This window comes from Ambystoma mexicanum, chromosome 12 (assembly GCF_040938575.1).
Source record: "Ambystoma mexicanum isolate Mex_15411 chromosome 12, UKY_AmexF1_1, whole genome shotgun sequence".
In the NCBI taxonomy this organism is placed as follows: domain Eukaryota; kingdom Metazoa; phylum Chordata; class Amphibia; order Caudata; family Ambystomatidae; genus Ambystoma; species Ambystoma mexicanum.
Genome location: NC_090936.1, coordinates 868,709,711 through 868,781,799, shown reverse-complemented (window position 1 = coordinate 868,781,799; position 72,089 = coordinate 868,709,711).

The following is a 72,089-nucleotide window of genomic DNA, read 5'->3' as shown; positions in this document are numbered from 1 at the left end:
TTATTGAATATACTGGAGCTTTCGTAGTTCCCTTGAGGCAAACAAGTATGTAATGCTTTCCATCCAGGGTAAATGCTGTAGGGTACTGCGAGTCGGGGTGCAGGGGCTCAGAGAAAAAGGCATTCTTCAAGTCTACAATGGTGAAATGGGTTGCTTCCTTAGGGATGCTGCACAAAATGGACGCTGGGTTAGGGACACGTGGAAACTCCTTCTGTACTATACCATTAAGGGGGCGGAGATGCTGGATCATCCTCCAACTGCCCCCGTTGCTTTGTTGAGTTTGAGGGTATATCGCCGTCTTTCATGGTGAGATAGAGGGCACTATTATCCCTTGCTGTAGCAAAGCCTGTATTGTTTCCCAGAGCCCTTCCTCTGCTTCTCTGGCAATGGGTATTACTTCACCCGGGGAGTAAGGTCTCACACTTAAGAGTGATTCTTACAGGGGTCACTTCTTTTAGCATCCCTACATCATGTGGGTTGGTTATCCATAAATATGTGGGAACGTGCTGCAGGTCTCCCTGGCTGAATGGGGATGGTGCGACCTGCGACCACAGCCATGAGGGGCCCTGAATTCTGCAGTATTGCACCATTATTTCACAGGGTATGCACATTTCGAGGATGATTTCCCCATCATTGTTGGCATCTTCAAAAAAGCTCTGCATCGGTTAAGTCTTTGAGCGGCACAATGGGATATATGCATAACACGGTGCACCATTGGCAGCCATGTGGGCCAGTCCCTAACACCACAATTCTTTTTGCTGACACAACTAGGCCCTCTAGGTCTAGGGAGAGTATCATTCCTGCAACTAGTTCTGGGGACACCATGGGTCGAAAGATAAATTCAGTAGGTACTCGCCAGTAAGTTTTGGTGATCTGGGGCTCCGCTCGTGATAGCACTTTAATGCTTAGATGAACATGTTAGTATTCACTGGAATTCCTCGTACTGCTACATCACATGCCATGGCATGTTTCACAAACATTGCTCTTAGTGAACACATGCCAGGTGTGGCACAGACGATACCTCTGTCTGTGATTGAGATTGCCATGTTCAACTTACTTAGCAGATCCCTACTAAGCAAGTTGACAGGAGAGCTCTCAGAATACATGAGGGGTGCCCTCACGACCTATCCTCCTACTTTTACATCTCAATCTTTTGTGTAAGGTAACAATAAAACAGCCCCAGATAATCCCTGCGTGTTGAGAGTTTGTCCTGATGGCGGGAAGTCACCTGCACTGATGCATGACTTTTCAACTCCTGTGTCTACCATAAAGATGAATTGTTTGTTCCCTATTTCTGCCCCTACAAACAGTTCCTCTTCTGGATTTAGGGTCATTGACAGGACTGGACACTCAAGTGTTCTCTGTGGCCTGTCCTAGTCAGGCTAGGTGTTAGTCCCCGGGAACGAGAAAGGATTTCTCCCTACTACCATAGTGCCTTGGAACAGGGCTACAGTGCCATTCGGCATGCTGCTGAAAGCATTCCAATTCTCCGCTTGCTGTGAGCTAGGGTGGGGCTGGAAATGCTGAGCTGCCTGCTGCAGGTGTTGTGGGGGGCATAGGCCAGGGATCTGTGGTGGTAACTGCCTGTACGCCTGGTGAATTTCAGATGGTATCAAAGTCATTCTGGGGGTTAGCCCTTGGGGGTTCACTTGGTGTGGACTATAGTACTGTTGTTTATTGTATTCTTAACCTCCACCCTGTCTACTCTGGCACTCTCTTGAAAAATGCTCCAACCTCCCACAGGTCCAGCACTGTCCAGGTCCCCCTCCTCTTGGTCCCGGACACCCAACCCATTTGCTCTGGACCCTCGAAATCCACCTCGCCCACGTTGCTCTCCTCCATGCAACTGTGGTCCCGAAAATTGGGGCGAGTTGATAGTGGATATATCCCTTTTTTCCTTCTACCTTCTTCTCATTTTCCCCTTTGTCTGTCTCCTTGCTACTGTCTCGTGTCGCCCCCTTCCGCTTAGGATCCTATGTGTCTTCAAACATTTTCCTGAGGTTTAATACTTCCCTTCTTTTCTGCAACAGTCTCCCCTTGTATTTTGCCATCAGGTATGTACTCTGAGACACCCGGCCGGCCCGTAGAGCCAAGGTTTGCTCAGAAGTACTTTAAGATGAGATAGCTGGACCCTTGAGATGGATGGGGGTGCAGATGTATTACTCCAACACCAATCAATAAGGACAACTCAATGGTTTGGCAAAGGGAGTCTGTTTAATGACAAGTACAAAAAACGGGGAGCTATGGATATCAGCAGTGATGCGATCGTCCTTCTCGCTTCAACTCCAACGAACTTCATACAAGTTGTAACATTTATACTCAAAACTCGTCATAATTGACATGTAACACTCAAAAGTTGACATGCAATTCTATTGGTTAGAAAAAGGTAACTTTACTATAGGTACTATATCTTTATATGGTAATGGAGTGAGGGGATTGGGTAAACACTGTCAGGTGGGCGTCTGAGCCCTTCCTTCAAAAACGACTACTGTAGACGTCACTAAGAGTACGACGTCTCATTGGTTCTACTAACTATTGGACCCTAGATTATTTGGTCCATTTTGATTGGGCTGGCACCAACCCCATGCATACTTTTCCATTTCGCTTAGCAGCACGCAGAATGGTTGACCAGGTGCGGGGTGCCCCTTAGTTACCCGGTCTTCCTTCAATTATGGTTACAATCAATCAACACTTTAGTAGCCATGTGTCAATTAGTTCACTGTGGTTGGCCTCGAAATTGCATCTTCTGTCTGGAAAAGTTCTGATATCTCTGCTTGGTCCAGTGCCAAGCGTAGGTGTGAACCTGTGCTTCTTCTTGCTCGGCTGGTCACGTGATTCCCACACCGTGAATTTGTCTTGTTTCTCTCAATGTGTGTATTTGATTTTCGTTTCACCCACCACCTGCCTTCGCCTTCTTATCTTGACCTTTCAGAGGCAGGATATTATGTTCTTAGTTTCAATTAAATGTAGCTACTGTTCGCCTCGTCTATTGGTATGACCTTGTCATTCCTGGCACGATTTGCTTCTGCCGAGTTTCGATTCAACCGTCTCTTCTCGTTTTGCTAACTATGAATCTCTGCTCATTTGTGCCTTTAGTGACCTGGGTTGATTCTGCTTCATTTGCAAAGTGGAAATATACTTATAATAAAGTACTTTGTTTGAGGTAGATTTATGTATAATGGCTCTTGCCGCACTACTCTTCTACTTAGCATAGCAAGCAGCACTGTTACCTTTGCTTTCTTGCGGTTCCAAGCATATATACAGGTGTAAACTGGTCGACTGTCTTCGTATCACTTATAGCTTAATTTTCTTACATTTGGACATCATTCTTTTGTTTTATGTCACAATATCCTTAGTAATGGCGTTTCGTCTCTTTGTGTCATTCTCGGTTCATCATTTCTTCTATCTGTGAGTCTGTATGGGTCCTTGTGATGTCACCATTTGTCTTCCATTAAGACCTTTTTGGTTTCTTCCGGGACAGTACTTAGGCAATCTTCATTTCCTTTCATTTGCTGGTAAGGTTTCCTTAATGGATACCTTACTGTCCATGGTTTTCTGGGTATCGGTAATTCAATAGTTGTTGCTCTTCAAATAGACACTGGGCAGAGCCCCACTGCGGCTCTCTGCAGGTTTATTTGCTCATCTTACATCACATATTTTCGTGTGAATGTTCCTGGTACTCCAAAATGGGCGACTGGAGTGCAGGTTTTATTTGGGACCTCCTCTACACTCCCCCCTCTGGGCGATTCATCGACCACTTTCACCTCCATCTTTGGATTCATCTTACTTTGTTCTTCTGTATTCATCTTCACTCCATTGTCTGTGTTCATTCCTTCTTTGTCTTCTGGATCTGTATATGATAGTTTGAAGAAGTGTCTCTTTGGAGTCCAGATTTGTACTACTCCTTTCAGGCTTCCTGCTGTCCTTACATGTTCGTCTTTATTCCATGTCATCAATTGACATTGTCCATTTGGGCTGCAGTAAACCCATCTTCCCACATAATTTATGTGCTTCCTGGGATAGAGAAACTTTGTTCCTTCTGGTGCATGAATGCTGGTCTTCACAAAGTCTCTTATTTCTTCTTCAGTTAGGTCTTTGGGCTTCCATCCTGGCTTGACATCAATCATGATCTTCATCCCTATGGCTTTTTTCGCAGTCTTCTGGCACTGAGAGATTATTATCTTGATAACACAAAATCCTAGCAATATCATCACTAGCAGGGCTCCCAAGTACTTGAATGTGTCTGCGATCCACTGTGGGAAACATGAAAACAGTGATCCAAACCAGCTGTCATCATGAACTTTGCCAGCTTCATCGATCATCTGGTTCTGCAGATTTGTCAGCATACTTATAGCTTCTGTTAAAGTTTCATTTTCCTCATCGTGAGAAGGTATGAATGTGAAACATGATTCTCCTATTTTTTCACAAACTCTTCCATCCATAGCTGTGATAATTTCAAAGACATATCTGTTATGGAGAGTCATCAGTCAGATGGCTCTAAGCTCTTCCTTGATAGCATTGAATTCTTTTATGGTTGTGTTGATGGTCTGCAGTAACTCCCATCTGGTTATCTGTAACCATTTAGTATTTGCTCCAACTTGGATTCTCGGCACGAAAATCGTTGTGAACACTGATGAGGTGAGGCTAAACAGCCTGTGTTCATATGGGATTGCAAGAAAGGCTTCTTCTGATTTAGCAGAGAAGTAATCCCCTCTCTTCATTTGAGTTAGCAGTTCCACAGATCTCTTCTTCCTCAGGTGAGCATCTGCTTTTGGGAAACTGTCAATATTCAGGTCACTTTTCGGGATCACTAATGCTGGAAAGTGGATATTCGCTATTGTGCATATACCTCCCCAGTCTCTTGGCAGTCTGATGTATGCTTATGTATGCTTTGGATCCACATGCCCAATAATTATCCATAATTACGGCAGTCCCATGAACCATTCCTGGAGTGTCAAAAGATCGTCCACAGTTCTGATTCTCTCCCATTTTTCTTGTGCCATTATTCCTGAAGCAGAATGTTGGGCTTTCCAGTGACACTATCTGCAAGGGTCCTCCTCTGTCTTCGACCCTTGTCAAAAGTTTTGCAAGCTTTGTCCATAATGGCTTGCATCCGTTCTGTACGATGTCGATGGCACATTGGGAATGACCAGTGACCATCCAGGCTCTACAGATTACTACTCCTTTCTCCCATCCGTCTGGTGAAAGCACTGTTCCCCAAATCTGCATTTGGCCTCTGTTCTTCCAACTTCGAGCCTCTCTGGAGTTTTTCCTTGGACATTTATTTAGTTTCAGGTTCACTTCCCCTCTTATTTCTGCTCCCTTAACTCCAGGCTTCTCGTACCGGATTACATGGTTTCTAGTATGAGCCCTGTTTCTTGTTTTAGGGGGTCATTACGAGGAGGGCGGTAAGGGATTACCGGCATTGGTAAGGGCACCGGTGCCGGTAATCCCTTACTGCCCTACTACGAGGTCCCTTAGTGGGTCCCTTCCTTAATGCCTGGTTTTACCAGGCGTTATGGAAGGGACCCGATAAAGGGACTTCAGAGATAATAACGAGCCCGCTAATAGCGGGTCCGGTATTAGCTCCATCCCCATTCCCATTGAGCCCTATGGGGGCTCAAATGGGAATTGGGAATGGTTCCCGGAATGGGGGTTTACCTGGTCCTCCAAGGTCGGAATGACCTGGTAAGTCCCTATTCCCAGTACCCGGACCTGGAATGCGGTAAGGGGGTAGACATGGTGCTAATAGCGCCACGGCTACCACCAACCTCGTAATGACCCCCTTAATGTCTTGAACATGATCAGCTTTGTCGTGATATGCTATTTCAGTTGCCCATCCCATGAACTGGCATCTAGTTTTGCACATGGCTACGTGTGAAAGACAGTGTGCTGTCTGGACATCGATTTCTACAGCTAGGAAGATCCTGGACTTCCCCATGCTGTATGGTAGGAGTGCACAAACAAAGCATTCCCCTTCTGAACTTCGTCTTCCAACTTCTTTCATGTGCTGGTACCAAATGTTGTTTCCCAGATGTGCTGTGCTATCCAGGTAGTCATTTAGTTCGTTATCATCTCCATGCATGCTTCTCTTGATTCTTAGTTTTTTTCTGTAATTGGCTATAACTACATCCCTGAATGCATCTGTATGTCTCCTTCTTGCTGGAGGATTCTCAGGTATCCCGGTCCATGGTGCAGCTTCCTCATCTGCGCCATTTGAGTAGACCAAATTCTGGCAGTTCTTTCCTGGTCCTCATACAACTTTTTCTTTCTGGCTAGGAATGTTCGTATCCATACTGACATTGGTCCCGTGTATGGTCGTACTGTGGAATTTGTACTTGTCCCTTTCGTTGGAACATATATGTTTGTTACTGCTGTCTCTGGGTGTTTATTCTTCAGCTCCTCTAGTCTTTTTCTTTCTCTGGCTAATGACAGCCATACTGCGTCTACTATTAGTTGTGCTTGTGAGATCTTCTTTGACTTTGTCTTTGTCTCCATCAGTGTTGTCTCAGGGGTGTTATCATTTCTGTTGGTGTCTTCTCCAATTCCTATTGTCTTTCCACAATGTCTGTTGTGGATTTTCTTATAGTATGCAGTCTTTTCTTCTCTAATGCTTTGGATTGTGGTTCTGCAGTCATTAACACTATGCCTGTTGCTTGTGCATTCAGTGTTTGCATGCGTGTGGTTGTCAGTAACCTTTCATCATTCATTCCTTGCCGACCCTGTCTCCGGCTTTTCTTTTTGTTTTTTACCACAAGTGTGTGTGTGTCATTGCTAATCACATCCATTTCAAGCTCATTCATTCCACCATCAGATCTTCTAGGGACTGGAATGACTATCTAAGGTCTGGGTGCCTTTGTGGGTTTCATGCGTGCATCATTAGGTGGGTGCACTGGAATTGAAATGATTTGTGCACCAATAAAAAATGCAGTTCTGATCGTTAATGACAGTAAAACAATGATGAATATGATGCAGAAATACATTATGCCCCAGTAGGTCAGGTGGCAGCATTTACTTCTAGAGAAACGTGGACTTTTTTCCTCCTGTGGGAGGACAAGAGTGCTACTCTGCATCCCCATCTCGATCATCCACCAAATGTCCACTTTTTACTATACTTTTTTAAACAATATTGTCTTTCGATTCTTTATTTAAGAAGTTCAGGTGTCCAACAAGTGTCCCCCCTCTTGTGGGCGGTGAATTGTCTCTTATCTCAGGAGACAGTTCCTTTGCTAAACTATGGGAAAAATCAAATCAAATAACACTTCGGCAAGTCCTTTTACTCTGCATGTTCAAAGTAGGTCAGTTCCCAATCCACACCTCGGATTTGCTTCAGTCTCAAAGACATGTTGTATCCTGGTCAGTATGAAGAATAGAGACAAAATAACAACAAATGGAATAATGTGAAACCCTTGACACTGTTTCCTCGATCTGTCCCTCGGCGGAAAGCTTTTAGAATCTCCTCAGATAGTTCTGTTGATGGTTAGAGAGTTCTACCTGCAGTGTGATTCCATGCAAGAGCATGCCCACCTGTGCAACATTAGCTGGATCTCTGATGAATGTGAGAACGTCAACATCGATCGGTCTCCCCACTAGCTCTGAAAAGTCAGTGACTATACGAAAGAGGACGTTGTGGGCCAACCTGCTGTCTTCTGGTCCCAGGGACATCCCTCCTGTCTTGCTGAGTTTCAGGATTGTATGCTTTCTCTTTAATGTAAACAATGTCTGCACTGTCCGTTCACGTGGAGTGCAACTAAGATCACAATTTTATTTAGGCATTGGCTTAGACGTTCTGTATTTGCTGGGTCTCGAAGAAACGTGAGTGTGTCTGTCGTTCTTCCGACAAGATTTGGACAGTCTTCAATTATTCGAAAGAACAATGTATTGACAAGCTCATTTACTACCTTCTCTGCTTGGGACATTTGGATTTTTCCTCACTGTACTCAGGAAGCAAGAGTAATTGTTCGGCAATTACAGTAAGCAATCAGGATCTTGAAGAAAGTCAGTGGTACTGGTGAGCCACCCACCAATGATGGGTCTGATCTTAGCTCTAGATTAAAGTATGTTATCACATCTTTGGTGATGTCACTACTGTGGGACACCATAAGTGATTCCGAATAGTGTCTCGGTGTGGAATGAGTCTGGATACTGTATTTTCTTCCAAGTTATGAGTCCTCGATCAAAATTTGGCATGTTATTTTCTCATCACAGTTTTAATGTGTTTTGATCCAAAGTTCAAAGCCAACAGACTATGTTGTGGCTTATAGGTGCAATTCACTTCTTCACCCTGCAACTAGGATGCACAGAGTGTCCTTTGTTTATGTCCTTATCCCCTCTTTTGCTCAGAGGAAGTGTCTGATTTAGCCACAATTTGCAAAAAGTTCTTTGTCTTTGTCTGGCTGGTCATGAGTCCTTCTTCCTCGTCATGGATCTCGTCTGCACGTGCTGTGGTTCTTCCCCGTCGCTCATAGACTCCTCTCGTTGGGGTGCAGGCAGGGGGCCTTTTCCGATGTAGCATTTGATATCGGCCAGAAAAAATCCAAGCTCTCCTGCCTTGTAGTTTTACTGCGGACGGAGTGCAGTCCTCCACTGTGAAGGGACTGTTCAATCTTTGCTAATCCCACTTTTTCCTTGTATGGTTCCTTACAGGGACTTTGTCTCCAGGGAGAACAGATGGTACACAAAGTCCTTGAGCTGTGTTGGTAGTAGTATCTCCTTCTGTGTTCCGTGCTGCCCTGCACCCCTTTCGTCGTCGCTGCAGCTGGTCTGAAATTACAGTAAGGCAAGATGTCAAGACCCTAAGATTTCTCCTGTTGACTGGGCATCACATCTAGCTCTATCTTGGGGTGTCAGAGGAGTATGCATTCTTCTTCCTGTGGCTATCTCATGGTTGGTTCCTAAGTGCATACAGTGCCAAAGGAAGGCAGTGCAACCATCCCTTTCTTAGAGTACTTGGCTATCCTTTCCTTTAATAAGCCACTGAGCTTCTCACAGATTCCGTTACCTTGCGGATGATACGCCAACGAGAACTTGCACTTTATACCAAGCAGAAAGCTAATCTGTTTGAATGTCTCATTTACAAAGTGAGCTCCGTTATCTGATCTCATGAACTCGCACACCCCCCACCTGGGGAACATTTCTCTCACTAAAAATGTGGCCACGCAGGTAGAGTCAGGGACCTGTCTCAATCCATCTAGAGAATGGACACACCACAACAATTTAGTATCTGTACCCGTTACATACTTGAATCATGTCGACGTAATCGACATGCAATTGCTGAAAAGGCCCATTTGGCCTGGGGATGACTCCTCTCATTACTTTTAATGTGTGCCCATCTGTGAATTGTTGGCAGATTATACAGTTTACTATAAAATAATGCAACGTGCTCGGTTTAATTCGGTATGAACCAGTCTTCTGCGAGTCTTGCTGCTAAATTCTCTTTTGTCATGTGTGCCGGATAATGTAACTGCTCCTTTTTAATAGGGCTACGGCATCACTGGTTTACTAGTGCTATCTTATCACCACAAGCTGTCAGAGGGGTTTAAAGAACACCCTTGTTGTTTCCAAAGATTCTTCTCTTCCTGTGGTGCCTCCCCTTGGAGTTCCATCTACTGTTTGCCCAAGATTGTTATACCCTTCAGGTGTCGTTCGTGCAACCATTATTCTCTCATTGATATGGATGACTTCCACTTCCATGATCGTCTCACTTTTGGATGCCATACGCTTGGCTTTCGTGTCTGCTGCTTGATTTCCTTGTGAGATAAAATCTGTCCCTCTCATTTGGGCAGCGCATTTCACGACCGCTATGCCCACTGGGAGCTGTAGTGCCTTAATAAGCCTGTCCAATAAGGGTACATGCTGCACTGGTGTGCTGTCTGCTCGGAGGTAGCCCCTCCTTTTCCAGCACGCTAAGCCTGCGTGCACTGTTGACGTCACATAGGCGGAGTCACTGTACACCATTACTTCCTGGTCTGCGTGGTTCTCAATAGCGAGTATCAATGCCAATAATTCTGCAGCCTGTGCTGAATAATGAGATGGTATTCGTGCACTAATAAGTACTCTGAATTCTCCATTTGCTGTGTGCTTCATCACAGCAACGCCTGTATATCTTTGCCCTTCATTTTTATCGATTCTCGAAGAACCGTCAATAAAGACACTTTCTCCTTCTGCCAAGGCATTTTCTTTCACCCTGGGAATTTAGTCATAGAATTCTTCATAGTTTGCACAGTAATGTATTGGCTCTCCTTCAGTGACTGGCTCTGCTATAAACGTAGCTGGGTTCACTATCTTACATCAAACTACTTTAATCAATGGATTTGATATGATCACTTCATAAGCAGAAGCTCTCTGAGATGTCAATGTGCCCCTCGGTTTCTCTAGAATGGCAAAAAGCGAGTGCTCGACATACAACGTCATTGAGCAACCCATTACAATGGTTGTAGCCTTCTCTATAGTGAACACTGCAGCAGTCAACTCTGTTTGCACAGGAAATGACCTCTCATTACTGGGTCTAAATTTCCACTATAGTATGCCAGGGGCTTGTACCCCAATGTGGTTTGTTGTGTGAGCACTGCCCGTCATAACCCTGCCATTCGTGTGTGAAAACAGGTTAAATTCCTACACATAATTGGGAATCCCTAGAACTGGTGCTGTGCAAATAGCTCTTTTGAGTTCCGCAAATCCTTACTCCATGGTCTCAGACCATTCAATCTTTTCTTTCATCACTTGGGGCTTCTTTAGGGCCTGAAGTAAAGGCTTAGTGTAAGAGATATAGTCGAAGACCCATGCTCTGACATAGTTGCATAGTCCTAAAAAGCTCTGCATCTGTTTTATCGTGTGTGGCTTTGCTGTGTTCAGTATGGCTTCAGTCCTTTCTGGGGTCACTCTCTTTCCCTCATGTGAGATCAGCTGGCCTATGTACAGCACTTCTTGTTCACAATATTGTAGCTTTTCCTTGTCAACCTATATCCCTTCTCAGCCAGTATATGCCTGAATTGCTCTTCTGTCGTGCTTCAAATTAAGATGTATCCACATATTGCAGGACAACACTTTTTAATGCAATATTGCTTAAGTCCATCTGCAGGACTCTGTTAAAAATAGATGGAGACTCACAATACCCCTGGGGTAGCCTCATGCTTTTCAGACGCATCTGTCTGAATGTGAATGACGTCAGATCTTGTGAGTCACGGTGCAACAGGATTGAGAAAAATGCATTTTTCAGGTCAATTACCGTGAAATATTTTGCCTCAACAGGTATATTACATAGGATTGTAGCCGGGTTAGGAACTAAAGGGAACTTGGCCTCAACAATATCATTTAATGGGCATAAATTCTGAATTAGCCTCCAAGACCCTCCCTTTGATTTTTTGATCAGATAAACCGCGGTATTGCATGACGACTCTGACGTCATTAAGATGCCTTGCTCCATCATAGCCGAAATTGTCTTAAAAATCCCCTCATCTGCCTCTCTGGACATTGGATATTGTCAGGCTTTTGGTAGAATTGCTCCTGGTTTCAGTTTAATTTTCACTTCTCCAACCCCTTTCAAGAAGCCTACGTCATAGGGTCCTGCAGTCCATACTGAGACAGGCACCTGGGCCATGTGTCGTCATCAAAATATTCAGGACGGTTTCGTGCCAACATCATTCTTTGAGGCACTTCTCTTTTGATCATTTTCACCCAAAAGGTGAGACTTACTTCCACCATTGTCTCTCCCATATCTGCTTGTTCTTCAAACAGGTCATCATCGGTGACGTCAGTCAATCGATATCCTTCTTCAATGGCGATTACTGCGCACCATTGTCGGCCTTTGTCGTCATAACCATCAATAATGGCCTTTCTCCCTGGTACTGCAACTGTGTGTATCATCAAGGGAAATACTTGCCCCTTCTCCTCGTGCATCGGTATTCTTAATCTAAAAGGAAACTCATCTGGGGTTCTCATGATTCTGTCTGCAAGGCATGGCAGCCCTGCCATTAGTATGAGCATAGCATACGTGAATATTTCTGGCTCTAATGGTATAGCCCTCAGAGCTGTGTGTCCTGCGTATGCTCTGATCATTTCGCATATATTTGAATAGTGCATTCCTGGAGTTGAACATACTATGCCCTCCTCCTTGAATGAGATTGTCATGATTAACTTTGTCATTAAATCTTGACCCAAAATGTTTATTGTGGTCTGTCGTGAATGTAATCTTTGAGAATCTACCTTTCAACCCTAAACATCAATACCTGGTCACTATGGACATCAAAGCATTGTATACCTCCATCCCACAGGAAGCTGCAATAGATTGCATCTATGAACACCTTACTTTGAAAAATACCCAGTCCCGAGTTCCATCCGAATTCATCATTGAACTCAGCACTCTAGCCCTCTGTAAGAAATGTTTTACTTTTAACAACCAGTTCTACCTACAAATAAGGGGGATGGCTATGGGCGCTACTTTCGCCCCGAGCCTGGCCATTCTGTTTATGGCATCCTTTGAAGACAAATACATCTTTCATGAGGACAATCCATGGCGAACTAACATCCAAGAATGGTTAGATACATTGACAACGTCATTTTCCTTAGGTCAGGGGATGAATTGTCCCTCAAGAATTTTTATGAGTGGCTCAACAACTGCAATAGCAATATCCAGTTCACGATGCAATATGACAGAAACATGATACACTTCCTAGACCTCCAAATTGCAGAGCGGGAAGGGAAACTTGTATGTAACTTATATTGGAAACCCACGATCGCAACACTCTTCTGCATTTTAGCAGTGATCACCCGAGACACATAAAACAGAATCTTCCATACGGTCAGTTCTTGCGCATTCGCAGGAACTGCTCATCAGTGGAGGACTTTCATACCAATTCTGACCTACTGGCCAGTCGCCTTAGACATAGAGGGTATCCTAAAAAACTTACCTCAACAGCCAAGACCAGAGCAAGATTCACAGATCGAGATACAATGCTAGAACAGAACAACATTCGGGATCAGACACAGCCGGACAGAACCACGTGTGTCACAACACATGGACCTTTCTCCTTGAAGATTAAAAAGGTGATTAATAAATACTGGCCAATAGTCAGACTTGAGATGCCAGATGAACCGGTTCCCAGATTCGCCTTTAAACGAGCAAGAAATATCAGGGAACATCTAGTACACTCCATGTTTGTGCGTGACACCCCACAACCGTGACTTTGGAATCTACGAAAGACGACAGGCCACTATCCATGTGGGTCCTGCTTTGTCTGTAGATTCACTAAGAAGATTCAAACTTCCCCCATTGGTACGAGGGACTGGGCTTTGAGACATCTCTCTAACTGCAAAAGCAGTCAGGTAGTGTATTGCATCGAGTGTCTGTGCAGACACAGATATGTATCCCAAACCATGAGAAGAATTGGAACCAGAATCTCTGAACACCGGTCCAGAATTCGATGCAAATATATACCATCCCGTTTAGTAGCCCATTATTTGGAGGCCCGACACACTGCCCATGACCTCCAGTGGTGAGTCCTGGAGAAAATCAACCTGGTCCAGACCAGGCTTCTGAATCTGGAGAGCAGATAGATTTACCACCTAGACACCTATGAGAATGGCCTAAAAGAAATTCAGACCCCCCTTCATGAACACCACTATGCATACATGCACCTTCTTTTGCCAACAACAGCCTGAGGGGGTACCTTTGATTTCATTTCTACTTTCTTTTGTTGGGAAAACTGAGGCCCACCTTATGCACATATTCCACGCACGCACCCCAGTGCGGTATACTCCGGGTTTCCATCGGGACTCCTGGACACACTGCCCCCATGCCTTTGTCTGGCCTTTTCCAGGCTCTTGGTGTAAGCCATGACTAGATACAATGTAGCTTGGAACCACCATGACCGGCTCCAATCTCTGGCTACATACTTCTATCTCCTCTCAGAAGCTCACTGAGGTATATTTAGACACACACACCTTAGTTGAAAATACACTGTGGCGATGCACGTTAAGCACAGGTTCTTTGTTGCACCACCCCGTTTAGCGGGTGCGATCCCCCCCTTCGGCCCTTTATGCAAACCACGAATATACACACAGCATTAGCTGAGGACCTCCACATATTCATCCTTCCAACACACGGATGACTCTTACATGTTAGATCTGCCCCTGCAAGACACAGGCCATTATACATTGCATAACCAGACAACTGCATCTATTCCACTCTAGGGAGCATTTGAATGCAGAAGTTCACCTTCTCTTTCTCTTTGGGGCTGCGTGCATATTTCTCTGTCTGCCCAACGGGAAATGCCCATCTCCATCCTAGTACTTTGCTGCTACGAAGGCAATCACCAATAAGGAGAGGAGCACTGGACGAGCCCCCGAAGCTACGTTTGTCAGCGACGGGTGATTGGGTGTTTTCTGTTCCGCGTTCCTCGCACGGAACAACCAATCAGAACACCAGCCGGGAGGAAAGTTTTTCCTCCATCCGCATACGTCACAACCAATCCGTGAACTGGCGGAAGAAACCGACACCCTAGGAGGCCGCCGAGGCACAACCATTCCTTCACGGACGGACGCCATAGCGTTCTGCCTCTCCGCTCTAAGTTCGTACGAGCTGGAGTTTTTCATTACCGCGCTCAGCTCGTAGCATACAGCTTTATGCACCTGAATTGAACGCTCGCCTTTGGCTACATTTCTACGGCCATCCGAGCATGCTCATCCATTTTTTCAGCGCACAGGTACGGATTTTCCTTACAGTATCTCCATGTCCTCTCCCTTGCGCTCTAAATTTTAAATACTATTTTTAAGTCTTCATACGTGACTCATACATTTCATTTTCTTAGTCCTCTTTTCTCCCTTTCTCCTCCTTGTCCACACCATGCCCAGGTCCGGTCAGCAACAGACCCATACTAACCCTCTTTCCTTGGTACAACATGGTACCAAGCACCTAATATTTTACGCTGCCCAGCGAGAATCCATCATTTTAGAAGCCCGACCTCCGCACTGAGGAATACGTTAGTCATCCATCTCTAAGGTAATCGCTCCACGTATTATATCTCCTTATACAGACATTGGTGAATTGACTTCTGCATGATTTTAACCATTGCACTCGCTTCTTTTTCTCCTTTTTCTCCTTGTCACATGCTCCACCCCTTATTTTCAGCTTACCCTTAGGATGTCCATCCCCACAGATGCCCACATGGCTTTTTCAGCTAGACAGTGTGTTTTTCCAAGCAGCCAACACACTGCACCAAGATACGTCTAGATCGTCTTACCCCTAGTAAGGTATCTATGTTTTCTGGCATACCTATTTGGTTTCACCATTACACATTATGTCCAGTGCACGGTACATGTCCAATCATGGTGATGCCCTTTTTCCTTCTTGGTTTTTGGTGCACGGGTGATAACAATGGGGATAAAGCATTTTATGACTCTGATATGAATATTACAGAGTGTAGCACAGAACCTCGTTCCCTGTAGAGATGTAATTTCTTTTCCTCTCTATGTAGTTAATATTCACCTATTGACAGGTTGAATCGAACACTCATTCCAACAACAACACTTGTTGGTTTTTCAAACCATTTTTTCTTTTGATCTCTTCATGAGACTCCTTGTTTGGTTTGCAGAACTTATCACTGCTGCCCTGAGGAAGGCGGAACCAACTACTCTTTGTATTCTGGTATTCTGTTTCCGCTGAAACGCAAGAACCGTGAAGGGCCCATAACTCCCTGGAATTGTTCCAGGATATCAGACTCTCTCTAATCACCTCCAATTCTTTTTGTTTCCCCCACTGCGTTGGCAGATCGAATCTCGGCAAACAGTTTTCAGCCCAAGAAGCATGGTGGTCATTTGAGAACCACGATGTTGAGCTGCACTTGAAAAGTCTCAGCTCAAGTGCTCCATTCTACTTTTGTAAGACTCTCTCACACCTACCATAGTTTTTACTGTCATATATGATGACCAATTCCTGTATGTTGTATTTGTTTGCTACAACTTATATTTTTCTTTATCCCTCCCCCCGCCCTCCCTTCTTTGATTTCCATTGGTGATTTATGATGATTCTTTGTACAACGTAAATTGCATGTTTGTATTGTCTTTGAATCAACGTTTGAATGCTCTTTGTATTGATACTATAACTATTTCATGTGTTTGTATATGCCTTTATATGTTTGATGTTGGATTTTTCCTTGTTTTGTAATATTATTGTTGATTTACCTTGATTACTAAATTCAATGATTCAATACTCCAACCTATGAGTCGTTTTGATCTCTTTGTCAATAGGCTTGAATATGTTTGGTTCTAATTCAACAAATGAATATTTGTATTCCAGAATATAAATTAAATCTCTGGACTAACAAGAGGTTGACTTTGAGAGGTTATACTAATTCATTTAACCCAGTCCCTCTTCCCTGGCACAGCAACAACCCCCTCTTTTCTGTTTATAGCATAATACGCCCAAGTTTGCTGTTGCTGTCCTCAGGGCAGACCGACCCCACTTTCGGGTGGCTCGATATCTATGATTCCCTGTGAATATAATAAAGGCACATTCATTTCACATTCTCCTATAGAGACTGGAAGTGCATTTTTTAAGGGAACATGATCTGTAGCTCCTTTGAAACTCTGAGTATTTATGACCTCGCCGGACAAGGAAAACTTGCCTTCATGTATGCACAAGCGTGTTGCACCTGTATCAACTAAGAAGTAATTTTCTTTATCCCCTATAACGACATCCACCCTAGGTTCCCGGTGAGGGTCTGGTGTCACTGATAGGATAGAACACATCAGGGTTCCCAGTGAGCTGTCCTACACCATATACAATTTTGGCCCATTGTGTGCTGGTGGATTTCCCCCATTCCCATTGTAACTTCCCATTCCAGGGTTCATGGTCTGTCCTGTGCTCACTGTCTGTGATAGTTGCATCGGTGCCTGTTGGGATTGTCCTTGTGGAAAACTCCCCATATTCTGAGGTTGCCCACCTTGTTGCGCTCCTGGCGCTTGTTGTTGCATCGTGTGATTCTGTGCAACACCTTTTTGTATGAATGCAGGTGGATTCACCGTACCTGCTCCTGTCCCTTGGCCGTTCTGCACCATGCCTTGGTTTCTGCATGTGGGCGCTAAATGCCCTGTCATCCACATAACCAACATACTTGTGGTGGTCTAACCATTTACCCATTTGACATATCTTGATTACCATGTTTCATATTTTGAAAGCCTCCTTGATTATTTTGGAAACCTCCCTGATTGCTCTGCCATCCTCTTTCTCTAAATCCTCTTCCCCTGGGGTAAACCCCAGTATTGCTCTGATTATTCTGCTGTGGATTAGTCACCTGTTGCATGCTCGATTCAGCTGTGTTTGTTATCATGGCTCCCTCAAGAGCATATTTTGAAAAATTCTGCACAATATCGCTTCCTCACCCTTTCATACAGCTTCCTTTTTGCAATTCTTTTCTTGCAGCAATCTGCAATTGTGTGCGATGGTGAACATTATTTCTGACCATGGCTTGGCTTCGATTCCTACCAATATCTTGAGCTGTTCCTGTACCGGTTCTGGAAGCTCTTGGCACAATATTTGGAAGAATACAGGTATATATTTCCCCCAAGATTCATGAGTTTCTAGTACCCAAGCGTCTTGGAAATTCTGTATATAAAGCAATGAATCCTCAGTCTCCTTCATTTTTTGTGTCATTATAGCTCCCAGATCGGAAGTGTCTGGGTAAAGCACTCATATTTTCGCTTTCCATACTGCGGCTCTGCAGTTGTTAAATGGATCTCCATCATGTGCAGTGTTGATTGTGGTCACACCCAGGTAACCTGCCCGTGTCCACACATTGTCTGCTCTCTCACCAAGTATGGCGATTAGGAGACCCTTGATATCCCCTATAGCTAATGTGTTCCCTCCTGTCATTTTTTCTAACTCGTGTATCCACTTTACGGCTTCCGATGTCATCATTGGAAGCTTGTTTTTCAAATGTTCTCAATCCATGTGTGGCCATGGAATATATTGTGGTCTTGTTCCCCCTTTTTCGAGTAAAGGAAATTGGGATGTATAGCACTTTCTCTTTTCCCTCATGGTTCTTCTATCTATTGCAAGGGTAATGTTCCCACATCACCGCCTGCCTGGCAGTGACCTAAGTCTGTCTACATAGGGCGGTGGAGACACCCCCTTCTGACCGTGAGATACTTCCTCATGTCAGTCTGACTGCGTGGCTAGTTCTGATGCTCTTGGTACAAACTCGCTAATGCCTGACCATCTTATTCCTTTCTCTCTTGGGAGTCGTCTTTCGCTCTGTCTCTCTTCCTCATTTTCCTCGCATTCCTCCCTCTCTGTGTCGGACATTGTCTGTCCCCAATTCGTGCCACTTCTTGTGTCGTTTTTGTTCCTGCTTATTTCTAGTCTATCCAGGGAAAGTTCTCTATTCCCACTACTTCGGGAAACATCCTCAGTGTCGTAAAGTTGAGTGCTCTCCAGCTGCTCGTCTTCCCCCTCCCCTTGGGGTGTTTTTTCTAGCCCCATTTCATCATATATTCTAGCGATCGTTTCTCCAATGCTTCTGGTGTCGAAGTCATCTTTCATATTCACCCTAGACGTGCCTGGTACTGAATTGTACGCAGGAAAGAATTCTTTGATGTCTTCCCAATCTACTACTGGAGCAGGTTTTTTAACATCTCTCCCCAGAAATTCAAGATTGCGTTGTTCTCTGTCTTTGCTTTGTTCTATATCGTCATCGAATTCTTTGCGCTTCCTCGCTTCTTCTCTGACCCTATCTTCTTCCTTTTTCTTTTAATTTCTTTGTTCATCTGCCCTTCGGATTTCCTCATCCCTTCGTCTCTTTATTCTCTTCTCTCGCATTTTTTGCTCTTCCTCTGACCTTTGCTTCTTCTGTCTGTCTTGATCGTTGGCTGCTCTCTGTTTGCGATCAAGCTGTCTTTCTTGCTCTTTGCGATTTAGCTTTTCTCGCCTTTGTCTGTCTTTCTTTCTTATTCTTTCGTCTCTCAATTCCTTCTCTTTCCCCTTTCTCTGTATCTCGTCTAGCCTCTCTTTTTGTTTCGCATCATCAATGCCTTTGCCATCGAGTTTCAATAGAATTTGCCCTCCCATCCATTTGTTTTTTGCGAATGCTATCTCATCAGTTTTATCTTCGTTTCCCTTACATTTTTTCCTTCTCTCTCCTTTTCGAGAGATGCACTTGTCTGTGGCTGATCCCTTATTTTGTCATCACATCTCGCCTTGTCCCTTGGGACCGTGAAGTTGATATCCTTATCCATATCTTTCCCTTGATTTTCATCACTACTTTGCGTAGGTGACTCATATGCCGGGTTGCTATACCCCGTGGCTGCCTTTAGTTCTCTCAGTGGGTACAGTCCCTCGTCTTTACTTTGTTCAACCTTTGTTTCGGATGGGGCGGGTGGCGCAGTAGGCGTCTCACCCCCCTCTGAGCATATATTGAGTATCCAATATATTGACTTCTCCTCTCCCTTTTCTTGTTCATACATCTTCCAAAGCTCTAAAATAGCTAGGCATTTGTCTAACTTTTTGCCCTGGTATGTGGTGTGCAAATATGTCGCCATGTGTTGCAAGACAGCTTTAGATAAGGACCCACCCTTTGGCCATGGCATAAACATTTTGTGGGCGGTTCCTTTAACCCACTCTGTACTATATTTCGTCAGTTTGGGTGCATGTTTCGGCAACTGTTGGCATAGGTGTGTTAATGGAGTTATTCCTTCTATGTTTGAATCTGTTCCCCTTCTCCTTAGATAACAATTGTCAAACCTTTACATGACTTAAATAGTTCTAACAATATGAGCGAGCACCAAACACCACAAGCTCCAATCCCAATTTTTTCACAAAATTTGATATCTTCTATTTTACTCAAAAACATCAATTTGCATGCAATATTATCTCAGCTATTCAATCACGTAAAATTGAAATCAGTTTTCTCAAGGAAACTTTTTCGACTTGTGAGGTCGCAACAAACAAGACAGATGTTTAACAGACTAGACGAACACCAGCTGGTCACATGTATCTCTGCCTCTAAATATTACCCCGACATGGAGTTTAAATGTATCCCTCTCACATCGTCTTTAATCGCGGTGGAAGTCTATTTGTTCCCCTTAGTTGGAACTTTGGATACATGTTTCTTCTAGCCGCTTGTATTAAAAGCGTAGGAATAAGGCGAATCCTCTCACTTCTCAGGTGTCCTCCCGGTAACCTCTCTCTTCTCGGGTGTCCTCCCTGGTATCTTCTCTCTATTTGCTTAATTATTTTAGAGTAATTATTCCCTTCCCCTTAGATATATACATTTTGTTTTCCCACCTCCCTCCGTTACCGTTTCCCTTTACTTGTTCTGGAGCGTGCACTTTTGGCAAAACACTCAATCTTTTTCACTCACCGTTCACATGTTTCCTCTCTGTACCCTCGGGATCACTGCCTTCTTCACTGCCTTCTTCAGCTTTTTTCCCACTCAGCTGCCCATAGGAATAGGAAGGGCTTTACGTGGGGAAACACAGGTCCTTTCAGACCTCGTCCTGCAGGTTTTGTTTTCTTACACTACCACTGTCTACGGGGAGCTTCACGGTCTACTCGTCCGAATGGCAAAGGACTTGTGATATTGCTGAGGACCTAGAGTTACTTTATGTCAATGGTCAATGGGTGTCTTATTCTAATCAATAATCGATAATCGATAACCATCAATCTCTGCTACCGAGTGTACTCTGAGACCCCCGGCCGGCCCATAGTGCTGAGGTTTGTTCAGAAGTACTTTAAGACGAGATAGCTGCACCCTTGAGATGAATGCGGGTGCAGATGTATTACTCCAACACCAATCAATAAGGACAACCCAATGGTTTGGCAAAGGGAGTCTGTTTAATGACAAGTACAAAAAACGGGGAGCCATGGATATCAGCAGTGATGCTATCGTCCTTCTAACTTTAACTTCAACAAACTTCATACAAGTTGTAACATTTATACTCAAAACTCGTCATAATTGACGTGTAACGCTCAAAAGTTAATATGCAATGCTATTGGTTAGAAAAAGGTAACTTTACTATAGATACTATATCTGTATATGGTAACGGAGTGAGGGGATTGGGAAAACACTGTCAGGTGGGCGTCTGAGCCCTTCCTTCAAAAATGACTACTGTAGACGTCACTAAGAGTACGACGTCTCATTGATTCTACTAACTATTGGACCCTAGATTATTTGGTCCATTTTGATTGGGTTGGCACCAACCCCATGCATACTTTTCCAATTCGCTTAGCAGCACGCAGAATAGTCGGCCAGGTGCTGGGTGCCCCTTAGTTAGTTATGGTTACAATCAATCAACACTTTAGTAGCCATGTGTCAATTAGTTCACTGTGGTTGGCATCGAAACTGCATCTTCTGTCTGGAAAAGTTCTGATATCTCTGCTTGGTCCGGTGCCAAGCGTAGGTGTGAACCTGTGCTTCTTCTTGCTCGGCTGGTCACGTGATTCCCACACCATGAATTTGTCTCGTTTCTCTCAATTTGTGTATTTGATTTTCGTTTGACCCATAGTACTTTATTTGAGGTAGATTTATGTATGATGGTGCTTGCCGCACTACTCTTCTACTTTGCATAACAAGCAGCACTGTTTCCTTAGCTTTCTTGCGGTTCCAAGCATATTTACAGGTGTAAACTGGTTGACTGTCTTCGTATCGCTTGCAGTTTAATTGTCTTACATTTGGACATCATTCTTTTGTTTTAAGTTCACGATATCCTTACTCATGTCGTTTTGTCTCTTTGTGTCATTCTTGGGTCGTCATTTCTTCTATGTGTGAGTCTGTCCGGGTCCTCGTGACATCACCATTCGTCTTCCATTAAGACCTTTTTGGTTTCTTCCGGGATATTACTCAGGCAATCTTCATTTCGTTTCATTTGCTAGTAGGGTTTCCTTAATGGATACCTTACTGTCCATGGTTTTCTGGGTAACAGTACTTCAATAGGTGTTGCTCTTCTGATAGGCACTGGGCAGAGCCCCACTGGGGCTCTCTGCTGGTTTATTTGCTCATCATAAGTCACATATTTTGGTGTGAACATTCCTGGTACTCCAAAATGGGCGACTGGAGTACAGGTTTTATTTGGGACCTCCTCTACAGGTATGAGCACATATGTTCCAACATGCTTCTGTCAAAAGAGCCCTGGTCTGGTCATGAGTGGGGCATTCCCCAGCTTTAGTCTCAGTCACCCATTGGTTATGTTATTTCTTAATCTTCTCACAATACAGGGGCAGAGCCTTGCATATGTGGTCTAGGGGCATTTCTAACCCCATTGTCACGTCGCTTGTGTGTCTTAACCATGGGACTGAGCCTAAGCTACTATGTCACAGTTAAACAGTACTTTGTTCAGTTCAACAGATATACAGTTCAGTCTTGCTTCTAATATATCTTAAGGGCATCAACAAGTTACACAAAATCAAAAATCATCACTTTCTCTTCGCCCTCCCCGCTATCTCCCACTAGGGCTTCAGCATTTCTATCCCCATTGTCACGTCTCTTGTGTGTCTTATCCGTGGGACTGGGCCTAAGCTACTATGTCACAGATAAACAGTACTTTGTTCAGTTCAACATATATACAGTTCAGTCTTGCTTCTAATATATCTTAAGGGCATCAACAAATTACACAAAATCAAAAATCATCACTTTCTCTTCCCCCTCCCTGCTATCTCCCACTAGAGCTTCTTGCACACGCACTTCACACACTCCTGACATGCTCACACATCCACTCCATACCCGCCCCTTCTGGGTCTCCTCCGTAAACCTGTTTTAAAATACACTAACAAAACAAAGTAAAATAACAAGCTAAAATAACAATGACTACTATTCCTGAGCTCGCTCATTATGCAGAGTTCCTATATTTTATCCTAATATTTTTCCACACTGGTCAAGACAGTGTAAGTGGTGCCACCATCTGCCCTCACTCGGGGAAGCTCCCTTTTTCTTCCATTCTGTTACCTTAAAAAATGTATAAAAAAGCCAGAAAATGAACACACTCAGACATTTCCCATTATCAGTCTCAATAACTGCTTATTCACAATCTTCACCCTGCTCTATACACCCAGCCGTACTTTGTTATCCCTTGCAGGCTATACTCATGTGTGTGCATTCTCCCGAAGACCTACGTCCACAGGGTTCCACAACAGGCCTGCACCTCTCCTTGGGGCCGCACCCCACTCCAAAGAGCAGGCAGGTTTCTGCAAAGATGGCTCCCACAAGGCCACTCAGCATAGTCATTTGAGAATGGTCACTGTAGATGGGCACCACACTTCCGCAGTGGCCGCCTGGATACCTCTGCAGGTGCGGGGGCGATGGGTTCACATCACCAGGGTCACCAAATGAAGGCAAGTCCCTGAGGCGCACACGCCAGAATGAATACAAACCTCTAGGGAAAGAAGCCAAGAGATAGCTTGCAAGGATAACAAGGTTTAATTGTACAGAATTGAAAATATCAGCCAAGGTCTCTGCTGCTCGAAAACATTCTGACTCCAGACTGAATGTTGATGCCTTTTGAGAGGCCACAGCATCATTAATGACATCACATATGGGGTCTGAACCCACACAGATGATTGGGAAGACACTACACATGATCCTGCTCCATACGGGATGCCAGGCTACAATTGGTCAGTTTCTCAGCTGTCGATTCCTGCGTGGGTCCGCTGGGCTCATCTCTCCATGGAGTGAAGGTCAGGTCTCTCATAAGTTATATTGTAAACGCTATGATAATCTACTAAGACTGCTACTACATCACTGTGGCATCCATCTGGGAGGCTCGGGATTGGTGCCCGGGGGAAGGGAGGAAGAAATACAGTCATGACCCTCACATTCAGGGCTTTGTTGATAATGCTCCTCGGCTTCTATCCTTGTTTTGATCTATAATGTACTGATGATGCCCAACAAGGCTGAAACACGTGTATGGGGTTGCTGTTGGTACTCTTGTTCAGAAGGGAATTTCCTTAGCATTTCGGTGCTGGACTTCCCATGTAGGCGGGACAAAGACTGATATGCAAATGGATATTTCCCATCTGTGAAAGGTACAGTGAGCTACAGTGTGTCTGTGGACTCTCGAGTGGGTACCTTCCCAAAGAACAGGTCAATGGGCCGTGTTCGTTCTCGCAGAGGGGAGCCTATGGACTATTTTTTGATTATTTGAGGGACTTAGGTTTAGTCACCCTAGGTTTCCTATGCTCATCCAGACGTGGACCCATTGCTCACTGTGCTTAGAGAGGCACAGCTCCACCTCACTGATGAGGCCCAACAAGCCTGAAACACGTGTATGGGGTTGCTGTTGGTACTCTTGTTCAGAAGGGAATTGCCATAGCATTTCAGTGCTGGACTGGCCATGTGGGCGGGACAAAGACTGATATGCAAATGGATATTTCCCGTCTGTGAAAGGTACAGTGAGCTAAAGTGTGGCTGCGGACTCTTGAGTCTGGAGTGGGTACCTTCCCAAAGAACAGGTCAATGGGACGTGTTCGTTCTCGCAGAGGGGCGCCAATGGACTATTTTTCGATTGTTTGAGGGACTTAGGTTTAGTCACCCTAAGTTTCCTAGGCTCATCTAGACGTAGGCCCCTTACTCACTGTGCTTAGAGAGGCATGGCTCCACCTCACTGATGAGGCCCAACAAGGCTGAAACACGTGTATGGGGTTGCTGTTGGTATTCTTGTTCAGAAGGGAATTGCCATAGCATTTCGGTACTTGACTGTCCATGTGGGCGGGACAAAGACTGATATGCAAATGGGTATTTCCCATCTGTGAAAGGTACAGTGAGCTAAAGTGTGGCTGCAGACTCTCGAGTCTGGAGTGCGTACTTTCCCAAAGAACAGGTCAATGGGCCGTGTTTGTTCTCACAGAGGGGCGCCTATGGACTATTTTTTGATTATTTGAGGGACTTAGGTTTAGTCACCCTAAGTTTCCTAGGCTCATCCAGACATGGACTCCTTTCTCACTGTGCTTAGAGAGGCACAGCTCCACTTCACTAATGAGTCCCAAAAAGGCTGAAACACGTGTATGGGGTTGCTGTTGGTACTCTTGTTCAGAAGGGAATTGCCACAGCATTTCAGTGCTGGACTGCCCATGTGGGCAGGACAAAGACTGATATGAAAATGGTTTCCCATCTATGAAAAGTACAGTGAGCTAAGGTGTGGCTGCAGACTCTCCAGTGAGTACCTTCCCAAAGAACAGGTCAATGGGCGGTGTTTGTTCTCGCAGAGGGGTGCCTATGGACTATTTTTTGATTACTCCTAGGGGAGATCAAACCAGGTTAGAATTTGTCAACAAAGAGTTTAAGTGCTGGGGACAGATCAGGTTATGAGAACAAGGGGACAACTTTATAAAGAGGAGAAGGATAGGAGCCGTGAAAATAATTTGTGTTTATGTTGCGGGAAGAGTGGTCACTTTCTTACAAAATGCCCCAACACTCCAAAGTAATTCAAGACTCCCATGGCTAAGACGCAACAGATTGTCAACACCTTACAGGCAGCATTAACTCATATAATGGGGAATGTATCCTTCTTTTGAATCTTCCTTGAAGGGTTCTGGTCCAGTGGTTATTGATTCAGGTGCCACTGGGAGTTTTATGGATTGGGGGTGGCAAATTCCCTAGGCATTTCTTTGATTCAAAAAGAGCTGGTGGAACAAGTACGGACAGTGGATGGTTCTTCGCTTACCTCTGTTCTCATCACTCATGAGACATCTCCCTTGACCATGATTATTGTAGGTAGTCACAGGGAGGAGCTATCCTTTGAGTTAATTGATGCACCCCAGTTAAAGATCATTCAGATTGTTATAAGGATTTCTGGGATGTCTTTGATGAGAAGATAACCGGAGAACTTCCACCCCACAGATCCTACAATTGTAAGATTGATTTAGAACCCGGAGAAATTTTGTATGCCCTTACTGAGAAAGAGAAAGAATATTTAAAGGAGTATCTTGCTGAGGATTTGGCCAAGGGTTTTATTTGTCACTCACAGTCTCCTACAGCCTCTCCTTTTTTGTCCCCAAACCAGATGTAACTCTTCAGACTTGTATTGACTTAAGAGCAGTTGTTTTAAAGCACTTGTCATGTCATTTAGAAAATTATACGTGTACACATGTTTCTTACATTTAAACAATTGAGTATTTACAAATGTTTATTTTAAAACTTTGCAAATAATTAGGGTTTAACATGTGTCGCCGTTAGTTTATTTATACTAATTTGTTTTGCAAATGTTTATACACTTAATATCATAGTGAACATGTCTTAGATATATTTTGCAGAAACAGGAACATTCTAAGCAGTGTACTATTTATAATTCAGATATCATCTTTTACCAATGTACTACAGAGCAAAGCTTCATAAGTAGTCCTATGATCCGTGTCTAGCTGTTTACTGTTTTAAACGATGTATTCATTGTTATGAACTATTCTAAAATGCTAATATCAAATCTGTACAAATATAAGGGTGGTCTAACTATGGGCAAATACGTAGAGTGATCTTATGTCTAATGCTATTAGTTAAATAATCATTGATGTCATATATGATGCTATTAGCAATGTCACCAATGATGTCACAAGTGAGGTCATCATTGTGGTCATAGGCTGTGCAACAGGGGGTGCAAAGTTAAGGTGGTTTTAGCTGGATTTCAGGGGTTTTGTTGCATTAAGTTCTCACTTTAACTTCCCTGCAACTGAAGTTTTTTCCTTGAATATATAGAGCAAGGCTCCGGCCCCACAGGTAAGTAGGGGGTCAGGTGTTTTGTGGGGGTGGGGAGGCAACAGGGTGAGACCGGGTGAGGGCCTCAGTTGGCTGTGACAGCGGGCAGGGATTGTGTATTCTTGCCTGCTGTTCCAGCCACCTGATTGGCTGAGCATCCTTCCCTGGGCGTGAATGCTCTTTTGATCACAAAAGAACGTACAATAGATGAGAAATCAGATTGACAGGAAACAGTGAGCTTCTTACAATGGGGTGAGTTGTATGCACATTCTGACCTGGTTGTGGAGGGGGGGTAAATGGTACAGTCATCTGAGACAATACAGAAGTGGACATACATAGATTAAGGACAACCAACATTGGACATGTTTAAGAGCAGGTAGACGGTTACGGCCCGTTGCGCTTGAGTGCTATAGTGGAGGGAGAAGAAGCGAGGTACAGAGGCAGGTTAGAGGCAAGGAAAAACTATTAGCTAGGAGGCAGATGAGAGGTGGGTTAAGAGGGTAACTCAGCGGCAAGGAGGTAGGCTTTCAGTTTGGTTTTGAACAAATCCATGCAGACTGTTTCTCGGATGTCCGGCGGAACAGAATTCCATGCAAGTGGACCAAGAAGAGAGAGCAGCAGCAAGAGGAAGCACAGGGAGGGCGAGGAGTCACAAGGGTAGTCAAGGAGGCAGTACAGAGATTACGAGAAGGCTTGTGAGGTTGGATAGAAGCGGATAGATACAGTGGGTCCTTACCTTGGATTGATTTGTGAATAAGGAGAAGAAATTTAAATCTGGCCCTGTTTTACATCATCAGCCATCTAGCCTGGTGACGGTACTAGGAAGTAGGTGTGAAGTGAGGGAGTTCAAAGAGAGTCCTGCTAGCGAAGTTAGTGATCTTGTCAAGAGGGCAGAAAGCATAGCAGGTGAGACCAAAGAGGATGCTGGCCCAGAAGTCCAGTCTCACGATCCATGCCCCTGACCCCCTCAGGTATAACAGCCCCCTGGCAGTAGTGGCGCTAATGCCCTTCACACTGGCCCCAAGGGTCTTAAAAATCCATCAGAAACTTACTTGGAGTCAGTCCTGGCGCCTTTGGCGCCAGGCTCATTAGCAGGAATAAAGGAATACCAGTTTTGGACCTTAATCCAACATGGAGGCCTATTACACAGCTCAGTTCTTTAGAACCAAGCCATGCAGTCTAGTGTTTTGGGTGTGGCTGGGCCTGGAACTACTTGGCCTGGAACTACTTTACCTGAGCTATTTAAACCACACCCAAACAGCAGAACATGCTTCGTGTTATTCTGCCTCCTGCAGTGTAACGCTCACTGTGTCCAGCTCCTGCTCATCTGCTTCTCCGGCGGCCCGATTCTGAAGACCTAGATCCAGATTCCATTAATAACCTGATAGAACAAGAACAGCATTAGCGAACAAGAACACTTACCTGTGAAGTAACCTGTCTTGAATGCATCCTGCGCTTTGCTTACCTCGCCAATCTCCGGAGTTCGCCGCAACCTGCAAAGGTAAAGAAACAAGGACAGCATTAATAACAATTCTTACCTGGCAGCACCCTGCACTTCTCTTACCTCTCCCATCTCTGGGTTTCACCGCAACCTGCATCAGGTGTGAAGGAGGAGAGGGAGAACTGTAGGTCGGAGAGAAAGGATGGAATGGCAGGTTTAAATTTCCTTTTAGGAATCCGTGAAGCAAGTGGAGAGGAAAGGTCAGGGAGTGGTAAGGAGATGGTGGTGGAAAAATTGAGTGATCAGATATGGACGGTGTGACAGCAGTATTAGGGGCTGAGAGAGAGGTGGAGATGAATAAGAGATCCAAAGAGTTACCCACATGTGTCACTTGGTTTTTGACCCAGATGGCATCAGTTCCTCTTTAACCCTGATTTTCCTAATATTTAGGAGTTTCAGGTGAGCTGCTGTTCCATTTTTGGAGATGACCGTTGAGAAGGTGGGAGAAGGGTCATAGATGACGGTGGGAGTTTCTAGCTGAAGAAGAGTAGGGGAAAGTGTCAGATGGGAAATGGAGAGGCAGAGAGAGGGAGCTTTTGACAGGGAAGACAAGCACTTCTGTTTTGGAAGAGTTTAACAGAGAGTGCTAAGCCATTCAATATTTAATGGCACATAGACAGTTGGAAAGTTTGATAGCAAGATCAGAGGAGTTCAGGAAAAGAGAAGAAGATTTGGGGGTCGTACGCAAAGAGCTGGTGCGAGAACCAAAAGTAGGAGATTTGTGCCTCAAGAGCAGAGGTGTAGACCCAAGACAGAGCCTTGTGGAACACCACCAGTTAGAGGAGTGAGTTGAGAGGTGTCGTTGCTTCAGGAGACAGAGATTTGGCAAAGTGCAAAGTAGGATTCCATCCAGGTGAGGGCTCAATCGCAAATCCCAAGAAGAAAGAGAGTATTTAGGAGATCAGAGTGATCGACAGTATCAATGGCAGCAGACAGCTGAAGGAGAATCTTGATAGAGAATATGTTGGGGTGCTTAGCAGAGACAATGAAGTTGGACACATTCATGAGAGCAGTTTCCATGGAGTGACAGGAGTGGAAACCTCCTTGTAGGGATCTCAAAGGTTGTGGATGTCTACGAAAATAGTAAAACAGTCGAACACAACCCTTCGAGCACTTCAGAGTAGTGTGGAAGGAGAGGCACAGGGCAAAAGTTAGCCGGGAGTTTCGGGTCTGCAACTTGCTTTCTTTGGAGAGGGATGACCGTGGCTATTTTGAAAACAGAGGGAAAGCAAGCAGAATTGAAAGACAGGATGAAGATTTAAGTGAGGTGAGAGGCCACTAAAGGGGCAATAGCCTTGACTAGCTGAGGAGCAAGAGGGTCTGTTGGGGGACAAAAGGGTTTAGTCTTCATCAGTCGAGATAGCTCTTCATCTATATCAGTGTGACTAAACTGGGAGATAGAGGCAGAGAATGATGGTAGAGTAGGCAGAGTGTAAAATGAAGGAGGAGAGAGTGTAGGGAAGGTCAGGAGAGTCTCTAATTTTGGAAATGTTTGCAGTGAAGGAATTCAGCTAGGCCACTAGCTGTGAGGGTGGAGTTGGTGGTCATGGGCTTAGGAGGAGTGAGGAGTTAGTTTAGGGTGCCCTGTAGCCAACGAGGCTGGTTAGAGTAAGAGTCAAATAGGGTTAGGTAGAATTCAGTTTTCACTCTATCAAGAGTGGACTTGAGAGAGTTCAGAGCTGAGAGGTAAAGTTATAGGTCCTCGGGCGGGTGTGCACACCTCCATTTGTGCAGCAGTCAACGCATGTCAGTGCGCAGAGAGAGTATGAATGGGGTGACCCATGGTTGAGGATGCTGAGACTTAGGGGTGAAAGTAATGGCTGGGAAGTGACAGGATAATGAATTAAATAGTAGGGTTTGGAAGCTGGAGAGTGCATTGTTGGTGGAAGAGGCATCAGGTGTGAAGGAGGAGAGGGAGAACTGTAGGTCGGAGAGAAAGGATGGAATGGCAGGTTTAAATTTCCTTTTAATAATCCGTGAAGCAAGTGGAGAGGAAAGGTCAGGGGGTGGTAAGGAGATAGTGGTGGAAAAATTGAGTGATCAGATATGGACGGTGTGACAGCAGTATTAGGGGCTGAGAGAGAGGTGGAGATGAATCAGAGATCCAAAGAGTTACCCACATGTGTCACTTGGTTTTTGACCCAGATGGCATCAGTTCCTCTTTAACCCTGGTGACATTACTGGAAGTGGCTTGTGGGAGGAAAAAGAGTACATGAATGGGAACATTGTAAAACACCAAATACGTACTGACCCAGACAAGAATATTTTAGATACCAACCACATTTTAACAAGTGTGCTGCCTTCTTATGCCTTGGATGGGGTCATAATATGACTAGGTTAGTACAACATAGACCGATGCAATTTTGGTTCCACCATCGGGTTTGTTATTTGATGATTTGATGATCCCTGCGCCCTCTCGTGCTCCTTCTTCACCTCCCTCTTCTACACCTCTGCAGGGCGTACCTCTGATCTGTACCCCTCCCCGGAAGTCCTTCAAGGATGGCAACCTTCTCCACATTGCCACTCTTAACTCTCGCTCTGCCATCAAGCATTCCTCTGATATCTGTCACCTTCTTGAAGAACTGGACCTTGACGTCCTCGGTCTCACTGAGACATGGTTCACGGCCAGCTCTGTCACCAGCTTTGACACACTCCTACCTGACGGTTACAAGATCCTCTCCGTGCCCAGACCCAACTGTGCAGGGGGGGGTGTAGCCCTTATCTTCCCTGAGTGGATTCCTGCCACTGTCACTCCTACGCAGACCTACCTACTGAATGCCTTGTCTGCCGTCTCTCTCTCTCTTTCCTAGCCATTCCCTTACTGTGCCTACTATCTATCGGCCACCTGGTCAAATCTCCTCCTTCCTCTCTGAGTGGACTGACCTCTCCTCCTCACTCCTGTCCTCAACCACTCAACTCCTCTTTCTTGGTGACTTCAACATCCACTTGGATGCTTCCTGTCCCCCCACGGGACAGGAGGAAAATGTAATCTTGGGGGTTAGAAAGGGAAGCCAATGTATGGGAGGAAAGATTGCTTAGGCCTCTTCCCCTCCATTCTCTCCCCACATGCACACTATGCTCGTCCCTTGGCTGCCCATGCATTTGTGGCCAGAGGTGCCGGACAGCCTCGGGACGACACATACGAGTGCAACATCCAGAAGAGGGCTGATTACTGACTCCATTTTGTACTGAATTCTGACTCCAGCTCTCCCCTGGCGCTGCGCACAGTTAGCCAGATACTCCCCCTACCTCCACCGCTCTGGTGTCCCTGCAGCTGTCCTGTTCTCAGGGAAGACTGGGCGTGAACAGTTAGAAGTTGAACACTGTATCTCTCGCCTTCCTCCGTCCATCACTGACCTGTGATTGACTGGGCAAGAGCCCGGGCCTGTAAAAACAATTCATCTCCACAAACATGCCTCGTCACTTGCAGACTCTACCCTTAAGATATATACTGTATATAACCCTCCGAACTCACACCACTTTGATGTAACAGATGCATACCCCACGACTATGTGCCACCCTGTTTCACCCACAATGCTAATCCCCTCTGTAAGGCTATAAATTCCCTCCTGTGTTTGTGTATAAGGGGGCTGTATCTATGAGATGTAACAGAACAATCAATAATTAACCTATCCAAATCAATTGCAATTAATATGATATCATGATCCACATGTCGGTGTCCCATAATGTTGGTTACATATCGTTCACTACCAAATACCCCCGCAAATGTATGATATGCTAGGTGAATCGTTTGTTATGATGCAAAATGAATGGTCTGCATGGTCACTTGTTTTTCATTACTGTGTATACTCGCAAATGTATTCAGATGTTATAAGATTCTCATGTACAATATAAATGGTGCGGCCACGAGACTAATGTAAATAAAAGCCATTCTGTAGCACAGGTGACCACAGTATATGTGTTAATAGTAAAAATGATCGAACCCTATACCAATGGTTTATGCATAATTCCACTGATCGAATTGGGCCAGACTTGCAGAGCCAAAGGGCCCTCTCTCCCCTCTCCAGCAGCGCTGACAACGAGTGCACAGCTCCCATCCGTTTCTTCCTTCCTTTTGACAGTACTGAGGCCAGAGGCTTATGTCTCACTGATGCCTTAATGCAACAACTGTATCTTCTCCCACTTCTACTAGGCCCACACAGAATGTCACCTCCCTGTCCCTTGACACAAGATGACCTCCCTACCCTGTCCCCCTTTCTGGTGCACAAGTCAAATGTATGTATAGATAAGTGTGAAATATATGATTCTCGCCCCCCCCCTACTGTCAGGATGTCAATGATAATTTTTATGAGTGTCTTTTTATTGCTACTTTGAAGTGGTGTTTAGATTAGCGAGTTAGTATCAATCACCCCATCCGGGGCCCCATAACCTTCACCTCACACTGACCAGCCCGTCTGAAGCATGTGATGTCCGCCTTCCCGCCAAGCAACTATCCAATCATCTGGAGGTAGCACCTACACAACTATACTGGATTTGTGAATCTACCAATGAGAAAGTAACTTATGTAACATATGTAGTGTCGTCATTTATGATGGTGTAACCCTTTTTAAAGTACTGTTAGAGTGATGTTGGGCAGAGCGCTCTCGGAGTTTGCAGAGTTCTCTCCTTGCCCTATTTTGGTTTTTAGATAAACTTAACTTTTACTTTCACACACACTTGGTCTTGGTCTCATTCCCTCGTGGGGTGTGTCACTTATTGACTCTCATTGGGGAGTTTTGATTGCATTTTGGGGGACTCTCACTTTCACCATGCTGTGTATATTGTTAATGGCATTATATTGTATTCTGTTGAATGAATTAATATCTGAAATGTTTGTTTTAGAATGTTGTGTCTGAGGTAATGTATTGCCATGTGTAATGAACCAGGAGTTTTGAACTATATGATTAAAAATGTGTTAAAGTTTTTAATAAACTACAAACACCGAAGAAAAATAGGCTGAGGCAATTCCATGGATATGCCACTTCAGCATTGTATGTCCTGCTACTTCCATAATATGCCAATTATAGCTGCATGTCAGGTAATGCCAATATATGAAAAGCAGATCCCCTACATTGCCAGTTGCTGCGATAATACAGTATTAAAAAATCCAATAGATGCAAATCACTTTCCGTGCACAGGATCATTAATGCTTTAATTAGTGATAATTATTTGTTATTTATATAGCGCTTTTGCCAAATATCTGTTCATAGCACATATTTACATACAATTATCATCCTAACCAAAGTTGGTACTCATTTATCAACTTCATAAGAATGAAAGGCTGAGTTGGCCTTGCCAGGATTTGAACCTGCAACCTGCAGATTGCAGCAGCAAGCACTCAACTGGCTGAGCTATCTTACCACTTTGTAATTAAAAATTGAATGCCACCATAAGAAAGCATGTCAAAACTGGCTGCACAATGCAGGCCACACATGTAATAACACTTATCATGTTTGCTGTAGCCTTGATGATGCACATTAAAAAATACCATGCCACAGTAAGACATACCTAGACTGCCAACACCAAAATGCCAATCTTACTTTATCATAGCTGCCCAGGGAAATATACTGTCAGTCTAGGAAAATGGATACCTCTCATACGTGACGGCAAACGTATTTTGATGGCCGTGGGCCAACCGTCTCATGCACGATATGACAGACATATAGGTTTCCGAGTTTGCCAATGAACGGCCATTTTGATGTAACAAGGATCGCCATTTTGTTTTCTAACCATTGCTCATTGCTTTCTGTTCTTATTGCTTCGCAGTACATTTTCTGCTTACACTGCTCGACTGTAAAACATTGTTGCCTGCACGTGAAAGGACAAGGCCGCAGGGCCGCGAGGATAACAAGAGTTCGTTGAAACACAACGTAGGCATCGCCAGGAAAGAATGCCCAGCTCCCTCCCGAATGTAGCCTTGAAGCAGAGCTGAAGGGCATTTAATCATTTCACAGCTGCCAGCCAGTCTCGTTATATGGTAGAATATGTTTAGAATAAAGCAGCTAAAGACTTGAATTATGCTCTTCTTACGGCCCCCCTTTACTGAGCCCTGTAGAGCGTGCGGCTCCCAGGACACGAATAGCACTTCATAGATAACAAGTCCTGGAATGCGACTCTTCCCCCGTCTGTAGCTCGCTTCCAAGAACAGAAGCATTGTGTTCTGTTCAACAACTGAAAGATGCCTCTGCACTTACAAATTGCATATTGTTACTAGAATAGATATTTGAAGGTGTCATAATTGTCGAAAGTGTCCATCATCACACCGAGTTCAAAGAAACCCAATAAAGGGGGGGTGTTAAACATGTCATAGCTGATTGTATGATATGCATTTTGTATATATGTAACTGATGTATGTAATTCACTCTCTTGCGTCCCTCGAAGTCTAGAGATACACGTCACGGGGCGTGAGACTGAGTTGGCCAACTGAGACTATTTGCTTTGCAATAAACCCTAGCTTTGGGAATACAACTTTGTGTCTGGCGTATCTATCATGTGTGGTGACTCGCCTTGTTTCCATAGACGTAAGGGACCCCTAGGGGCCCCTTTCAATACAATGCCACAGTAAGGACTGGCTAAACCCAAATTCCTGTCTAGCAGGATAATTACACTTGTCATGGTTGCTTTATCAGAAATGGTCAGTACAAAATGTCAAGCCACAGTAAGAAATGGCTAGTCTAGCTGCAGCAAATTCTAACCTAGACCATAATAACACTTATGATGCGTACTTCATTATAGATGCCCAGAAAAATATGCCATGAGTTAGTAAGACATGACTAGACTGGCTGCACCCAAATGTCAGTCAAGACAGTAATAACATGTATCATTCTTACTTTATCATAGATGCCCTGTAAAAATGTAATGCCACATTCAGAAATGACTACACTTCCTGTACCAAAATGCCAGTCTAGACCCTTTGGCCCAGCATTAACTCAGCACCCCTCTTCCTTCATAGGCAAGTACTGGGATGAGTTAGAGTAGGCCTATGGGTAATGAAGATTACCAGTAAGTAATTTAGGCATTGAACAAAGGCACACAGATTTGCACACCATTCACATGCTCATTTACACTACGCCCTTTCACCATTCACTCACACATACAGCCACCCATATATCATGCCCTCACTCACTCACACACATTACATAATATACATATTCATACACACACACCCTTTCGTACACACACACCTTTCTAATAAAAATAAACATGTTACCTTTTTCTCTGGCTCCCATGCTCCACACATGTGAGGAACCAGCTCTGGTTCCTGTCATGGGCAGAGCAGGGGAGCCAGAGCCTTCCATGTTCTGTATGGAGTGGCGGTGGGGGTGGGGAGGTGGGGCGTTGGGGCAGGGGTTCTTTTTGAAGCTATTCTGACTTCAGGAAGAAATTATTTCTGTTACAGAAAACCATAACAGAAATAATTTCTTTGTGAAGTCAGTCTGACTTCAAAAAGAAATGAATGTAAAGAGGACTCTCCTCTGAGAGCCCTCTTTACTTTCGGTTTCTCTCTGCCTGTGCAAGCAGAGCCAGGGGTAACGCAGGAGTTGCCACGGGTCACAGTTGTGACGCATGGCGACTCCCAATTGACATGCCTGCTTGCGATGCTAGCATTGCTCCACCAGGTGTGTGTTTTTGTGGATGCTAACATTGCTGCTACCACTGCTGTTCCTGTCCTGCAAAAATGAGAGCATATTTCACTTCTGGCTGTGCTGCATCTCTTCTGTGCATTTGATGAACATGTGCACTGCAGCAGCCTTTGCTGTATGTGCGGAGTAAAGCTTGCTCTGGACCTGCTCTGAAATGTGCAGCGCCATCACACTTCATTTTATTCTCCTCTTTTAAACTCTGTTATAATGTTGTTATAAATGTGCACACTCCCTCTTCTTTGGGGGTCTTAAACCATATTTGATATTAACTGCTTGCTGTCGGCAAAGAAATCCAGAAAATGTAAGGTACTGATGGTACAAACCCAGAATGCCGACCCAGCAAGCCTTGCGTCGTTATATATATCTTTGAAGAATGTTAGTATGTGTGGCTTTCTATGTTTTTATTTTTATTTTCTCCATGTTGTATGCTTTGGCATAGCCTGTAATGTTCAGTTAAATGCCAGTATCAAGTCCTGACAAAATACAGCAACATTATTCTTTTGACTGCGATATTGCAGGAAAACTCTCTGCTTGATTCAATTGCTTGATTCAATTGTATAAAGCTCTACTAACGTTAACACTGTGGTGGGCATTACTGAAATGGCTATGGTGCTTTAAATGCTGAGAGTAATAGTGGCTACTGGCATGGATTTGCTCATTTAGAGGCTGGGGGCATTGTGGTTACTTGTTTGACTATGATGATTTACACACTGGAAACATTGGCTGTTTCTGGAATGTGCAAGAGATATGGCGGGACATTGTTGATGGTGGAATGGCTTGAGTGCCTTCTTAAATAAGGGGATCCATAATGGTTACTGGGATGGCTAAAGTCTTTTATATGCTGTACTTCTAGGATGGCTATGATGCCTGGCCGCTATTGTGGATAATGGGACGTCTGTATGCCCATTGCAGGGGAAGACTAAGAGAGTCAAGACATTTGCCAGACAGTAGCCTATGATAGAGGCAACTACATTCCCTGGCAAGGAGCCAGTAAGAGCAGGGGAACCTCGGGGAGGCATAACATTTATATTTAGAGGTCTAGGTAAGGCTTTAGGGGCAGAGTACCACTTAGAGAACCTCAAAGGTACACAGATGAAGATTATGGATCCTCTCTCCCACAGAAAGGAATACCACAAGGCTCCTACCCTAAGGGAAAACAGACTTGTGAGAGGAAACATAGGAACATGGGCAGAAGAAACAGGCCGTGGCACTACAGTTACCAATAGAAAATCTGCAGACCCAGCAGGTAAGACTGGCTACTTTGATGACCATGCTGTTTTACATACTGGGAGCAAATGTGAGTGGTGAACGTCAATGTGCTCAGCACAGCAGTTAATACGGACATGGCTCTGTAGATAGTGGGAGTAAGTGTGGTTAGAGGAACGGTTGTGATGCTTAACATGTATTGGGGGAGGTGTGGATGGTGGCTAAGCTAAGCCACTTTACATGCTGGGACCAATAGCAGTGACTGGGTTGTGCATGGTGCTCTGCAAACATGGAGCTAGTGTAGTTACTGGAATATCTATGGCACTTTACATGCTGGGACCAGTAGCACTGATTGGGTTGTGCATGGTCTCTGCAAACATGGAGCTAGTGTAGTTACTGGAATATCTATGGCACTTTACATGCTGGGACCAGTAGCAGTGATTGGGTTGTGCATGGTGCTCTGCAAACATGGAGCTAGTGTAGTTACTGGAATATCTATGGCACTTTACATGCTGGGACCAATAGCAGTGACTGGGTTGTGCATAGTGCTCTGCAAACATGGAGGTAGGGTAGTTACTGGAATATCTATGGCACTTTACATGCTGGGACCAATAGCAGTGACTGGGGTGTGCATAGTGCTCTGCAAACATGGAGGTAGGGTAGTTACTGGAATATCGAGGCCACTTTACATGCTGGGACCAATAGCAGTGACTGGGTTGTGCATGGTGCTCTGTAAACATGGAGCTAGTGTAGTTACTGGAATATCTATGGCACTTTACATGCTGGGACCAATAGCAGTGACTGGGTTGTGCATAGTGCTCTGCAAACATGGAGGTAGGGTAGTTACTGGAATATCGAGGCCACTTTACATGCTGGGACCAATAGCAGTGACTGGGTTGTGCATGGTGCTCTGCAAACATGGAGCTAGTGTAGTTACTGGAATATCTAAGGCACTTTACATGCTGGGACCAATAGCAGTGACTGGGTAGTGCATGGTGCTCTGCAAACATGGAGGTTGGGTAGTTACTGGAATATCTATGGCACTTTACATGCTGGGATCAATAGCAGTGACTGGGTTGTGCATGGTGCTCTGCAAACATGGAGCTAGTGTAGTTACTGGAATATCTATGGCACTTTACATGCTGGGACCATTAGCAGTGACTGGGTTGTGCATGGTGCTCTGCAAACATGGAGCTAGTGTAGTTACTGGAATATCTATGGCACTTTACATGCTGGGACCAATAGCAGTGACTGGGTAGTGCATGGTGCTTTGCAAACGTGATATGATATGGCATTTATAATGCGCCTATACACAAGTGTTTCAAGGCGCGATGGAACATGGAGCTAGTGTAGTTACTGGAATATCTATGGCACTTTACATGCTGGGACCAATAGCAGTGACTGGGTAGTGCATGGTGCTCTGCAAACATGGAGCTAGTGTAGTTACTGGAATATCTATGGCACTTTACATGCTGGGACCAATAGCAGTGACTGGGTAGTGCATGGTGCTCTGCAAACATGGAGCTAGTGTAGTTACTGGAATATCTATGGCACTTTACATGCTGGGACCAATAGCAGTGACTGGGTAGTGCATGGTGCTCTGCAAACATGGAGCAATGGTAGTTACTGGAATATCTATGGCACTTTACATGCTCGGACTAATAGCAATGTCTGGGACCAATAGCAGTGACTGGGTAGTGCATGGTGCTCTGCAAACATGGAGCTAGTGTAGTTACTGGAATATCTATGGCACTTTACATGCAGGGACCAATAGCAGTGACTGGGTAGTGCATGGTGCTCTGCAAATATGGAGCTAGGGTAGTTACTGGACTATCTATGGCACTTTACATGCTGGGACTAATAGCAATGACTGGGTTGTGCATGGTGCCCAACATGATATGATATGGCATTTATAACGCGCCTATACACAAGTGCTTCAAGGCACGATGGAGCATGGAGCTAGTGTAGTTATTGGAATATCTATGGCACTTTACATGCTGGGAGGCAATGTGGTCACTGGCATCACTGCAGTACTTACACAATGATGGAAGCAGTTCCGGACAATATGAGCATGAACAATCCCTCTTGACATGCTGGAATATTGTGCACATCTCTGTCATATTATAGCACCTTTGCTGGCTGGTTGTCACATTGAGCACTACACTAATAGCAGCATTCGGGAATATCTGAGGAGCATCGATATGAATAATAACATTAACTATGATGACACACACAGTTTGATGGCATATTAAGAGAAACAGGGACACCAATAGCCGTTACACACACTGGCACAGTGTTTACATTTTCTGGTATGTCCGCTGAAATATACCTTCAGTAGACAATTATTCCACTGGGTCATACTCTGTAGTGCATCTGTGCTTCCACTATCAAGTATGCACAAATGTGTCCCTTCTGTGCACCCAGTTTTCTGTTCTAGTTACAAACACGTCTTCTAGAGAAAAACATGTTTTGCAACACACAAATAGTGCTGAGCTAAATCCCTTTTCCAACTGCTATCCAGCGAACACATTTGGAAAGTTGGGCTGTAAAACGCACTGTCGGACCCAATTTTCTCTAAGTCATACTTGAGAGGAATGCGTATCAAACTCCTTCGGAGAAGGTCTGGGTCACTGGTTCTCCCAGTGCAATGTGGAGCTTCTATGCAAGTGTTTCCCAGGGCTGTTATTTGGTTCCCAGCCCTGTTTACACAGAAATGCAAAATGATGGAAGCACACTCTCACCATTTCAGCCGGAAGGAGGGGACGGCTGTTATCTCCAGCTGGGAGATACTATGAGCTCCTCTTCATGACGGCCACGAGTTATGGGTCCTCCTTGTGCCTCACACATTCCATGTCCCAAATCAACTCCTTGTTGGTTTAATCATCCGTCAAGCTACACGCAGAGCGCTTAAATGTTTAGAAAGGGAATTTGCCAAGTATGTATGCAAACTGTGTGTATGATTGTGTGTATGAGCAAAAAACAAAGTGCATATTCTGGAAATTCCTACTGTGGTGCTTAAAATGATAACTGTAGTACGCTGCTGATTGTACTGCTATATTCTTTCAGGATAACCACATATTTATGCTAAACCAGTTGTTAGTAGTCGGACACTGATTTGGCAGGATGGGTAAGTTTCTTCTGTCACTCTTTTTCTTTTATTCTTTTTGTTATTGTTGTATCATAATGTTTTGTTGATATTCTAGTGTACCATATGAGTCATTTGTATTACTTTGTTCTTGCTTAGTGTGATTGTTTTGTAAAAGGTTCTAGTAACCAAAAACAAATAAGAAAAATAAAATAAATAAATATATATCTACTTAGCTTTGACAAGAAAGGTCCCAGCCCATACATGCCTTAAACATAATGCACCCTTCTGCATCTACTTTATAAACACATCTTTGTGGGGAAGCCCTTATTCTAACCTTACAGATGCATTCCAAATGAAACCAGTGTTGCTCATAGGACACATACATTATGGCGAGGCACCCGCCACCTGTCTTGGTCCTTGGGGATGTGAAGGGGAGGGCTAGAGGGCCGGGCAATAGACCATGACTGTAGATTACGTGTCTATTTGCTGCACACTAATCCCCACTTTGCTGTGAACCCCAGAGACGTGAGACTGAGCTTTCATTGTCACAGCTGTTGTAAACGCTTGTAAACCACTGTACAGTTTTGACACACGCCCTCAAACCGAGCAAGGGAGAGGACCACGAACAACTGCGGCAGGTTGCAGCTAGCTCGGGGAGGAGGATGCGGAAACCAACAACCAGCCGACGGGATGGAGGAGGTGCTCACACATCCGCCTTTGTTCAGACGCACATAGCACCCCGTTGAGCCCACTGTGCTCATCGTGCTCAGCTGATTTTGTAATTACATGGCAGGTTTTTCAGCTTCCCATAATTAGAACTGAATCAGTTCGTGAACGCTCATCTTTTCTCTCAATCACTGAATCAATGCACTACAACCTCATGAGAAATGTGCGCACCCCGGCAGAGATTAGAAAGAAGGGCTCGGTCAACACAAAGGAAAGAGAATAATAATTCAATTTGAGGGACCCCCCATCCTCCCTCCTGTGGAATGAGCAGCACAATGCACACCCTTATCTTTTTTTTTATATACTTTCCTTCAAAGTAAACCCCAGGCTGTTGCTGTAAAATAAGGGCCCTAAAAGTCTGTATTGCCCGGAAACGTTCCCCTGCCTTCCACCCGTCTGGCCTAATGGAAATAAATGTAGCTCAGAACAGCAATTAGATGCTGAAACTGCAACTTATGTTGGGATACACGACATAAATAATAATGGTGTTGATGAAAATCAAATACATTGTTGTGTTATATCCTTTCAACATGTGTGACGAAATTACCTCTACTCAGTAAGGGTACAAGGATGAGTGATGGCTAAACCGCCTACCCAGCCCTCACACGTCTACAAACCAAGAGTGATCCCAATCATTGAAGTGAAACAGGCACAGATAAGAGATATACCTCCTTCGCTTATTGTGGTAATGTGTGCCGAGAGAAGGCTATAGTCTTAAAGGTGACTTGAATGTGAAACATTAGCATTCCAAACAGCAATAGTACAACAGTCTAAAATAAAGGTATATCCAACCAAGGTTCTATACAAATCAGTATACTTTAATTGAACATGCCAATGTACCTCTATCAAAAACTCACCCCTGCAAAGACAGACAGGCAGAATCAGAATGTAAATACGCATTCTGGATGCTTAACATTGAGAACAGAGGCAAAAAAACAAATGTTCAATAATATAGGAGATGCTTCTTGCTGATGAATGTGCAAAAGGAGACTTAGCCAGTCTCTAGGGTCTCAACAAAAGGACCAGTGGTGTTCTCTGGTGTTCATTCATTTTCGGAAATTCCTCAATTAATATCACTTTGAGGAATCACCAATGCTGGAACATGTATTAATACTATGGAACATATTCCTCACCAATTTTTAGGGAACTGCATATAGGCTCTGGACCCACAGGCCCAATATCGGTCTAATAATACTTCAGTTCCTCCTTTCATTCCTGGGACTTCAAAAACCTGTTTGCATCCTTTATTTTCTCCAACCATACCCAAGCCTCTATTCCTGAAGCATGCTGTTACATTCTTCAGTTGTATTATGGATACTGGTCCTGAATCGTTGTCAAATCATGTTACTAACTTGGAATACCTGGCCCATGATTCTAGGAATCTGTCATTCACTATTTGCACTATGCACCATTTGCACTATGCCCACTGGTCCGTTCTTCAATATGTGTGCAGGGCAAGATAATAGTCCTTCTTTCCATCTGGTACTGGTGACAACATCCATAGACCATATCTGAGGTCTCTCCCAGCATCATGGTTCTCCTGATCTTTCAGTCATATCTGAACAATCCGTCCTCTTCATCCCAATAGTCTTTATTCGCTCTCCAATCTGAGAGGAATACATGAGTTTTTTGCTTGTACACCCCATCCCACTTTCCATCCTTTTTTGTCTTCACATGCGTGTCTTCTTATGGAAATGTTCATCTTGATCGCCATCGTAAAGTTGCCCATTCCCCTTAAAATTGCCCTCTGGTTGTACACGCTGCTAGATGACTGAGAAATATTGCATCATGTGCAGGCATCTCTTTGGTCCTTGCTGCATTCATAGCATACAGTCTTAAGGAACAGACACAGCAGCTTTCATCTGACGTTCTCTCTCCTACCTCCTTTATGTGCTGATACCATAGGATATTTTTTCAATGAGCTGAATTATCAAAATATGTATTTATGTCTTCATGATCTTCCCCAACATCCTTTTTAAATCAAAATAGATGCCTAGTAAGATGTTAAAGAATACTGTTTGTGCTTTCATCAGGGACAATACCAACTGTCTCATTGTTCCCCACCATATCTGCATTATTTTTTTGTAACGCGTCTGAATGCCATAATAATCAGAAGAAAAACACAAATCATAACACATAATTATATCACAATTATTATTCCATGAAAGCTTGTCGATTTTCTTGATGGCAATCAGCCTCTTATATTCTAGCGCCTCCTCATCTTATTTAAATTTTGAATATATATGTAAGTCTGTAATTCTGTATGGGTCACACTTATTAGATCAAAATCGACTATTGAACTTGAAAATTAAACAAAAATGCATCTTTCTTTAGAAGTCAATACTTTTCCAAAAACACTGAAAAGGGCAGAGAGACTGACCACACAATTCCATGGTGCACATGGACACAAGACACCAGACAAATTGACTTACACAACCACAACATTTAAAGCTAATGACATATTAGTTAAAAATGACTTGCATAATATGAGTCAACTTGAATAAATAATTTGTTGTAAGATCATAAATATATCTGTTGTTGGTAATCTATGGACCTGAGTTACAAAGCGTCTTTCAATGGAATTGTGCAATTGTAAAACGCTATTATAGCTCAGGCCCAACAAGTTGCACAGACTCTGTCACCCGATCTCTTCAGGACAATCACCGACAAGCAAACAACTGCATACCATTTGCAGTCATATTTTTATAACTCAAAAAATCTAAAAATGACAACGTACATTTCCAATACTGTCATTTATAATAGCCCTATTAATGACATGCAAACTCCACAGAAGGCGGTTCTAACGAGCATGATCACAGAAAAACATTGTATTAACCATTATAGTAGTCTATTTACAAAACATGGGGGCACCAAAAGTCCACAATTCAATACTACCCAGGAATGGAACCTTAAAATGGAGCGAGAGGATATCCGAATGTCCATACAAAAGATCAGTACCTGAAGGGCAGCAGGGCCTGATGGTCTATCTAACCAAATGCTAAAAAACAACTCTGAGGAATGGACAGAGTTTTGTGTCATCTTATTCCAAAATATAATAAAAGATCGCAGAATACCTGCCTCCTGGAAATCAGCAATAATTGTCCCTATTTTTAAAAAGGGCTCCAGAACTGAACCATCAAACTATCGCCCAATAGCGCTCTTGGACCCATTGAGGCAAATGGGCTTTGTTAGAGGAGTAGGGTGTGAATTGAACCCGTTTATAATCAATCTTTTAAAAATGGAAGCGATTAGAAAAGGCCATAAAGTATATCTAGCGTTTATAGATCTCGCTCACGCATTCAACGGTGTTGACCGCAAATTGCTATGGCAACAACTAAAAAATCGCAGATGCCCCCAAAGTCTGATACTTGCAATTAAAGAACTCTATTCGGACACAAAAGTACAGCTCAGACTGGATATGAACGGACATCTCTCAAAACCATTCAAAACAGCATGGGGCATAAAACAAGGGTGCCCCTTAGGAGTAACGCTCTTCAACTTTTATATTGCTGAGGTTGGCAACGCACTCGAAGGAGGCAAATCATTCCCACCAAAACGAAATGGCACGCATGTCAGCTGGTTACTGTACGCGGATGATATTGTCCTGCTGGATATGACGCTGATTGGCTTACAAAGAAAGCTGAACGCTTTAAAGAAATATACTGCGGAAAATGGGCTGGAAATAAATGTAGCCAAAACAGAAATCCTAATCCTGAAATCCTTAAAGGGAAAAAGCAAAAAAGAGAAGTTTCGATGGCAATACTTGGGTATAACTATTCATTCAAGTATAAATGACCAGCCCATGGTCAAACAATTGCTAGCAAATGTAAGCAACTTCAGCACAAGGTGTCATTATCCAGAAAAGTATGGACAATTCTCCTACAAACCGGTCATAAACTTCTATAGGAGTAAAATAGTACCAGCTCTAATTTATGGAGCAGAAAGTATGTTCAGATGCTCAAGTGTGATCTGGTACAAATGTAAAAATCTCTTCTGGAAAAAAATTATGCAACTTCCTCAAGGCTTTCCGACAGCGTGCATATTATACAAACTGAGTTTATCCTCAATGAATGCTAGAATAATGCGAAATACACTGGCTATATATAGTAAAGTTATGGGTATCGATGAAATTCCACAGTTTAAGCTGCTACTGAAACAGGAGAATCCCAAACAGGACTCGCTACTGCAGAGATGGCGGATAATATGTAAAGAGATTTAAAAATATCTGAATACTGAGGAAAACAAGCTCGCAAAAAAATCCAAACGCTGTTAAAAAAATCGACTCCAACAAGATTGGATAGAAACATCAGAGAAGAGTGCCACCCATAGATCCATGGCAAATAGACCAACGGAAGCAAAAGCCTTAAACTGCCTACCAAAATATATGGAAACATTTCCTTGTAAAAGACTGAGAATCATTTTTATGAAATTCAGACTGAATCTCTTTCTGATGAAAGAAATTAAAAAAACGAAGACATCAAGCTGGGCCAGATGATCAGTCATGCAGATTTTGTAACAATGAAGACGAAACGCTGAAACATCTGGTATTAAATTGCAGTGGATTGAGAGACTCAAGAACGTATTATCTAAGCAAAGAGCTGGAAAAAACATCCATCGACCTGTAGCAGTGACAAGTGGTGGGCAAGAATGCACAGTAGTGAACACAAAAATCTGACAATAGCTTTGTCATTATACCTTGAACAACTAAACAAGAGACTATTGGATGTTAAACAAGCAAGTGATTAGGAAGTAGGGTTTAGCTTTAACACTTTACACTCCTCCATAACACTGAAATGGGGAGGAAGCGATGTCAATGATGTCAGAACAGAAAAAATGTGGAAACATGAGAGTGTGATAAGTAATGTTAAAGGATGTTATGGTATGGTTTTGTATTCTTTTTATACATTTGTAATAAACTGAATAAAAAAAAAAATTAAAAATAATATTATGATGCTTAAACCTGTTTTAGCATTAGTAGTTTTAAAACATGTATACATGTATTATAGTATTATTTTCAAGCAAGTGCATAGATGCTGTTTTGTCAGTCCAGAAGTACCAGCCATTAGTTCACTTGTTAAGGCAATTGTGACTGTATGAGGCTCTTCCCATGGATTCTCAATTTTTCACATTTAGACTAGGCAGGCCATATGCTGGAGAAAATGCTGGAGTAACAACATCTCCTGCTCCTCCAGGCTTTAATCATCGTAAGCATGCTGTGGGCTCATATTGGAAATCCAATTCTAGCAGAGTGTCAGATTTTCTGGTCCACCTCGTATTTGATAATAGAAAAACTCTCAAAACGGACAGGCCTGTTTGGTTGTTTACAAATGTTATAGGGGAGAGAGCCATATATGTTTTATTCATTTTATTGATTGCATATGCAATTACAAATTCTAACCTTAATACATTCAATAAGTTCATTCAAGTATAATACATAACTTAATGTACCACAATAAATGCAGTAACATTTAAAATTCACAATGAAGAAAATAGTCATCATAATACACTAAACAACATTTATTTATGGATATGACTCCTTGTGTAAAATTCTAAGCCTACACCAGAGTGCAGTTCTCTGCCGTCCACAACCTCACTGCCCAATTGAATACTGCAAACACCAAATCTTCACACTAATTGTGATTGAGCACAAGGATGGGAGCAGTTGCTCAGTGTTGTTCAGATACTTACTAAGGTGATGGATGTGGTCCCTTAAGAAGGACTTGCTTAAGTCAGAACTGCATTGGACTTGACACTTTCAAATCGTCTCCTTATTAAAAACTTTGAAATTTGAATTAAAAGGCTACAGAACATTGAGGCTCAATGTAACCTTGCCGGTATCCTGGCGGTAGATCCACCAGGATGGCAGCAAATGTTACCGGCATTCGGTCCAGCAGTATTACTGCAGGATTACGCATGCAGTTAAGAGATGTAAATCCCCATTCCATTGGACTCCATGGGTGATTTTGCAGGTATTAACGGCACTGGTAATACCAGTGCTGTTAATGCAGGTGATGTCATGCCGATAATGTGTCTGACTTACCTCCAGCTTTGAGCTGGAGGTAAATCAGGCACCTCACCCGAAAAGTGGTGGTTGGCCGGAGCGGAAACTTGCCGGTATACAGAAATACCAGCACGCTAATTCTGCACCTGCCAGCTCATAATGAGGGCCAATCTTTTATGGAAACTACATATGTTTATGAATTAAATCAAATGACAAATGTGAAATAGCAGTAAAAGAGTATTTTGCAAGGGATTAGGTGGCGCTGTGCCCCTTGATCCAAGTGTTTTTCTTTGCATATAATTTGTCATTCTTTACTGGGGTATCCAATAGAATACAGTTGGATATGTTTACTGTTCTAAAGCTAAAATTTTCATAATAGAAATTGCTGTAAAGTGTCCTGTGCCTATGTAATAATAGTGATAGCTAGTCCACAAAGATCACTTTTTATCTCTACCTCCCTACCCAACCTACTTCCACACACGAAAGAACAGTTTGTGTCATCATTCAATCGTTAACATTTTTTTAAAGGATATTTTTATAACATGATTATTCCGTTTGTTAAGTTAAAACATACTTTCTTATACAAAGTACCCAATTAATAATTTGTGTGTAAAATGATTTGTGCAGTATAAATTATTGTGGACGTGGAGTATCGTGTTTATACATTCCTTGCATCCCTCAAACGCCCCAATGACGCTTTACACTAGCTTTAGGCAGGAAGTTACTCTTAATTGAGAGAATCTCCTTAAGGAAAGCGATTACCTCCAGGGGTAGGGCAAGATGACTGGTGGACATAATCCTAAACAATAAAGCCTCTGAACACTCAGCACTTGGCGAATGAACACATTTCTCAAAGAACAATTGTCTTTTTCCAACCAGTTTGGGGCAATCTATGATTAAATGGAGTAGAGTTTCTTCAGTATTATTGTTACAAATTCTGCAATTTCACTCCTCTTGTGGTATGTGTAATCTCAGGCGAAGGACTTCCAAAGTAACACAATAAATCGAAATCTCAGTAACCACATTCCTATCCCACAAGAGGGACATTTTTAACATACAACACAGGTGATTGCAAGCCAGGAAGGTCCTCTACATATACCTTGTACAGTTCATTAATTTTCCCTGTTAATTATATTATATTATATTATCTTGTTACTTTTGTTTTTTCATTAATAATAAAGGATTATCCAACAGGCCTGATTTATCCAGGTAGATACCTTGCAGTACCATATCAAAATTCTTGGCAAACTCCAGTACATGATGATCTCCTCTTACTTCCAATACTTTGTTTACCACCTGGAAAATGGTGTCTTTTTTTAATTGGCTTAGTTTACTTCTTAGTACTGTGTATCTCCATGAGGTTAAGCCAAGTTCTATCATTTAAGAATTCCAAGCCGTAAATGATGCTTGCAGTAACCTTCAATTTAACAAATTGAATTAAAGGAAGTAAAATGCAGGAACAATATTTCATTAAGATGACTTTGATTTGAGTTTGAAACAATTTAACTTTTGCCTTTATGTTAACTTTCATACATTGTTTTAAATTGATTTCAAAATCAATTAGTCCTGGCATAGTCCCCAAAATACTTCAAACATCTTTGAACATCAACAGACTTCCTATCCAGGAGAATTACATTGTCTGCATTGGATCACCCATTTTTGTGGAAAAATATTTGATCTAGCTAGGGCTTCCTTCATGGCGGACATTAAAGAGGCAGGGGAGAAGTACGCACTCCTGTCTCGAACCAACATTTGCCTTGATTGATTTTGACGAGAGGCCTAATTACTGGGTTGAAGGAAAAACCTGCCGGTAAGTGACAGGCTACTGCTGACCCCTTAACACTGTTTCTGCCACCTGACATCTCGGTGCCACCGGGATACCATAGGTGGCGGCGGAATGGTTATTTCCCATTCCCATGGGACTCCATGGGAATGGGAAACCTGAAGCATCGGCACTGTTACCAGAAATTCCGGTGCTTCAGTGAAAAGCCTACTGGTAGTTCCGTGCCCCTACTAGCAGACTCTTAGTTTGGCAGTCCGGAAAGGGTGCCAGTATATTCCTACCGGCACCCTTATTTCTGGACAGTCAAACCTGCAATGAAGCCGAAGGTACCCGAAGAGTCCAATCTTACTTGCAAACTACTGTCCGTGTGGAACATTACCAACATATTTAACATATCAGTTGGTTTGTTCCACTCATGCAATTTTCTCCACAATGTATTCGTTACAACTTTATCAAAGGCCACAGTCATGTTTAATGCTGCCGTGTATATGGCGGCCGAGACAGAAGCAAAAACATTTTACTGTAAGCAACAGAATATGAACCCATTCAGGATGTTCCCCATGTGTTTCCTGAAACACGTTTGAAACATTGTTAAATGTCTGGATTGTATGGTCCAGTCCATCAGATCCTTTAGGACACAATAGGTGAGAATTTAGCTTGAGGTGTCGATTAGGCTAATTTGACGATAGCTTAACGGCGAGAAGCAATCTCCCTTTTTATAGATTGTTACCACAGTGGCTTTGCTCTAGCTTTCTGGCTTTTCCCCTTTCCGTATGACCTGGGAATAAAGTGACCAAAGTATATTGGACCATAACACTGGATCTGTTCCACAGGCCACCTTATTTTTAAATTTAGTAATTGTATATTGGAGATCCTCAGCTCTAAAATTCAGGGCCCATTTAAGTGTTTTGCGGTTACTATTACAGTAATTAGCTTCCAGGCCTGCATAATAGACTTCCTGAAAATGCTGCATCCAGGCGAGTTCAGGTATCAAGTTATCTTGCATTATATGTTGTGGCTCCACATCACCATTTTAGCAGAGTCCATATACGCCTAGTGTCCTGCTCTGCTAATAGTTTTATCATACTTTGACTCTGCTGGATTTTTCTGAACACTTTGTTATCTTTCAATCAGTTTTTATATTGATGTTTTACATGTTTTTGTTTGCTTTACCCTAATAGTACTATCAATGTGGGGCAATTGTAGCCCTCTTTTAAGAGCTCTTATATATGATCTCATCTGTCTTTTTTTTTCCTAATGACCATATCACTAGGATGTTGATGCGTATCAGTAAATGATTTCGAGAAGGCAGAATTCCTGTCTGTAACCATGTTTATATGCTCCCATATGATATAATTGAATCTCTCTGGCATGGTCCTTACTGTTTTGTTAAACCTTTTTCAACCTCTCCCAATGATTCGATAGGTTAGTTGTTACTTACCAAACTACAAAATGCAAGATTTACAATCTATATTTGGAAATATTGACTACTAAATTCATGAAATTACTGTCTTGATACCTAGATTCACCACATGAATGATTTGGATCCAAACTTTTTTTTTTAAAATACGCTTTATTGGCATTTCATTATAACAATCCCACAACTTCCCCAATCCTCCCTAGCCCCCCAATACCTGTACCTCCATCAACATCAACACCCACATCAACCAATACCACCAGTTCCCAATCCCCCCTCCCACCACCCCAACTTCCCAATAACTCCATGAATGATCACTATTTGAAGATTTTAAATCTTTAGGAAGGTCACATTTTTTAATAACGGATCTGACAAATAAATCAAATCTATTGTGAAGTTTGAGGAGGTAAGAGACTGGGTTGGTTGGCATGTACAGTCTCCCAAAATGTTCCTATTACATCTTCTTAAGTTCCAAGTGCTCAAAACGTCAGCCCAAAAAGTGCTCTTGACTTATTTTTCCCATCAAAATAGGTTCTGTACTCAAGTGGGGCAAGTAATTCGAGCAGCACCGAATCCAATTCTATTTGCATGGCCTGACACTGGATTGCAGTAAATGTTTATCAATAGAATGTTTCTTTTAGTGTGTGAGACTTTGTCCTTTAACATCCCAAGCGGCAAGCTGAGGACTTTTGTCTTAATAATTGCCTAAGAGAACCTCTGGCTAAATTTGGCTGAAATGAATAACCATCGATAGGGGAGACCTTTGACTAGTCTTTTGGCTATGTTTACAATAATATTAAATCCATCTATAATTGAACAGTCTCACAACCACGATTCTTGTAGAAATACGATATCCGAATTTCCAAGTTGTTTTTTAAAATCCTTAACTAAAAAAATATGAAATCCTCTAGAATTCCAATTTAAGATATGTAATTTATAAGGCTCCAAATCTTGGATTGGAGGAATACCAGACTGGGAGAGTCATGGAAAGCCACAACCAGTCTTGATCATGCCCTGGAGCAATGGTGGAGAAGGCCTGCCTGCATCCCCTGTTGTCATGCACTCCAGGTTTAATTTGGCATGTTCAAAGACCTGCCTATTTTGGTTGTCAACTTCAATTCCTGGTAATTGACATATGAAACACAACCATTATTTTAAACCTTAAACATCATAACCTTGTTTTAAAAGTGCATATTGTGTTCGAATAAAAATGGACCATCACTTTTTATCGCACTCGTTATAACCCATTTTTTGTCTGCAGAGGTCAGGTTGGCTAAGGGGTTGTGGCAGATCGGAAAATAAGGACACATAGCCTGGGAAGACTTTTTAAACAGGAGATTTATTTGAAAGTAAATATAATACCTAACTCTCCCTGTATCTATGGGGTGTTCCTACCTATTTAGCTAACAAAGGTGTTTGTCAGTCAAGGTGAATGTCCAAAAACAAGTCCATCCACTGTCCAAATCTAACCCACCTGACCCTACCACTAATGTAACTAAGAACAGGAGGATGACTCTCTTCTCCTGGTTGCTATGTTTTGTCAGAGGGATGTTTATGTTCTTTAGTTCCACTCAATAGACCTTATGCAAATAGTCTCTTGTTATATTCTGGATTATCTTCTGTAACTCTTGTAGGGGACTGATAGTTTTCCTCTCCCCTTTTATGTCAACAATCTTACTTTTGTATAGGATTCGTCTATATTTCTTCTCAGGTTCTAGCCACTCTTCCCGGAGTGCTGTTTTGGTTGTTATTTTTGTCTTTCAGGTTTCTTGGATGTTTTTTGGAACTTGGGTTGACTTTTCCCTTAGGTGACAACTTTTCAATTCTACTCCTCTCCCACTTTGGGTATTTCATGTAGCTCTGCCTTTTATGAAAATAATTATTCTGTTACTCATCTTCGTAGCCTGGGCTGACTTTTCCATTTTCCTAAGGCAATGAGTTTACAAATCTACTTCTCTCCCACTTTGTGTATTTCATGTAGATCTGTCTTTCATTAACCTGACTCTCATTACCCGCCTTATTTCCAATACTTTTCTCATTGGCGCTGGGATGAGTTTTGTTTGAGTTGTAATGAGTCTCTCTTAACTGTGTGGTAATCCCATTCCCTGTATAACATTTTGTTCTGAGGGGTAATGCCACCGGTACCGGAAAGGTCTTGGACTCTCTCTCGCTGCTTCTTCTTGGCTCCACAACTCACTAGTTGCGCTGTCTGGCTCACATGCATTTCATTCTCGTCTTCCGAATCGGACTTGTCCTATATCTCCAGTCAGGAGTGGTTATCTCCCATCAATGATATTGGCGTTGTTCTGCAGGTGGACTGGCCACCACCGTTGCTGTGTGGACATGCTACCACTGAACTTTCTCATCCCTCATGTTGTGATTCCTTACGTCCTCAGATGTGGGGATACAAAGTATCTTTGGCTCTGCATTAGAGTTCAACTGGCTTTTGCGGGCAATGCATTCTGCGAGAATTCTGCCTTCTTTCGCTCTGCTACACACAGGGGACTGTCCCTCATTCTCTCGGCTTTGTTGGGATGGAAATTAGCATATCCCACCTCCTAAGCGCTTTCAGGTGAGGCGAATCCTCTATGAAGTAATGTAGTATATACGTGGGAAGAGAACCGCACTATGAAACTTGGTGCAGAGGTAATATATCGCAAACAACAGATGCATGGCATTAGGAGACACATAGAAAGAAATGGCATTTTATAGTTATGACAAAAGCACAGACTTGCTTCACCATGCTGCACCAGCTGAGCTCCCTGGATAGATTCCACTAGGCCCAACATCATTTAATGAACCACCAGTTCTCATGGAAGTCCACTTCCCCCACGTCCCTTCACTGTTGCAAGCATTTAGTATCTTTCAGAGGAATACGCCCTGCAAGAGCGTGAGACAACACCAGGTTCTGTGCAGTGCCCAGACGTCTCCACTAAGCTGCCAGCAGGCTTTTAACCCCCACTCAGCCAGCCCAAAGCCAGCCCCACACCACTGACCCGACCTCCACACCCCTTCATTCCATGACAAGTGAGTGACCCCCCTGTCCTAGCACAAATCAAGTGACCATAAACGATCTAAGCATGCACAACTGCCTCACCCCACAACATAAAATACATCCTTTGTAACACGAGGTACAGGGAGGGATAAATTATAGATGAAAACCAGCATGGAGACCTTGGGTGCGAGAGGAGCGGTATCAACGAATCCCAGAATGCGTAGGTCAGTGTGACTGTATTTCATCCTCCCTTCCCCCTGGCACCAATCCCGAGCCGCACAGGTGCATGCCACAGTGATAGTAGTAGCTTTAGTGTGCTAGTTCAGATGTAACACTGTATTGTATGAGCAACCTTACCTTCACCAGACAACAAGATGAGCCCAGCTGACCCATGTGGAGCCTGACCGATCGCGAAGGGAATAACTAATTGTAGCCTGGAATCCGCTATGGAGCAGGCCTATGTATATGGACTCACCAATCAGTGGCGCTAGGTTGTACTATATGGGATGACGCCACTCAGCTTTTTAAGCTCGTGCTTGTCTTGTGATTAACCAGAACATTCTCGAGTGCTAGAGTCCTTTGCTGATATTTTGTATTCTGTACAACTAAACCTTGTTTTCTTTGCAAGCAATCTCCTGGCTTAATTCCCTAAAGAGTTGTATTCACTCTGGAGTGTGCATTCATTTGAACTTGCCTTCAGTTTCTCGGCCTCTCTCTCTCTCTCTCTCTCTCTCTCTCTCTCTCTCTCTGATTCTCTCTCTCTCTCTCTCTCTCTCTCTCTCTCTCTCTCTCTCTCTCCCTCTCTCTCTCTCTCTGATTCTCTCTCTCTCTCTCTCTCTCTCTCTTGTCATATCATCCCATTTCAGCATACTCGTCACAGTCCATTGGAAGGACTGATTTCTGTTGTGGTTAGTACCTTTCATCTTCATGCATGGAATTGATAATGTTTCATTATATTAGACAAATCTATGTAAGCCATCACCTTGAGGGCATCAGGGAGTTCCTCACAGGAAAGGAAGTCATTGTCCCAAAGATGGGAGTCTGTCCTGGTGAGGTCCCACTTGCCTCAACCCCCAGGGAGGATGTTGTGGATCAGGCTCCCTTCCCTCGCTTCAAAGAGGGTGGTCCCCTTTGGGTAGAAGGGATGAATTCCATCAATGTGTCACATACTGTACAGTGCTAAATCCCATCAAGACCTTTGCATGATTTAGTGAAGCAGAATGGCCATTTCCAAAAATCGACGCCAGTCTCCAACATGGAGATTTTGATTCCTCCGCTCAACTTGCGAAATTTGTCTTTGACATTTTACATAAGGTGGCACCGGACTGTCCCTCCTGTCCAAGTTGTATTACTGGTGGGGGGTTCGAAGTCCGCAGTTCTCATTGATTTCATTACTTTTTCTTCATTTGCCACAGTCATTTGTGATATCGGAGCAAGTACTATTGACAAAGTTCTCTGACTCCTCTTGAGTGATGTGTTGATGGCCTGTCTAGGTGTAGGAGGGCTGCCTAGCTCGGAGATTAATGCACGTGTAGGTAAATCAGTAGATGAGTGTTCACTATGACCCTTGGCTTCCTTTGTCAAGAACTGACAGGTATCACTTTGTGGTAAGCCTTTATTACTTGCAAATATCGGACCGCCTGTAAATTATTGATGTTTGTATTATTTTGATCTGCCAGGATTTCCCTTGTCAGTTTGTCAGTTTGTTTGCAGGCAGAGGTGTTAACGGAGTCTCCCTGCACTTTCTTTTGCAAGCCACCTACGTCTAAATATTTTACTCTTTGTGCTGAATAGAGGTTTTGTTTGTAGTCCACAACATTCTTTGAAGACATTTCCTTGAGCTAGCATTATAGGTAGTGTGATAACTATCTTTGGTTGTCAAGTTTACCCTCTAATGTTGCTGCTTATAATGTTTTGGCTGCTGATTGTTTTTAAAATTGGTGGCCGTAGCCAGTTTGTCACTTATTCCCTGTTTTTTATTTGTCTTAGCTGCTCCTTTGCATAAGGGCAAAATACTCTCCGATGTGTGAGCATTCTCATTAGTTCAGCCAGTAGCGTCATCAGAGTGCACTTCAACCATATGGCTTGGCTGATTCTTCTCTACAGATTCTAAGTGAAGGTCCTGGATTAGGTTGAGAATTTATGCAAGCTGTGACAAGTGGCTCTTGGATTCTCTATGTATAGAATCATATACATGCACAGGGGTTGAAGGAGTAGGTTTAGGGCAAAGATTGGACTGGGGCCCACATTTAAGAAATCTTGCAGGTCTGGCATTGCAATGTGTTGCGGAGACTGAGGCCTATCTTTATGGGTGGGTCAGAATTTATGGTGCATGTCGTTGTTTGATGGAACTGATGTGTCGTTTGGGGAATTGAATAGTGCAGAGGACACACTTACATTTAAAGAGGATGCTCGGGTCAGTTCAGGCATTGCATTTTCCAAGCTAATATAGACCACCACAATTGAGGTGTCCGAAATTTCTGTTCCCACACCTACGCCAGTGAGCTGGCCTGTCAGTGAGATGGTCATGGCAGGGGCCTCCTTTGGGCCCACCAGCACGTCGTTATAGGATTGACCACCAATTTTTGTGAAAAATGTTGGCATCTTATTTCTTCAGGGGTGATTTTTGTTTTTGCCCATAGGAGCCATGTTCAATTGTGCCATTACCTCAGTGTCTAACCATGTGTGCTCTTTGGCATGGAGGTTATATCCCCTTTTGGCACCTCTCACAATACCTGACTCACAGTTCTTCTGTGGCTTGTTTATAAATATAAATTCTGCGGGAGACTTTCTCAACAAATTACCCAATTACATCATACATACCAACCATCCCGATTACTCTCATCTTAGTTATAGGGCAAACTATGAGTCTCCCCAACCCCAACAATTTCAATAAAGGTTTTTCAAATTGTACCCATTGTGTCTGTGTCATACTTGCGATACCATGCCTTCCCTATACCCTCCAGCGATGCGGTTAGGGCTTCAGTATTGAGCAGATGCTTCGGGCCTAGCAGGTGACGTGCTTCACTAAGACACAATGCACTGTCAAGCTGGTTTAGATGCAATGCAATAGTTCGGCTGGTTGGAGGAACGCAGACACCAGTACTAGCGCCTTCCCTATTGTTCAGGATGCAGGGAACATGGAGTGATCGCTTTGGTGCGGGAGAACAAGGAGCTTTGTTTGGTATGGCCCTCCGGTAGCTGTGAGGCCTTTGTAAAGGACTTGTCCTCAGGATACTGCAATTTAGGGTCTGCTCTTCTAGCGCAAAAGATTTGTTTCAGAATGTTTGGTCCTGGTCCACAGCACTCGCCTCACCTAATGACTCCTGTGAGTGGTTAGAGGACAGATTTTCTTCCGTCTTTGACGGCTTCTTCTTCAAGTCAGAGGGCAGAGGGCTTTGGACAGCGCAACTGACCCAAAGGAAGTCCAAGTGATGATCTTCGGAACATCTTTTCAGCCTTAAAGAATAATTGAGGAACTGAGGGAATTCTGCTGAAGGGCTGCGTAAGCCCTTATTTTAAGGGCACAAGTCCTCAGGTGATTGGTCTAAAGCTAGGCTACTTTAGAGGACCAATCTACACTCCTGGCTGGAGTGTACCTTGCCCTGTTGATGTCACATCCAAAGTGCTTTGCTCCAGAGGAAGTGGAGGAGACAGGAAAGGGAAATAGAGACAACGAGAAACAAAATGGTGGAAGATGTCTTATGATGTTCAGAGCACCCCTGATTATTCTACTACCGCCCCATCCCTCATAGTGGCAACAAAGACCCTTATAGATGCAGCTCCCTGGTGTGGGACTACTCCTCCTGAATGGGTGTTCCCCTTTGGTATCTGAGCCCCGGACAGCCGACTGTTGGGCTGCTGTCTCTGGGGCATGAGGTTACCAGCCCTCACAAAGAGAATGAACAAGAGGCTGTGTTCTCTGGGTTTTTGTCCTGCTGTATGGCAGTATCGCCCTGCCTGACCTCAATACACATTCCCCTCAACAGCAGCGTTAAGTCACAGGCACTGACACAATATCAAACTGGGATGTGGCAGCCATGATCATAAGTATCACCATGCACTATGCCTAAATTCAGGCACAGCATATTCTTAGAGATTACACTGCCGCCAGCATGGGGTACACATGATCATCATAGTTTTGTTACAGGGGGCATGTGTAAATGTTGCTCCTATGCTGTCGAGTGGGCATCTTGTGACCTTTGAACTGGCTCTGTGCCATGAGCAGAATGGGTGCTGGGGGTCAGGCTACTGATGCAGAAGGGCACAAGTGCACTATGCTTTTGGCATGGAGTTGTAACAAAGGGGGATCTGGTTATATGATTTAATTTACTCAAAATGAAAAAAGTCAGGGCTGTGTAGCTTTGCCGGATGGCAATTTCTCACAGGAACTGAAAAAAACGCTCTAGCTGATTTTACATGCTTTTCTGAGAACCAGAATTCTTTATTTACGTTTGTGGTTGAGACTCTGATTTGTATTGACCAGCCCTTACCACTCTTCCAGTAACACCAATTTTGCATATACAAAGTGTGCATTAATGGAGTTAGACAGGGTGCCCTCCCATTCAATCGAATAGGCACATTTTTCCACTGTGGCAGGTAGCAAATGTGTGTATAAGCTTGTGTATAAATGTAACTGGTCTGTGACAGCACAGATGTCTGAGGGTTTAGGCGCTCTACAAAAGAAGAAAATAAATAAATAAATGCCCACTTTCACTGTTTTGTAAATGAGTTGCAATTTTCACTTTTTCCATGTATAAACATCTACCCCAATGCACTTTAAAAATGCATGTATAGTTCTGTTGTCGTTGCTTAGGACTCTCTATGGAACAATGATTTGCATTTGGACAGTTACATGCTGAGAAAGCCAGCCAACCAAACAGATAGGATTCCAGCCAATGGGTGCTGGTATTTCAAGTATTCTGATGTGTTTGCTGCTGCTCTTATTGGCCGTGGTGCCCTTGTTCCTCCCAATACACACCTTCCTTCTCTGACCGCCCTTACCTTTTCCATCAGTGTGCACCTTTCCTGCTTTGATCTGCCTCTGGTTTTGTATGTGTCCTCATTGGGCCACCATACATGCATTGATAGTGAAAAGGGATTCCCTTGACCCTAGTGTAACCCGCCTCAGTACTACACGAAACAGCAATCCTGTCCGTTTTTCATTTCTACATGGTGACATTTGCTTCTCTGTTCGACAACAAATGTAAAGCCTTGTCATCCTACTTTACAGTGGTGCACTAACAGTGGTAAATTCTGTGGCTGCGGGCTGTGTCGAGTGCTGTGGTCCGTGATCCCTCTGTATCTGCCCTCATCTTGAGTTTGTGCTGTTAATCCGGACCCGTCATTCTTGGAATTGTCCGCATCCTTGGGCATTATCTTTTTATGAAATATAATACTCTTTCGTAGTGACAAATGCATTCATTTTTTTAATTCTACCTGAGCGAAGGGCTTATCTCAAACATATGACTTCAGCCTGATTAATTTAAACACATTGGGCCAAAGACGTGAACATTTCATATGTGGTTTTACTTCATTAGAAAAGACATAGGGCATGATTTACAACGCATTTTTTTTAAAATTAGAAAACCCGATTGAAACCCTCATAGGATCTGATTCAAAAACGTGTGAGATACCACAAGTATATGATACTCCCAAGTGTGATCGTAACTTACACTTCATACTTGTTGTATTCACACAAAAATACGTATGTCTTGTACCCAACATTGGTGGTCTGAAATGGAATAACTTGCTACAGAAGCAGGAAAGGAAATGGTCACCAGAATCCAATTATAATTTGACCAAAAGCTTTAAAAGCTTTTTTATTTTTCTGCAAATTATTGGTTGGCCACATATACCCTTTTGACCCCACACATCTCATACATTTGCATACACTTCCATTTACTTTCATACCAAAAATTTCATATTTTCCCCTATAACGTTGAATGTCTTCACAACATTTTCTAAGACAACTTTGACGTTATGCGAACACAAGAAAAATAACAGTTCTGTGGGTGCGTACCTCATTCAGACACAGCCCTTACGACACCCATAACTCGCTAACATCCACCTGTAAACCGCAATTTCGATTGGTCTTGGAGAAAGCCAATAGAAAAGTTGAAAAACATTTTTTTACAACTTTTTGTAATTTCGTAGTAACACACTAATGGATACATTATTAATTTTTCCAGGAGTAAGTCAAACCTAATCCTGGAAAAACGTGAATCAGCCCCAGCGGTTCTTGATTATCACAGCAATGTGTATAATTAATTCCATTCCACTGATTACTGATTTTAGAGCCACATTTAATGACATTTTCAGACTCAAAGAGCTGATTTTAAAGGTGCAGGTAACTGCCTAGGTCAGATAAATTTGTCAGGCTGCATACATGCAACAGAAGCAGCCATTTATCGCTGCCTAAAGTATGACGTAAGCCTACATTTCAGGGCTTTTCGAGACTTATCCCTGGTGTTCGCCTTTAACAAGGCATGAAGTGGTGATATGATAAGTCATTAATAACTCATCTGTACAAAAGCGTTTCTAGGTGCGACGGGTGGCAAGTACTTTAACTACAGATACAGTACCATATCTGTGATGAGTACTGAATTTCATGATTCACTCACTTGATGCAGTACTCTTGTTCACGTGATCTGTGCAGTACAGGAAACACATTCCCTGTGATACTGTGCTTCAAATGAAACTATTTCAGAACTGACATGATATGATATGATGTGGCATTTATAACGTACCTGTACACAAGTGTTTCTAGGTGTGACAAGACAAGGAGGGAAAACAAAGGGAGGACAAAATAACGATCTTACTAGGACTTTTGTCGTTCAGATGGCGCAATTGCGGGGAAGGGGAGAATTGCCAGGGGAAGGGGAAAGGGCAAGTGCAGTTAATTCACAAGTGCAGCCAACGGGTTGCTCATAAGTGCAGAGAGAAGGGACTGTAGGTTTGCAGATACAGACCCTTAAGTGCTGGGGAGCCGGGAGGCAGTGCAAGGGCAACTGGACATGCAGAAGCCTGGGCCTGAGTTCCGAGGGTGACCAGGTGACCAGTGCGTTGAGCAGTCAGGTGCATCAGCAGGGGAGAGGAAGAGAGAATGCGGAAGCGAAAAGGATGGTCTTTAGTTGCTTCCGGAACCGGATGTGGTTCTGCTCAAGTTTGAGAGTGGCAGGTACGCTGTTCCAGAGGGAGGCCTCAGCTGAGGAGATAGATCTGCCCCCAACTTTCTGCTTGGAGAAAGTGTCTGACCCTCAGAGAGTTTGAGGTGGGTGAGCGGAGAGCTCGAGAAGGAAGATGTTTTGGAAGAAAAACTTGGAGGCAGAGCAGTCCCAGGACACAGAAAGCCTTGTAGATGATTCAGAAGGTCTTGAACCTGATCCTTGCAGCCATGGGGAACCAGTGAAGAGATTTCAGAGCTAGAGAGATACAAACTCTAGGCTTGTGGCCAATGACAAGTTTGCTGTCCTGTTCTGGATAAGGTGTTTAGGTAGAAGAGTAGAGGCAGGCATATTTAGAAACAGGCTGTTTCAATAGTCCATCCTAGAGAGGACCAGATCTCTGGAGACAGCAGGCTTCTGGGGGAAAGTGAGGAAAGGGAGAATACCTCCGAGGAGTTGCAGCCGATAGTTTGACTTCTCAGAGATGTCTGCGATGGGAGGGGCATGAGCTATGATCACCACTGTGCCAAGCCTCGCTTTTGCCGGAGCGCACCCCAGCCATGTGCAATCTGTTACCAGGCAACAATATAAATAGCGTGGCAGTGTATAACATTGCAGATGTTGAAGGGAATCTCCACTGTTCCGAATGGCACATTGCTGTATGCCTATCCCAGGTCATTAACCGGGAGGAACTTGCATCACACAATCTGCACAGGAAAATAGATAAAGGATAACAGCACAGAAAGTGCACAGAGACGGATCTGTAAAAACAAATAAGAAGGGAGTAATAAGGGTGAACATTATCTAACTATAAACTCAATGTGACCTTAAATTTAAACGTTAACGTGAATACCAAGTACAGAGCCAATTTAATATAACAAGGAGCATGAAAGGGAATACTGCATCACAAACCAGTACAGGGGAGCAGGTGAACATGTCACAGCCATGCACAGCATTATCCCTCCTGTGCTGTTTCTCCCAGAAGTTAGTGAGTCAAATATAACCTTGAAAAGGTGGCTCATGTCATTTGAGCACTATGCAAATATTGTGTCTGGTGCCATTATAGCGTAGATAGAAAAAGGTCACTTCTTCTACACTGCCTAGGATTAGCAGATTAAGAAAAATGTGAGGGCTTTCCCAACCTATCAGAGGAGGAATGTCTAAACATAGACGAATATGAGAAATGCATCAAGAAGATGAACCAGCATTATGAAAAAAAGAATCAGCACTACCTTAGAATGCTACAAATTTGGGAAGAGAGTACAGAAAGAAGGGGAGAATGTAAAACAATACATAACGCTGTTAAGGAAGCTAGTATGATCACGCTATTTTCCACAACAACTAAAGGAGAGACTAAGAGACCAATTTATATTAGAGTGCAGGAATAGTAAAGTTAATCAAGGAAGACTGTACGCAGAAGATGATACACTATTAGAGACAGTGCTGAGAAAAGCTAAGGATGTCAAACACCCTGAGACATGTGTGAAATTGCTGGAGTTGCGGGTCAACGAAACACAAATTGCAGTGAAGACAGATACTGTCTCATGGAGCCGGAAAAGGCCCCAGAAACAGTTTCAGCTGTTTGCAGTGGTGCGACAAATAAGCCATGGACTGCAGAAGACAAGACAAAATACACAAACAAGCTGGCAGTACTTTTAATCATTCCAGCAGGAGGGGAAGACTTCCCATGAGTGGTCAACTCCAGATGAAGAGGTGCTATTGATGTGACAGTCTATCACACTGGGCCAATAACCCTGCCTGTCCAGCTCTCAGAATAATCTGCAGGACATGAACAGGTAAGGGTCACCTCGCAAGATGCTGCAGGAGCAAGAACTCAGCAACAAACTGGGTTATTGAGATATAGTATGACCATGATGAGGGAGAGAAGTGCATTTCCACAGTGAAAGATGATGAGGAGGATCTGGAGAGTGCCAATGCAACAGTTTTCAGGAATGATATCCTATTGTCATGATGATTGACTCCGGAGCCAAGTATGCGTTACTACCAGGAGTTATGTGGAGAGACCCATTTGGAGACAAATATATACACAAAGTTAACATAAATCCCAAGGCAAATGGCGGGGTACAATTGAACTGGTCAGATGGTTTCTGGCCACATTTCAGCTTAAGGGCAGTGTGGCCATGACGAAAGCATATGCCTCGAGAAGAGAATCAATGCCACTTTTAAGTTAGGCCTACCAAAAGAAGTTCAAAGAAAAGTTGGAAAATGCGCAAGACACCACACTGTCAATGGAGAATGGCTCACGGGAAACACTGCAAAAGCACAAACAAGTATTTACAGAGAATATAGGTTGTTTGAGTGAGTTCACCCATGGGACAAGAATGGAGGAAGCGTCCAAGCCAGTTGCACAGAAATGGCGTAATATCCTGATTTCCATGACGGTGACGTGAAAGCAGAGCTCAAGAAATTAGAAGTGCTGGGAATATTAGAAATCATAGAGACTTCGGAATGGTTGCTGCCACTAGTTGTGGTGAGGAAATGTTCTGGTAACATGAGAGTTTGTGTTGGTATGAGACATCAGAGAACTTAATAAGTCTAGCACCCCAGAAAGGCACCCTTTGCCGAACATCCAAGAATGGATATCTACCATGGGTCCAGCAAATGTATTTTAAATCATTGATGTGACTTCTGCCTATAACCAAGTGAAACTCCACAGAGATTCAAAGCACCTGACAGTATTTATAACTCCGGAGGTGTTATATCAGTACTGAAGAATGCCCTTCAGGTTTCTTTCTGTAGCATCAGTGTTTCAGAAAATTATGTACCGGATCTTTGATGGTGATGATGGCATTGTGTTCTTCCAGGACGACATCCTAATATATGCAGAGACTGTAGAGGTACATGACAGGAGGCTCGATGGGGCATTGAAGAAGCTGCATGTAGCAGGAATGACTGTAAGCAAGGAGTAGTGCAAAGTTAACAGTAGAGAGATCGAATATCTGGGCCATTCCATATCGGAAAAGGGGATGTCGCCTAAGAAAGATTTTGTCAAGGCAATTGAAAATACGGCTACGCCGATTAGCAACGATCAAGTGTGGATGTTCCTCTGCATGGTGGAATACTATTCAAAGTTCATAAAGGTTTGTGCTAAGCAATGAGAAATTTGGTAAGAATGGGAGCAACATTCGATAGGGATGAATAATATGAAGAAGAGTGCAAATACATTAAACGGATGCTAATGAAAGCGCCTTCATTGCCATAAGAGGGGCAGATCCATAGTTACCACCACTGATGCGAGCAACATACATGTTCTCACTGTGTAATTGAACATGTTCTCAACACAGTCAGAAGGGAATAGAGAATACGTGATAGCCTTTGCCTACAGGATTTTTGAAAGGTCTGGATAAACAAAATGTGAAGTTCACACAAATCATAAACCGTGAATAGAAATCATAACATCGAAGGGTCTGGATAAAGTCTCAGTGAGAATATGAAGATGGGTCTCCAGGCTAAAAGAATATAAGTTAATTGTAAATTAAGGCATACAAATAAATGCAGCTCATTTTCTGTCTAGCATGACGGTGCATGAATAAATGCAACAGGATGTGGGAGAACAAGAAGCAGTATTGGAAGGAACAGAATCGCCAGTCCGAGAAGGGAAATGGACAGAGGCTTTGGAGGACAGAATGATGGTAGCAATAATGAAGCACCTAACTGAGGGGACACTGAACAAGAAAACCCTCAAAAAATTTGTCAGGGAAGTGTTCTGAACATGAGAGACAAGCTGTATCAACAAAGTAATGTCTCTTGGGCCTATAACTATGGGCCCCAGGGCATTACCTGAGTCGGTAATGCCCCCGCCGCTCGGGTCATATGGCTTAATTCTCTGATTTATTTGCATGCGATAAGTCTTTCCTAACCTGAAACCTTACACTGTAAATTCTTATTTCGTGATGGATTAACATTTTTGCATTCCAATTTGTATGGGAGACATTTATTTTTTGTGAACTATACTTTTATTTATACACTTTGAGCAGATGGTTTTATTAGCACATGTCGCTCTTCCTTTCATTAATATCAATTTCCCAAGGGAGATGTCCATGTGTGGGAAACAGGCAACCCCCACTCGCCCTCTAACTTTCAAAGAACATTTAAATCCTCGCCTGGGTCTGCTTATACCCAATCCCTGACCTTGGTGAAGCTGGATGTGGCTATCTATTACTCCTCTATGACGGCAAGTTCACTTTAGTGTCTTTTATTTGATTTCTGCAAGCATGCAGTGGTTTCTTTTTAATGTGCTTTGCAGACACTATGCCACGGTATCCCTTACCTTCTTCCTTGCAGTTTGAGATATTGTAGCTCTTCTTTATTTCTGACTGAATATGTTTTTAAATATTAATATATATCAATATTTTGCAGGTTTTTGCCCTGCTCCAAATTTAGGGGAATAGTCATTATCCCAAGAGATCATGATGCTCCACGGCCTCTATAAAGCTATTATCACATAGTGGTAATAATAATAGATGCTTTCCACTTGTGTTGTTAAAGTTACATTTTAGTTGAATAGTGTGTAAATGTGTAAAGCACACAAAATGTGTGAATACATTACATGTGATTTTATTTTGTAACATTTAAATAACTGGGCTTTTTTAAGATAAGCATTTTAATTGTAAACATAGCTGAACTGGAACCGTTTTAGCATGACTTTCTGTTAGGTACAAAGTTAAACTGAACGGTTTGTCTTTACAAAAGTTAAAGCAATATGTCATTTTTTAGCATTCACTTTGGTGTGATACATTAGGTTGAAGTGTCTTGTCGAATTAAATATTGCTTGGAAATTAAATTTCAATTTCTTGAATGCAGAAAAATGCTTTATGTTGTTTTCCTGGCTGCTTGAAGTTGGAATGTCTGGCATGCAGTCAATACCCGTAGTTATTGACTGACGCCCATATATATTGATTGTCTGAGAGGCGGTCAATATTGACTTCCATATCATCAGTATACTATAGTGTTTCCCATTCAAGTTGTATGACTGACATTTGCATTCTTGTGAGATTCATAAAATTATAAGTAATGACGTGAATTACAGTACTAATAAGATGTAACATTGTGGAAGCAAGGGTTACCTAAACAATGAAAGTAGCAAGGCAACTAGAAGGCACGAAATAGTTTGATGAATACATAGTAACTTCTTTTTTCCATATATATATATATATATATATATATATATATATATATATATATATAGTCAAACACAGCTAGCACATCACTGCCAGTTTGCATTATACCTATTTAGCACATCATTTGCAGTTTCCTGCTCCAGCCTACCCATTTAGAACACCAACCCCACTTTACGTTTTCCCAATTTACCTAAATGCCAATTCTCATTGTGCCCCATCAGGGCATCATTGCCACTTTAAATTATGCTCAATCGACGCCTTGTTGTCTTAACCTTTCTCGCCAGGTTTTTTTTTCTTATCCTCCGATTCAAGAATATATGGAAACTAAAGATATCCAAGATGGATGTAAGCCAGGATGGTCAGCAAAGCTAGAGCCTGCAATGCACATCACAGTGAACACTTGGTCGCCCAATCAGTGCCTTATATTGACTTGCAGAATGACTGGGCTGTGCTGGAAAGCCATGTCAGTCCTCCTAACCCAGCATGCACGCCCATAGCAGACAGGTCTAAATAGCGACTCTAATAGTAGCTGATGTTGGGAATTTCCTTATTGCACACATATATAACATGCTGTGTCACCGGGGCACATTGTTTTTTTTTTTGTTGTACTGGTACATTCTCAGGATTTGCAGTGAGTGATGCATCAGCACAGTGGCAACCTATGCATTGGTAGTATTGGCACATGCTATTAACGTTTACAATAGTTACCACCTTTGCATCATAATTGTGAGCCTCTCCATCTCAGGTGCACAGATCTTACACAGAAAAACGCTTTTCATCTTGTGTTTCACTCATTAAGACTGTGTATCTGATTGACGCCACCGCGTCTGTGACTTCACGCCGTAATGACGTAGGCATGCCCTTATGTAATTTTTCGTGGCTTTCTCTGACCTTGATCACCTTGGGGCAAATTCAGTTTTGTCTCCATTAAAATTCCCCTCCCCCACACTTCGAGACAGGCTAGCGGCCTTAAACTTCATCAATCTCTTTGTTCATGTGGTAAGTGATACTACCAGTCTACAAGCTATAGCTCCTTGCCCTCCGTTTCTCTTGGATTCTCTACTTTACTTGGCAGACACTGTGAGCCTCAGTTAATTAGCATTCGTTTTCTTAACTTATATCCAGGTCACCATTAGACATGGATTGTTTCTGCCACTAAACCGCACACCATCAATGCTGAGACATTTTTGCTTTGATAATCCTATCACTTGTTATAGAAGCTCAAGCTATAACTGATGCATCCTTATTCTGTCTCGTGTAGGTTTCCAGTGTGGTAATGTATTGGCTAACATTTCTTCTACTATTAACTGCTCAATTTGTAACTCACTGTAAAGACTGGAGTGGGGTATCTACACTTCTGCCCTCTATATGGCAGGTGAGAGGCACAGAGCACCCCAGCCAAGGTTCTCTATGTGGTAGCTATGGACGAGCAACCAAGGCTTAAGCTCTCCGGAGGTAATTCAGGCTTTTACCCACAAAGGAATGTCCACACACTATGTTATGTGCTAACACAGTTCTTTATATACAATTATAGTACATTAAAGGGCCTGCGGTAGCTGCCCTGTGGTCATGGTTAAGTTGCTCAAACCATAGGAAGAGCACTTTTTGGGCGGCTTATAAGGTTGCCCCCCCTGGATGAATCCTTACTGAACTTTGCAAAAAAAAGTATATGGGCCCGTCAGACTGATTCTGCAAAGTCTGGTGAGGTTTTGTTAAGGGGGGCAAAGTTATAGGGGAGGTCCCAAAATGTCTGTTTTTTCAATAAACGCAATGGAAAAAATGTGTTGCCCTGACTACAGCCCAAACAGCTGGATGGATTTTCACCAAATGTGTGGCAGCAGCGGCAGCTTGGTCCCGAAAGCCTGCTTCTGTAAATTTGGTGTAAATCCATCCATTTGTTTTTTTAAACGGCCAAAAGTGGGTAAAAAAAATGTGTGATATCTGGGTTTTGGTCCGTGGACTCACTTCCCTGTTCGGTCTGCAGACGGGCATCAGATTAGCCTAGAAGGCGATGTGATGTCCGCAGACATTGGGTGCGCCCACTGATGGGATGGTGAAAAGCGTGAGGTGCATCAGATTTTTGGAAACGCCCGCCATGTTGGATTCGTGGACAGCCATCGTTGTCCACGAACATCACAGTAAAAACATATTAAAAAACACAACATTGCACTTGTGAAACTTATCAAACAATCTCTGGGGAGCTGAGGGGTGATGAGGATAGGATGGGATATGGCCATAAGAAGCCAAAAACGGGTGTTTTTCATCCCTGTAGTCCGTGAACGGTCCGGATGTTCGGGTGCAGTCCTGTGATGTTCGTGAACACTTCAGATGTTCAAGGACATCTATGCCTATTTCTACATTACACGGTTGGTGAAAAGCAGTTTCTGGATGGCTCATAACTTTGGCGCCACTCAATGAAACTGCATGAAATTTTATTCTAGACCTGATTTTCAATGGTTTTGGAAAGGCTTATAAATGTGGTGCCATTTGACGAATCTACACAAAGGCTTGCAAAACGATTCTAAATCTAGATATACATGTTTTTGCAAAGTTATCTTGGGATTCTGTCAAGAGGGGGCAAAATTAGAGGGGGGTCCCAAAGTATTGTAAAGGCTTAAAAATGTGGTGCCATTTGACGAATCTGAACAAAAGTTTGCAACAAGATATTAGATCTGGATATAAATGATTTGGAAAGTTTGGCCGGATTCTGTCAAGAGGGGGCTATATTAAAGGGAGGTCTCAACATTTTTAGATGGCTTATAATTTTGTTGCTGTTTGACGAATGTCGACAAGAGTTTCAAAATGATTATAGACCCAAACTTGAACGTTTGTGCAAAGTATGAATGGATTTTGTCAAGTGGGGGCTAAGTTATATGACTATTATATGTACATTCATTATACCATTTTTCAAAAGCAAATTTACCAGTGTTTTATTTTTTGACAAGTGTCATTATGTAGGTACACAAAATAGTGATATACCTTTGGTGAATGTAGTATAGCCTGTGGCCATGGGCAGTGGCGAGATTGTCCGGGTCATGGCATAAGGTCATGACCCGGACAATCTGGCTACTGGCCATGACCACGAGGGATGACCAGTGGAGTTAAAGTGGCCATGTCCACCTGGCACCGGCTATGTGGTAAGTTTATTCAAAAGTGGGATAGGTTTGAAAGGGAAAATAATGTGCTCCTGCTAATATGATCATAGGGTTCTATCTTCGCCTTCTGCAGGCGTCCATGGAAAGGGAAGAGGGGCTCTGTACGGAGCCCCGCCTTCCCTTTCCATGGTGGCCATTTTGGAAAAGGATTTTCGGTCCTAAAGTGGGACGCTGCAGGCGTCCCGGTGTAGGAAGAAAAATCCTTTTTTTTAGCATCCTGAGTTACCGCTTTTGGATCCTGGGGTGCTAATGGCCTTCAACCCCCATTGCAGGGGCTGGAACAGGGGATAACGGTCAGAGCCCTCATTAACCGCCCTCGCTTCATTTGGGCCGATAACTTGGGCTGCCGGCAGTTATCCCCCGTTCCAGTTCCTGGAATGGGCGATGAACGCCACATATTCTCATTAGCATACCACAAAATGCTAATGGAAATGTTGGAAAATCTTATTGAGTCTATGTACTTTACTGAGAAATATAAAGTAGATGGAGTCTATAAGATTTTATTTTTAGTTCTATTTTTTTTACTGTGAAAGGTGGTTCCTAAAGGAACCTTTCTTTGGCAGTTTATTTTTAAAAACATTTTTTTGCAGGAGAGGCTCAAATGTAATATAAGGTTGGGAGGGAAATGAGGGAAGAGACACCAAGCATTAATATGGATTGGCTGGTGGACAGGGGAAGAGGTTGCGTGTGTGCTACATCTAAGGTTGGGGCAGTGATTTTCATGCTCCTTGATTACAGCTTCAAAAGCTCTTCGAAATTGCTCCCCCTTTCAGAGTGGTGTGTGGCAGTATGCAAAGGACTATTATCTTCAAAATATCTGGATTAACAGCCCCTTGTATTGCTTGCAAGGTAGCTGGTGGGATGTTGTGTCCCACAGAAGTAGGCTGTGAGGTCACAGTATTGGTTGAGGAAGGTGAGGTGGAGGAAGACAGCCTACTACTTGCTACGAAAGGAACAACCTTTCTGAGAGCATAGTAGTGGTTGGATTTGGTGTGGCGGCGCATGGAGGTGGTCCCGTAGGAGTACTGTCTAGGTAGTCTGCGACTGTCAGTACATTTCACATTGGTAGCTTTAGCATTTGGTGCATTCCTAACAGTGGAAAAGAACTGCGGCTCCCATGATTTTCTTGTGGTGCTAGAGGGAGGCACTTCTTCTACCTCATCTTCTTGGTCCTCTTCAATGTCTTTAGAAGTACTGAGCTTTTTTTGTTGTGTAGGTCCACCAGCTGGTGGTGGTGCTGGATTTTGGAGAGGAGGGATGGCAATAGCTGATGCCATTTTTAAGATAAATAATGGTTTTGCTAATATTCTTCCAAGTATGTGTTTTGTACCAGATTGTTAATGGATAATGAGTAAGAATAGGTGTAGGAGCAGTGCAAGGGTACATTTTCCACTTGAAAGTTCCTAGATCAGTAGAAAATGCAGTTGCAAACTGTCCTCAAAGCACGGACCTGATCGCGAAGTGCAGACACGTTTGCGGACACGTCATCATGCCACGCACAAGCGCATGGTCACGTGACCCTGTCCAGAAGTTCCGCGATGACATCAGATGTTCATGGATGTTGCAAACATAAAAACAGTGGAAAAAGTTGCAAAAAGTGTATAGATGGCATCACAAATGTCATTGATGATGTCACTGATGACATCACATGTTAATTAAATACATTTTGATGAAAGGTCCATACAAGGGGTTTTGTTTATAATTTTGGTATCAAGATGTCAGGGGTGATCGGGAGACCTATTATGAACTACTTAATCTATTAAAGAATGTACTCATTTAAACAACATTGTGCTGGAGTGTTGTTAATACAGGAACCTAATCATACATAAACATAGGCTGCAGCACGTACCTCGGGATAGCTTCGGTGATCAGGACTCGACCACGACTGGACCTTGGATCTTCACTTCATCAGTGTCGGCTTCTGGCGGCGGGAAACCCACTGGCTGACTTGGCTTCCAGCGGTAACTGAAATCTTCTGACCCCGGTCGATGCCAATGGACTTTGTTGACCCTCGATGTCCAGGCACTCTCTTCAGAATTCTCGACTGATCCCTTCTCCGGATGTCAGACTCATAGAATTGGATTCTAGGGTGCTCCGATGAAGAGCAGCAGTTTTTGCACGATGTTCCTTCGTAGCTCGGGCAGAGTTCTCCATTCCAGGCCCTCTCTTGTATCAGTGCTCGACAGACTCAACAGCTCTTGGATAACATCAAAGGAAATGAAACAGTAATCTTCTCCTCCAGCTGGGCGTCAAAAATCAGCTTCAAGTTTCAACTTCAGCACAAATTGGGAAGGGAGTGGTCCCCATATATACATATATGTCCCTCATTCATTCTGGCTGAGCCAAGCCCAGTCAGCCAATCACCCAGAAGGGCATTCATGCAGGCAGGCTGCCAATCAAGCTCACAGGCATTCAGGCAATTCACTCCACTCAGACACCCATAACATGGAATGTGGATTGGGGCAAGCACCCAGTCTTTCAGCACACTACACTGCATCCATGTCAGTTTCAGGCAGGGCTGTCTCATTCATTGTGTCACACACACAGAAACTAGACACCCACAACATGGAACGCATATTGGTCACACAATCTTTTCACACAGGTCCCACCCCAATGGTATACCCACAACATACAGTCACTTTGAAGGCTCCAGCCAGTCTGGCCTGGACTTCCCCACAATACCATATATGTTTCTGCAACCCACCAGCCAGTCAGGGGAAGGGACAGAGTCAGGGCTTCCCATGACTTTGTGAAAACAAGGTAACAGGCAATAGAAACCAAGAGGCCCGAGAGGCCATCTTGCCTTCTATTAGGAATCCACTGATTCCTATGGCAGGGCCTGGGTATTCCAAAATGCAGGATACTCAGAGCTCCTGTCACATTAGCATGAAGCTGCCAGCAGCCCATACCCTGCTCTGTAGGCAACACACAGGTCGCCAAAAACATACACTAGGGGTACAGGGATGTACCCCCACCCATGAGTGCCATAAGGGTATCTGTCATGATGCCTGCCTCCAAGGAGCCAACCAGGCCCGGCACCCTCAGAGACAGACACCATGCATTCAAGGGAAGTCCCAGCAGCCCCAGATGGGGGCCCTTTGGACTCAATCCTGGCGCCGTTGGCGTCAGGCTCATAGGGGACATCAGTCCTGGCGCCATCGGCGCCAGACTCATACAGAAGTAGGTTGGGAGTAGTGCTTGGTGTAAACTTACCTGTGCAGACCATGCTGCAACTTCCAAGACTGGAAGGAACTATTTTTCTAGGGACTACTTGATCTCTAGGGTGTGACCGGTGGAGGAATACATATTTCTGGGGGAAGAATACATACCTGGAACTACTTGAAAGGCTATTTAAGCCACACCCAAGCAGCAGACCACGCTTCGCATTGTTCTGCACTTAGCAGCTGGACGCTCACCGTGCCTGCTCCTGCCTTGGTCCTCCATCCCACCTGCCAGCATCCTGGAAACACCTAAAGAAGAAAAGGGAAGAGAACAGGTGAAAACAAGAACCTTACCTGATACATCTGCACTCTGGATTCTGCACGCCGACGATCCTGCAAAGAAGGCAAACATTTTAAACGCGCATCGCGTCGTG